This window comes from Lactuca sativa, chromosome 5 (genome assembly GCF_002870075.4).
Source record: "Lactuca sativa cultivar Salinas chromosome 5, Lsat_Salinas_v11, whole genome shotgun sequence".
In the NCBI taxonomy this organism is placed as follows: Eukaryota; Viridiplantae; Streptophyta; class Magnoliopsida; order Asterales; family Asteraceae; genus Lactuca; species Lactuca sativa.
In genome coordinates this window covers 236,846,076-236,918,164 of record NC_056627.2, presented here as the reverse complement: position 1 = coordinate 236,918,164, position 72,089 = coordinate 236,846,076, and the positions used below count along the sequence as shown (strand labels likewise).

The following is a 72,089-nucleotide window of genomic DNA, read 5'->3' as shown; positions in this document are numbered from 1 at the left end:
GAAATGATCCTAAATGGCCCAATATAACGGGGGTCTAATTTTCCCCTGTTCCTGAAGCGAATCACACCCTTCCAGGGCGAGACCTTCAGAAGTACCATGTCACCAACCTGAAACTCTAAATCCGATCGTCGTTTAACAGCGTAACTCTTTTGCCGACACTGAGCGGTCTGCAGTCACTGTCTGATCAGCTAGATCTTTTCGGTATTCTGCAAGACTACCTCCGTCCAACCCATCACTTTGTGTCCAACCTCACCCCAACAGACTGGGGTTCTACATCTCCGACCATACAACAACTCAAAAGGTGGGACACCAATGCTAGAATGATAGCTATTGTTGTAGGCGAACTCTGCAAGTGGTAGGTGGGAATCCTAACTCCCACCGAGGTCAATGACGCACTCCCTCAACATATCTTCTAGGGTCTGAATGGTTCTCTCACTCTTTCCATCGGTTTGCGGATGGAACGTAGTACTAAAGTGCAGCCGCGTACCCAGTTCCTCATGGAACTTCTGCCAAAAACGGGAAGTAAACCTGATATTCCGATCGAAAACGATGGAGAGTGGAACCCCATGGCGAGAGACAATCTCGCTGACGTACATGTCGGCCAATTTCTCGGTCGACAAACTCTCCCGTATGGCCAAGAAATGGATAGTCTTGGTCAACCGATCCACTATGACCCATATAGCATCGAACCCCCTTGCCGTCCTTGACAACTTCGTAATGAAGTCCATCGTGATCTGTTCCCATTTCCACATGGGAATCTCCAGAGGCTGCAACTTATCACGCGGCCTCTGATGCTCGACCTTGACCATCCTACAGGTCAGGCACCTCTTAACCTACCAACCAATTTCTCGCATCATACTGGGCCACCAGTAACTCAAGCTCAGATCGCGGTACATCTTTGTGGCCCCCGGGTGTATAGAAAAGTGAGACTTATGAGCCTCCTCCATCACTATCTGCCGGACCCCTCCGGACATCGGAACCCAAACCCGACCGTGTCGGGTCAATAATTTGCAGCTATCATGAACAAACCGGGCACTCTCGCCCTTAATCCGCTCCAACTTCCAGTTCTCTGGTCTCATGCCCTCAACATGAGCATCCCTAATTGAGCTCCAAGCGGGGAATCCACAGCTATCCTCATACACCTTGCTGGGGTAGAAGACCCAGCTGACTTACGGCTCAAAGCGTCCGCAACCACATTCGCTTTACCAGGATGGTAAAGGATCTCACAATCATAGTCCTTGAATATATCCAGCCACCTGCGCTACCTCATATTCAGGTTCGGCTAATCTATGATATGCCTCAAACTCTAGTGATCCGTGTATATAGTACATCGGACCCCGTACAAATAATGCCTCCAAATATTGAGAGCGAATACCACCGCTTCGAACTCAAGATCGTGCGTAGGGTATCGTCTCATGCGGGTTCAGCTGTCGTGATGCATAGGTTATCACTCGTCCCCTCTAGATGAGGACTTCCCCCAGGCCTGTGATGGATGCATCACAATATACTACAAAATCCTTAACTCCATCGGGGAGCGTCAACACAGGCGCCTCACATAAACACCGCCGAAGGGTCTCAAACGCCCTCTGATGCTCTGGATCCCACCGGAAATCCACCCCATTCGTCGTTAGACGAGTGAGGAGTATTGCAATCTTGGAGAAATCCCGAATGAATCTCTGATATTACCCTGATAACTCCAAGAAACTCCTGATATCTGAGGGAGATTTCGGAATCTCCCACTGCATGACCGCCTTGACTTTGGCCGCGTCGTCTAAAATGCCTTCCTGATTAACAAGATGTCCAAGGAACTGGACCTCTCGTAACCAAAACTCACATTTCGAGAACTTGACATACAGCCGTTCTCGCTGCAGAACCTCCAGCAGCTCCCTGAGGTGCTCCTCGTGCTACTCTCGGGTCTTGGAATACACCAACATATCATCGATGAACACAATGACCGAGATATCGAGCATCGGTCTGCAGACCCGATTCATCAAATCCATAAACACTGGCAGCGTGTTGGTGAGCCCAAACTGCATCACCACAAACTATTAATGACCATAACGAGTCTGAAACGCGGTCTTCTCCATGTATTCCTCCCTCACCCTGACATGGTGATATCCGAATCTCAAATCGATCTTAGAAAACCAAGATGCACCCTGCAGTTGATCGAAAAGATTATCTATCCTTGGGAGAGGATAACGGTTCTTCATCGTCAACTTGTTCAACTCCCTATAGTCAATGCATATCCTGTGTGAACCGTCCTTCTTCCTAATGAAGAGGATCGGTGCTCCCCAGGGTGAACTACTCGGGCGAATAAACTACTTACCCAGCAGCTCCTGCAGCTGAGATGCCAACTCCTACATCTCTGGCGGTGCCAGACGGTACGACGCCTTGGCGATAGGGGTGGCACCTGACACTAGACCAATCCTGAACTCTACCTGCCTCTCCGGAGGCACTCCCGGTAACTCCTCTAGAAATACATCAGCAAACTCCCTAACCACTGGAACCTTTGAAACTGAAGTATCATCCTCAATCCACATATCTATCACATACGCTAGATAACCGGCACACCCGTTCTGAATGAACTGCTGAGTCCTGGCTGAACAAAACCCTGCTCCCACTTTGGTGCCCTCACCATACACTACCAGTTCTCCCCCACTTGGGGTTTGAACTACAACTCGCTGAACCTCATAGTCGATCATGGCGCCAAACCGGTTGAGCCAATCCATCCCTACGATCACACATACTCCCCCCATTGTAATAGGAATCAAATCTATTGGGAATGATACCCCGAAAATCTCCATCTCGCATCCCCGGTAAATCGAAGAAGCAGAAATCTCATGCTCGTTGGCAATCGAAACTCGCAATGGACACTCAAGCTCATCTACCAACATACTTAACCCTCTATTGAAAGTCTGAGATACAAATGACCGACTCGCCCCCGAGTCGAATAAAACTAAAGCAGGCAAAGATCTTACTAAAAATGTACCTAAACACAAGTACCACTTATAAGCATAACACATATACAATAACTGAAACAGAAAATAGAAACATACCAGCAACCATATCCGGTGCTGCCTTGGCCTCCTCGGCCGTGAGCTGCAAGGTGCGCCCCTGAGCCTTCGGAGGCTCCACCTTTACCGGCCTCCCATCCCCAATCATCAAAGTAGTCGGTGTGGATCCCTGTGTCGGCTTGGCGGCGAGCTGGGGGCAGTTGGTCTTCATGTGACCAACCTGATGACACTAGTAACAAATCCTCTTATCTTTTGGAGGGGCGGACTGGCGACAGTCCCTGACATAGTGCCCCTCCTTGCCACATTTGTGGCAACCACCTCCTGCTCGACAAACCAAGAATGACCCCTGCCACACTTTCTACAAGTGCGGCTCTGCTGACCCCCGGTCCAAGTATCAGTGGTCTAGGGCCGCTTAGGTGGCGGCTGAGACTTTGTCGGAACCTAACGATGCTCCTTCAACTGCAGCTCTAACTCCAACTCACGCTGCCTCGCGGCTTCCTGAAGATCCAAGAAAGTCTCACAACGTTGCATAGCAACAAACTGTCGAATATTAGTCTTGAGCATACTCAGATAATGATTCATCTGAGACTGCTCTGAAGCAAACTCCGGGAAAAACATAGCCCTCTTTGTGAACATACGAGTGATCTCCATCACTGACTCCCCATCCTGCCTCAATGTCAAAAACTCCTGAGCAAGCCGCTCCCACTCAATGCATGGAACGTAGCGGGTGCGGAACATATCCCGGAACTGCTCCCAAGTAACGGCAGCTCGCTGATTATCAGTGTACGACCCTATCATTAATATCCACCAGTGCTTTTCCCCAAGCCTCAGCAGGTTCAGGGAACACCTGACCTTCTGGTCAGTAGGACATTAACACGTGAAGAAACAGCCCTTCACGTCAGATAACCACCTCATATCCCTGAACACATCCTGTGTACCATCAAATGTCGGGGGCTTCGTGTTATCGAAGTCCCGGTACTGGAAAGCCCTGTCGGCTCCTCTTCCAACCCCTTCCGCGGTTACAGCCGAAATGGCTGCAGTGGAAACTGTCTGTGTTAGAGCTGCATATCGCTCATCAAAGTACTCAACCATCGCAGTCTTAATCGACCCAAACATCTCTGGAAACTGCGCTTGGAACGCTGCAGCAATCTCATCGTGTAGAATCTCCCGGATCCTGGCATCCAACTCCTTTATCCCTATCTGTACTATGGGCTCAGGTGCTACCGGGACCTCCGACCCTCCGTCTCCCAATCCTGATCCTAATCTTGATCCTGATTCGAATCCAGCAGTAAAACGTCTCGTCACCACCATACTGAAAATATAGCCAAGACGTCAGATAAAAAAAATATATCGGGAGGCCAATTCCCACAACCCTAGGGGTTGTGACTTCCTTGCTACGCATATGGGTCCTGTGCTTCCAGTAGTACGGGCCCATACTACCTTCCGCACCTACCCATATTTGTCTCAAGTATTGCCACAACGCCCTAATACTATCACAAACATAATATACACTCAACCTTCACTCCTAGGGGAATATCGACTATCTCGCCACTGGTCTCACAACTTTCCACAACTTACACATTCATGAAACTTTCACCAACCCTGCAGCACTAGTGTATGCTAGCCACACATAACGTTGGACCCGATAGACTTTCGAATATCAAATCCTACACTAAGTTCGAATCAGACATTCTCAGGCTATAAGATCTTGATTATGCACAACCGTGATGTATACACTAAACACCTACAGTTATGATGTCAATTCCATATACAAGAAACCCTAGGCTAGTAGGTATCCTATAATCAGGCAAGTCTATCATGCGATTCCTGAAGATTTCTAGCCTGGCGCTAGCATGCTATTATATCATATCATGATATCAAATAACTGTATGGTATTTTGGGGTTTACTTACAGACTCCGGATGATCGTACCCTCTGTATCCTCCGTCCTTTACTTTGAAAACCATTTTAGAATTTATTCCAAAAATTTCCCTTGATTTGAGACTGGGTTCACACGTGTGTTTCCCCCAATTCACTCAAACCAAGGCTCTGATACCAACTCGTAACATCCATAAATTTTACGCCAAATTTAAACTTTTCCACTCACAAAGAAAACCAAATAGTATTTGTTTACAAAATGTTTTCAATCATTATTCATCAGAGTGTCCCAATAACCAGATCATAAGGATGAGGAGCGGTACAGTCACGCCTTCGCCTTGCCATGATCTCCTGAAGTACCTGAAATATTAAACTGAAAACTGTAAGCCCAAGCACTTAGTGAGCTACCCCAAAATACCAATACCACACCGATAATACCCTATGAACACCAGAAAAATAACAAGATGAATATTGGGCCATGGGCCTAATTGGACCGTCCTGCAGGGCCTACAGTCTATCTGAATCTGCCCCCGACCGCTAATAGGGTGCGTTGGCCTTCAGCACAAAGCAGGACCGCCTCAACCCAAACAACAAGCAAATAACCATGTGCGCATAACTAGCATATACTGTCATATACAAACATCAAAATATCTATCTCACTGATCATCATTCATAGCAATCTCTCATAACTAGAGCATCTACCTAGCAGGTCACTATCATACCAATCCCTACTGATCATAAGAGCATAACATACTATCTATCCTGATTCCGATCTAACAGATCATAACAATAGGTAGCATACCATAAAAATAACAACTAAAGGGTCGGCTTGGTGCCTTAGACCCTATTGATATAGTGAGGATAACTCACCTTGCAGATGTTGACTCGGTAGATAAACTTCAACCCTCGGATCACTGCCACAAACTCTACCACCTATTACCATAGCATAATCATACTCATAAGTTCCCAACCTTTCAAGGTATCCCATAAGCCAACTAATTAAACCCTGATCAAAATCAAAGTCATTAGTCAAGGTCAACAGTCCATGTTGACCCTAACTCGTTGAGTACCCTCGGCTACTCGTCGAGTTCCTTGAAGTACTTGCCCACTCGCCGAGTCACCGGAGTGACTCGTCAAGTTCCTTTGGTTTATGATCGAAACCCTAAGTCCAATCGCCGAGTTTCCTTCTTGCAGCTCGATGGTTACACACGCATACATAAATTGGGGAAACCTCAACCGACTCGTCAAGTTGTTCATCCAAATCGTCGAGTCTACAACAATCTTCATCGGACTCGTCGAGTTGTTCATCCAACTCGTCGGGTCCAGGCTCATCTTCATGAGACTCGCTGAGTCAACCTTGCGACTCGCTGAGTTCCTTCAGTCCTTAAGCGATACAGACTCTTTTAAGCCATGCAGTGACTCCAAATTACAGATCCAAGCTTCTAAGGCATGCTTTTCACGTAAAGTTGCAAACTTTACGTACATGCATAGCTACAAATGCTCTAAATGTCAAATCCAAGCTCATAATGGGCTTTCATACTCAAAGAGGCTTCATACATGACCAAATTCAGGGCTTTATGACTCTAGAACCCAAGAAGGGTCCAGATATGAAGTTACAACTTCAAGTCTAGCCCATATCCCACATTATCATCTCAACCAAACCCTAAAAACCCTAGATCTCAACCAAAAGAGGTCTACAAGGAAAATAAAGTAATGGTGACGACTTGATACCTCCAAATGATGCTATCTGAGGTGGATTTCTGATTTCCCACACCTCCTTGCCCCTAGCCTTTTGTCCTTCAAGCTCCTCTTCTCAAAAGATCTCCTCTCCAAAGATTTAAACACACAAGAATGAAGCACCACACGAATTAGGGTTTTCTGAGCTCTCAATGGACTGTAAAGAGGCCAAAGGAGGCTTATGCTTCCTTAAGTAGGGTGCAAAACCCTGGGATTTAGGGATTCATCTGCCTACTCCTACTCGTCGAGTCCCTAAATGGACTCGACGAGTAGGCCACTAAATACGCATCCCCAACCCGCTGCTACTCGGAGAGTAGGACAACCAACTCGTCGAGTAGACCTCAAAATCAAAAAAAATCATATTTAAACAAAACCTGAGAATTGGCGCGTTTCATATTGTATCAATTCAATACGAAACTAAACATACACTCTGATACCACTGATGGGTATTATGCAAAACATATAAAACCTATGTGTGCATGTAATCCGAAATAATTTGATCTATGTTTTCTCTAATTGAACATACAACTTGAAAAAAAATAGAAAACCCTAGCATGCTACTATATATATTTCAAAATTCCCAAGTAGGGTTAGAACAATCATACCTCGATCATTATATAGTAATAGCATATCAAATAATTATGTTGTTGAAGCCTTGAGAGCAAGCATCACAATTGTCACGCCTCTAATGGTTCACACACTAGCAAGGAATAATGATTGAGAAGAAGGAGAAAAGTTGCAAAATCGGATGGAATTCTTCAAAAGAACAGATGGCCGAAATTCATAGGGTAATAGCCTTATTTATAGTGTAGTGAGAAAATCCTATATAAGCCCAAATCCAAGATTATCCTAAACTGGGAAATTATCCACTTTCCTATTTATCCACCAGGGATTATTGTAAAAACCCTCAGGCTTCAAGAAATCGTCCCATCCCATATGGATGGTTCTAGACTGCCTCTTGCTAAACTCTTGAACAATTACAATTCAGTCTCTGCTCTATTAATTATTTCTTTTAATCCTAAAATTAATTTCAATTAATTTCTGATTAAATATTACTATTTCTAATTAATATATTATTCTCATAATATATTAACAAATTTTCTATTTCGATTTATTATCAAATAATAAATTAACCTCATTCTACAAAATCATCTGTCCAAGTGCATACCCCTAAAACGTTATTAGTAATAAAATCCGATGATCATATATCGAACCATGTCCAACAAAGTTAGATTTCTCCTTTTAGCAACACCATTAAGTTGTGGTGTTCTTGGAGGAGTTAATTGGTAAACTATACCACAATTTCTAAGATGATCGTTGAACTCGATACTAAGGTACTATCCTCCTTTTTTAGATCAGAGAACATTTATCATTTTGCCCAATTGATTCTATACTTCGTTCTGATACTCCTTGAACTTTTTAAAGGTATATGACTTGTGTTTAATTAAATAAACATAACTGCATCTACTAAAATTATCAGTAAATGTAACATAGTAGTGTTTACTATCCCTTGTGGCGGATTTGAAGGGTCCACACACATCTGTGTGTATGGGATCCAAAAATCCTTTACCTATTTCATAAGTCCCTGTGGCCGATGATTTATTAATCTTTCCCAACAAAAAGACTCTCATACATCATCCGATTTCAATTCGAATGATTCCAAGATTCCTTTCAATTGGAGCTTGGCGATGCGTTTCTTATTTAAGTGGATAGGGAGATAATGCCATAAGCATTATTTATCTAAGTTATTATAAGAATTAATATTTAAGGTAACATTACAATTATTAGAAACACAAACAACACTTTCATATTTTCCATTTCAAGTGGAAGCTTTAAACATAAAACAACCATCTTTAAAAACTAAAATGTCACATTTCTCATTATCAAATGAAAAACGAAATCATTGTTTAAACAACGCATGAAATAAAATAATATTTGTATACATCTCTAAAGAGTAACATCAGTTAACTAAATTAATCAAAACTCCACTACTAAGCTTTAGCTCGAATTCTCCAACCACTAAGACATGCAATGTTCATCTATTTCCCATGATCTAATTAATCACCCTAAGCTTAAGCTTCCTTCTTTCATTTATTTCCTACAATACCAAGAATATGTGATTACCCCATCGTGTATTAAGAAACATTGAATTAGAGGTATTAATATTATAAAGCTCGATCATATAACTACCTGAGGTAAAGCCAAACTCTTTGAAATTACCATCCTTGAGATCTTTCAAGTAATGTGGGCAGTTGTGTTTCCAATGCCTTTAACGCCATAGTAGAAACACAATTCTTCTTTTGGATCACTCATGAGTGGAATAGAGGTTCCACGTTTCGCTTATTTCTACTTTTGGATTGTGAATTCGAGGCTTTCCATTCCCACTTAGCATTGGAACACTTCTTTTTCTGTCCACCACCATTCTAAATAGGGAGAAATTGAGCTAGATGTGCAACATGAATTTCTTCACGTCGGCTTTAGCAGTCTGGAGTAGGTTTTAGAGCTCCATCAATGTGTTATCCATACTATTCAAATGATAACTCATGATGAAATTAGCATATGGACTAGGGAGATATCCAAGAACAAGATCCACAATAAGGTTCTTTTCAAAGTCCACATAGAGATTCTCTAGTCGGACTTAGTATCTCTTCATTTGTTGAACATGAGCACACATCGAACCACCCAATTTAATTTTGCATGAAGTTAGGGCTTTGACAACTTCAAATTGTTTTGTATTTCCCATTGTTGAAACATTTCAGCTAATTTCAAGTTCATCTCATGTGCCCAAGTGTTCTCTAAGGTCTTTTGGAGATCCGACAACATTACGACAATCATGATGCAAAACACCTTATTTGATTCATCAATTGAGTGGGCATATTTTTCTCCATCAGTAGAGAAAATCATCAATTTTGGGGATATAATCATCGATCACATACTCACGATAATCTTATCTCAATGTAATCCTAAGGTTTTGCATTCAATCAAGATAGTTAGCCCCGCCAGTGAGCTTCTCTCTATGGAGAACAAAGATAAGAGAGAAGTTTGAATTGGTGGGCGGAGGAGGTGGGAGACGAAGACCATTGATACCAAACATCTAAAAATAGAAAGACAATTTAGTTCGTTGATTTTAATCCTTAATTAATTACCCAATTTATATTAAGGCTAGGATCCAGATTTTAGATTCGATTTATGAAAAGGGATTAGATTCGATTTATGAGAAGGGATACCGTTATCATGAATTTATTTTATATAGGTAATGCACTCTAGCAATTTAAATCTATATGAAATTCCTAGATATTTTGAGATTCATTGAAACTACTCAATAACATGTTAATCTCGAATTTGCTCATCCTTGATTTGTACCCAGGATATTGAGGTGTCACAAATAATATGGTGAACCAACCATGAAAAAACGTGTAACCCCTTGATTATGTCATGGATCTCTAATTGATATGTTGGTTAACCATACACACTCTGTCAACAAACTATAACCACAAGTGTCATATCATTTTCTTTTTACGTCTCAAATTTATGTGGCAGTTAACCGCACGCACTCCATATATATAATAATGAATAATGTGCATTTCTCATGGGTTAGCAACTATTCACATTTCAAAATATAATTGGGACAAGAATTTTTGTTCTGGTACTTTATATTTAATGCTTTTAACGAGACATCGTCCAATCAAAACCTTTTGGCTAACAACAGTTCACCACACAAAGAAGCAGCGAGTGAAAAGTACACTCATTCAATAGCCATTATATAGGCCATTTCCATATACCTCTCTAATATCATGGTATCATGAATAAGGTCTAGTCTTAATTCTACTAACAATTTATTTAATCCTTTAGTTTTACATATACTATATATAAACTATTTAGAATAATATATAGGTTGTATTTTCAACAATTTGAAAATACATGATTTAAACGAATTATCTTTAATGAACTTTTAATTAATTAATTTTAAATCAATTATCTATAATTTGTAATTCCGTAGGAAAATTTAATCTCCTAGTTTAATTATTCAGGTTCAACAGATTAAAACAATATTTATTTCTAGAGATAAAACCTAAAATTCAAAATTATAAGCAAACCCTCAATTTGACTAGGTGGCACCGCGTCATGCAACAAACTGGTTTCTTTTGATTTTTCATTTTTTTCAAGAAGTCATCATAACTAAAACTTAATGGCTTTGCTACCAATGATAGGTTTTATATGCATCTATAAACTAGCATTTGTCAACGGAAGCAATTAAATTAACCGTGAGTGTATATGCAACCTAGGATCTAGGTTTTACTATTTATAACAACATACTTTCAAAACTACAAAAGTAATACCATAAGGGGGGGGGGATAGAATCACTAACCTTCAAGAAAAAAATGGATTTTCTTCTTCAACACTTGTAGACTTTGAATTATTTGATGCTCTTGGAAGAACTAGCACCCAAAATAGAGTACCTCTAAAGAATCACACCTAAAAGACTAAAAACGAGAAAATAAGGAAAGAATAGATTGAATAAAAAAACTCGAACTCTAAGATTGCTAAGAGGAAGGAACAAAAGTTATGATGGCCATGATGGTCTATTTATAGCTAAGCAAACTTGAAGAGAAAGCAAATATGAATTAATTAAATAATCAAATTTAATATGAATTCAAATCCCAGCCTGATTAGCAGCTATGGCTGAAAATATCTAAGGGATTTATCCCTTCATCTTTTGTCCAACCTTTCTAGGGTTCCAGAATATTCCAACTGCTCAACTATTGAATAATTAATATCCAGTCACTATACCTTTAAATAATTTCATGATTAATTCAAATTAATTTGAACTAGTTTCTAATTAATTTATCAAGTTATGATAAATTATTAAACTATTTATCCCACTCTCTTAAATCCTTTTCTAGCTATTTTATTTATTAAGGGGAACCCTAGAAGGACTTTGTTATTATTCCCAAAGTTATACCAATTATTTATGAACTTAGACACCCATTTTCGACAGATTAGACCAACAACTTGGTGCTAATCAAGTTCCCTCTCAAAGTCACTCCTACATGTCTAACAACCATAAGTATGTATTTTGTGCTTTAGTGTGTAAACATATTACAATATTTTGATGAATTGCTTCATCGACATAATACTCCCTATAACTTTACTAGCTATAATATATTCAAACTCATCTATTGATTTTAACTATGACATTGTAACATCCCGAAAATCATGACCAAAGTTCTTTTAAAAATATTACTAATCCATAGCATTAAGTCATTCAAACATACAAAAAGGGGTTATATGACAAATCAGAGTATCTTTCCAAAAATACTTATTCATTTTATCAGAGTAAACATCCCAGGCTAAACTTCTTGGTGTGTGCCATGCGATCATCCCGAGCTCTTCATTCCGCTATCGGAAATACCTTAAACCAAAACTGAAAATCGTAAGCACGAAGCTTAGTGAGTTCCCCAACCTACCACATACCATACATATCTACTGAGCCATACATGCCATACGTAATTCTAAGCATATAACCACATACTGGGCCCCCGCCCGCTGCATTGGGCCTCGCCCGCCATCGGACCTTGTCCGTCATCAGGCCCCACCTGGCATCGAGCCTCGCTCGGTATATAGATATGTTTCCCATAGGCCCCTCTTGACTCTAGGCCTTGCCCTCCATACACATACATACGATTAAATAAAGTACTGAAACATACATAAACATTCCCTAACCATACTCTACCCTAAGGCCTCACCTAACTTGGGCCTTACCCCTGGTATGCTACTGAAGTAGTGGAGCTCCGTCCACACTCCTACTAGTAGTGAGACGCGGGCCCTCGCCCACACTCACATCCTTCCTATCACGGGCCTCGCCCTTGCTCTCCTAATATTGAGATATGGAACCCCATCCATACTCAGCTAGTGATGAGATACGGGACCTTGCCCACACTCACCTCCTTACCAGGCACATACAAGTATCACAAAGACAACAAGTATAATCTAATGCACTACATAAGAATCCTCCTCGGGAATACCCCGGTATCGGACCCCCGGCCCGAAAGTATACTATTAACTAAAGTACTTCGGGCTTACCCCGACATCGGACCCTCGATCCGGATCCTATCATACCGACACATGAAAGAATCAGACAGACCTCAAGCATGCTAACATTCCTGGGGCCTCGCCCAACATCAGGTCGTAACCTGGAACATATAACAATAAGTGCCTAGGGCTAACCCCCTGGGTCTTCATTCTATACATAAGCATAAACGTGAACATAATCATAATGGGCCGGCATTGTGGCCTTAGACCCATTCACACTAAGGGAAACTCACCTCGCACTGCTGAAGATTCACTAAATGCTTCTGACTTCTAACCAGCACTTCTAAACCGCAAACCCTTGGGCTTCTCGAACTATCAATACCCAAAACAACATTTAAACCACAATAATCCAAAAGTCAACCCTGGTCAAACTCGGTCAAAGTCAACTTCCAGTTGACTTGACTCACCGAGTTGTTCTGCCAACTAGCTGAGTCCATGCTCCTTAAATCCCAACACAACCCCGACTCCACTCGTCGAGTCTAGTGAGCACTCGACGAGTTCTCCTTCATCTAACACTGCGGGACTATTTTCAATCGACTCGTCGAGTTTATCCTTGAACTCGTCGAGTTCATCATCAAATGAATATCTAGGCCATGACTCGCCGAGTTGTATGAAAAACTCATCAAGTTCATCTTCATAACTAATAAAATTGCCTTGCACTCGTCGAGTTCTTCCTAGAACTCATCGAGTATGATGAACTTCTTGACCATTATGGACTCAGACTGGCTAAATCCCTTTCCAACTCAACTCATACCCTTAACAGAAGGGTTTTAGGGCAAAAACTGGCCTAAATCGCCGAGTCCCATAATTGACTCCCCGAGTCTCTCAAACTCCAACACTATTGAGACGATTTCAGACAAGCTCAACGCATCCAAGACTCAGATCTAGCCTCCTAGGGTCGGGATATCACACAAAGTTGCTGCCTTTGCATCCATGCATGGCCCTTTTTGCTTAAAAGGCCATAAAACCACTTAAACTTTGCATGGGGAGTTCTATTGGCATAAAGATTCCACCTTTATTCCTTTACTACTCTAAACACCTTTTGATCTGAAAGGATCTAGCTTGGGGACGTCCAAATCCCACAAGATATCATTCTTGGTCCATAAACTTCATAAAAAGGGACATAAATTGATCTAACAAACTAGAAGTCAAGGAAGGAACTTGATTACCAAAATGAGCAGCAAATGGAATGAATCTTCTGGATCTACTCCTTCCTCCTTGAACCGCTAACCTCCTTCTTGTTCCTTCAAGCTTCAAAATGCTCCAAGACTCACAAAATGGCTCACAAACTCAAAGGAGGCTCTAGGGTTTCGTTCTGGACTTAAGAGAGTATCAAGGGGGTTGATGGAGGTTATAATGTTCCTTAAATAGGGTGCAAGTCCCGCATTTAGGGTTTTCCCAAAACCTGGCCAACTCGTCGAGTCAGTCTTCTGACTCGTCGAGTAGGTCATTAAACCCGCGACCAAATCGCGCTCCTACTCGTCGAGTCACCCATCTACTCAACGAGTCACTTCCTCATTTGAGGTTTCCTTTTCTTTCTAGGCCTCCTGAATTCAGGGTGTTACAACTCTCCTGCACTTAAACTAGACTTCGTCCTTGAAATCCATCACGGTTAACTACCTTACAATCCACTTACAGCTTTACACACTTCGCCTGTTTGGTCCAAACCCTCGGAATATCATCCTTAGAATAATCCGTTCATTACCACCTTCGAGTACATCACTTTTACCCAACTGTTAGCCCTATCGGTACTCCCGGTGCACTTACACTGATATACAAGGGGTTTACCCTTTTACTCTGCACTGCCACTGGCCTTTCCAAGGCAGTTTCCTATAAGAAACGATCTTTCCAATCTCCATCAAGAACAAACCTTCTACTGCAACCGCAATTCTGGCCACTCCCATTGTCGACCATCATACCATTACTCACGAAATATCCCCTCATACGAGGCTCCAATACTAAAAACTCCACCCAACGTGTGAATTCAGACCATCCTCCGAGATTATCTGATTCCGCAGTGAGCAACTTAGCATTAACTGATCAGCTCACTGCCTTCTACACCAACACCTTATCATCATTCCTGCCTGAAGTCTTGCCGACTCCCATCCGATTTCCGGACGAGCCGAGACCACCCTGGTCCCAACCGGTCTACCATTACCCGAAATACCAGTCCCCCACCGTTTACCGAACGCGAAAACATTCCCTCGGTCGCTCCTAGCGACTCATGAAGATATCGCGACTACCTGAACTACTCTACCAACCTAGCCACTCTCGCTCTAGGAGATATAGGATCCGCGATCCCTTACCTTACCTTAAGGTCTCTACCAAGTTCCACCTGTTGCTAAAAGAACATGGGCTTCGCCCATGGGTCCCACCCATCTATACTTCGGAGCGGCCTATCCTACAGGTCTCACCTATCCAGGGTTATGCGAACCCACTCCTCTTCCGACCTCAACTAGCTAAACTGTACTGATTCTCATCATGCTAACTCGGAGATACAGGCCCCCGCCCACACTCCGCGAACTAGGAGATACGGGCCCCCGCCCACACTCCGTTAACTAAGCTGCTAATGAATGTTACGGCTTACCCGCAGTATTACATCACTTCCCTCACCGACTCGCTGTTGGGGAATGCTGTGACTACCCCACAGCCTTATATCCCGACTAAACTCGCATCTACCAAAGGCTCCTTGATCTGGTTTCCCCGAACCACCCATCAACTACTTGTGAAGACGCGAACTGAAGGTTGGGAAGTTTCCCCAACTTCCAACCTAACTGCTCCTCAATCCAAACAGCCACTTGAGCTGCTTCCTTCCTCACCAAGATTGCGGAACCACCTCAGTCTTTCACTTACTTCTGTCTCTGGCCCCACGAGTGGCTCTCCTCCACTTCGATTCATCTAGCTCCTCACATCTCATAGCTTGAGAGAATTACCAATTCTCCCTATGATTCTTTGGCCACTCCTACTGAAAACCCGAGCTCACCATAGTTGGGCATCTAACCAATCTATCCCCTAACGACACCTTCCCGAACTAGCGAGACACTACTGAGCCCCACACATGCATGCTACATTTACTGCATCCAAAGCAACCTGCTCTAAAGGAGGCGACCTCCTACTATCATTCTAAAGCCCAAGGTATGTAGATGCCATATAACTCAATCGCAAGCAGGCCACAAAATTTTTGAAATATCATTATCAATACCAATGCATAACCATAACAATAAAATCATAACATAAGGTGATAGGGAAAATGAAAGAAGATATATACCTGACACATCAAGCTGCTCACGCCTCATCTGAAACCAACCGATACGCCGTGCTCCTTGCTGCAGGCGCCTCCGCCCGGCCCTGACGGCCGTAGGTGATCCTTAAGGTTACAGGGGCAGGTGCTATCACTTATCCTGTTGAATGCAAACTCGGACAGTGGGCCTTCTTGTGGCCCCTCTAACTACAATGGAAACATATCAGGTCCGATCCCTGGGTGGTGGTAGCAGTACAATCTCTGCTGAAATGACCAGTCTGGCCGCACTTGAAGCAGCTAGAATCACCACCATTGCCGCTCCTACACGCACCCTCATGCGTCCTGCCACACTTCCTGCACCGGCTGCAGCTCTGATAATCCCTCATTCTCGAATCTGGCCCCTTGGGCCTTTTTCCCGAACCTGTGGCTACCTGAATCTCATCCGGCTTCCTCTTCCTGATCTACTCCAGATCAATCTCTCTCTCCCTGGCCCAAGCAATCATGTCCTCAAATGTCTTGCAGCTGGACCTGCTCACAAACTCCCTGATGTCAGCTCTCAACATCTCATGGTACCGAGCCTTCTTCTTCTCCTCATCCGCCACATACTGTGGAACCAGAAGGGCTCTCTCCCTGAACTTGGTGGTGATCTCCGCCACTGTCTTTGTAGTCTGTCTTAGATCCTGAAACTTCCGGGCTAACTGCTGCTCCTCAATCACCGATGCAAACTCGGCCTTGAACCTGACCGAGAAGTTGCTCCATGTCATCGCGTCCAACACAGAATCATCCCCAATAGCATGACCAACCTCCTCCCACCAATCACGTGCTCTGTGAGTCGAACCTTGTCCTCCTCGGGACATCGGCTAGAACGAAAAGCGTTGGCGATGTCAGCCAACCATCTGCCACTAGCAATAGGGTCCCAAGCCCCATGGAAGTCTGGAGCTCCACAAGCTCTGAACTCCCGAAATGTCAATGTACGCGCTCCCAACAAGGCCATCATCTCTGTGCGGAAGGCTCCAAACCTCTCATCCAAAATCTCCAGGATGCCCTCCTTGACCGTGCCAAAAATCACAAAAGTCTGGTCTAAAATACTACGCATAACCTCCGCTGATACAAACTCCCTCATCCGCTCCTCGAGCTGCTCGGTCCCTGAACCTGAGCCTGATCCCTCTCTGACACCTGACCCATCCACCGGTCCATCTTGCAATGTCGCCATACTGAAAACAGGCCATAACAATCATCAAAATACACATCACTTCTGAGGGATCACACACACTCTACAAGTTCCTTGGTTTCATCTCGACCCATCTTGAATCGAGTACGAATCCTCTACTTTCAGTAGTACAGGCCCATACTACCTTCCACATCTATCCATACTTTCCTCAAGAGTTGCCTCGGCTCCACCAAGTCCCTTACTACTACTACTTCTCCTAGAACTAAGCTCATCCTAGGCTTTCCCTAGGGTATCCTCCAACTCACTCTGTCCTCAGATACTAAAGGCATCTTCACAATGCTAGTTAACCACTACTTGAATACCATCACATGTGACGAGGCTCAGATAATCCTACGAGTAAAGGACTCGTCCCTACAAAGGTTGGACTCAGACAAGAGTTGCGCAATAGGGCCGAACCCAACACTCTGAGATTATTCAACCCTGGCCACATGTGGCTTAATGCATTCCCCTAATGGCTAACTTCCATCACTCAGAGTCCCACAAAGCACAAAGCAAGTAGCATTCAGACAAAATGGAAATCTAACCAGAACAAAATCAAGTAATTCTATCCACACAACAAGAATCTGCACTAGCATGCGATATGAGCTCATGTAATCAGGCATAACCTAAACAAGCTATCCTACTACTGTCTAACCAATACTAGCATATATCTCAATAAGCACATATGACAGGCACATAAGGCATCCTCCTAGATCCTTAGCCCTAAATGTAGCATGTTGGTCACTTAATCATAACATAACATAACTTGTACCGGTAATTTGGGAGAAGTTACTTGAGCTCGGTTGACTGCATGCACCAAACCATTTTCTTTTTTCAAAGTTCTTTTTATAAAAATGATTTTCTTTTGAAAAATTCCTTACCAAGCCCTCAGTTTGAGTTCAGTCACACCCGAGAGTGCGCCCGAATCCCTCAAACCAAGGCTCTTATACCAACTGTAACATCCCAAAAATCATGACAAATTTTTTTTATAAAAAAAACATTACTAATCCATGGCATTAATTCATTCAAACATACAAAAAGGGGTTATATGACAAATCAGAGTATCTTTCCCAAAACACTTATTCATTTTATCAGAGTAAACATCTCATGCTAAACTTCTTGGTGTGTGTCATGCAATCATCCCGAGCTCTTCATTCCGCTATCGGAAATACCTGAAACCAAAACTGAAAACAGTAAGCATAAAGCTTAGTGAATTCCCCAACCTACCACGTACCATATATATCTACTGAGCCATACATGCCATACGTAATTCTGAGCACATAACTACATACTGGGCCCCCGCCCGTCATCAAGCCCCACCTGGCATCAGGTCTCACCTAGCATCGAGCCTTTCTCGGTATACATATTTGTTTCCCATAGGCCCCGCCTGACTCTGGGCCTCACCCGCCATACACATACATACGATTAAATAAAGTACTAAAACATACATAAACATTCCCTAACCATACCCTGCCCTAATGCCTCGTCTAACTTGGGCCCCGCCCCTGGTCTACTACTGAAGAAGTGGAGCCCCGTCCACACTTCTACTAGTAGTGAGATACGGGCCCTCGCCCACACTTACATCCTTCCTATCACGGGCCTCGCCCCTACTCTACTAATATCGAGATATGGAACCCCATCCATACTCAGCTAGTGATGAGATACGGGACCTCGCCCACACTCACCTCCTTACCAGGCACATACAAGTATCACGAAGACAACAAGTATAATATGACGCACTACATAAGGATCCTCCTCGAGAATACCCCGGCCCGGAAGCATACTATTAACTAACGTACTGCGGGCTTACCCCAACATCGGACCCTCGGTCCGGATCCTATCATATCGACACATGCAAGAATCACAAAGACCTCTAGCATCCTAACATTCATTGGGCCTCGCCCGACATCAACTCGGCGAGTCATGGACTAGATATTCATATGATGATGATGACCCCGACGAGTTCAAGGATGAACTCGGCGAGTCGGTTGAAAATAGTCCCGAAGTGTTAGATGAAGGAGAACTCGTTGAGTGCTCGCTAGACTCGACGAGTGGAGTCGGGGTTGTGTTGGGATTTGAGGAGCATGGACTCGGCGAGTTGGCAGAACAACTCGGCGAGTCAAGTCAACTGGAAGTTGACTTTGACCATTGACTTTGACTGAGTTTGACCAAGGTTGACTTTTGTATTATTGTGGTTTAAATGTTGTTTTAGGTATTGATAGTTCGGGAAGCCGAAGGCTTTGCGATTCAAAAGTGTCGGTTAGCAGTTAGAAGCGTTCAGTGAACATAAACATAATCATAAACGTGCCTAGGGCTAACCCCCGGGTCTTCCTTCTGTACATAAGCATAAATGTGAACATAAACATAACGGGCCGGCATTGTGGCCGTAGACCCATTCACACTAAGGGAAACTCACCTCACACTGCTGAAGATTCACTAAATGCTTCTGACTGCTAACCGACACTTCTGAACCGCAGACCCTTCGGCTTCCCGAACTATCAATACCAAAAACAACATTTAAACCACAATAATACAAATGTCAACCCTGGTCAAACTCAGTAGTTGACTTGACTCGCCGAGATGTTCTGCCAACTCGCCGAGACCATGCTCCTCAAATCCCAACACAACCCCGACTCCACTCATCGAGTCTAGCGAGCACTCGACAAGTTCTCCTTCATCTAACACTTCGGGACTATTTTCAATCGACTCGCCGAGTTCATCCTTGAACTCGTCGAGTTCATCATCATCATATGAATATCTAGGCCATGACTCGCCGAGTTGTATGAACAACTCATCGAGTTCATCTTCATAACGAAGAAGATTGCCTTGGACTCGTCGAGTTCTTCCTTGAACTCGTCGAGTATGATGAACTTCATGACCATTATGGACTCAGACTGGCTAAATCCCTTTCCAACTCAACTCATACCCTTAACAGAAGGGTTTTAGGGCAAAAACTGGCCTGAATCGCCAAGTCCCATAATCGACTCCCCGAGTCTCTCAATCTCCAACATTATTCAGACGATTTCAGACAAGCTCAACGCATCCAAGACCCAGATCTAGCCTCCTAGGGTCGGGATATCACACAAAGTTGCTGCCTTTGCATCCATGCATGGCCCTTTTTGCTTAAAAGGCCATAAAAAACCACTTAAACTTTGCATGGGGAGTTCTATTGGCATAAAGCTTCCACCTTTATGCCTTTACTACTCTAAACACATTTTGATATGAAAGGATCTAGCTTGGGGATGTCCAAATCCCACAAGACATCATTCTTGTTCCATAAACTTCATAAAAAGGGACATAAATGGATCTAACAAACTAGAATTCAAGGAAGGAACTTGATTACCAAAATGAGCAGCAAATGGAATGAATCTTCTGGATCTACTCCTTCCTCCTTGAACCTCTAACCTCCTTCTTGTTCCTTCAAGCTTCAAAATGCTCCAAGACTCACAAAATGGCTCACAAACTCAAGGGAGGCTCTAGGGTTTCGTTCTGGACTTGAGAGAGTATCAAGGGGGGTTATGGAGGCTATAATGTTCCTTAAATAGGGTGCAAGTCCCGCATTTAGGGTTTTTCCAAAACCTGGCCAACTCGTCAAGTCAGTCTTCTGACTCGTCGAGTAGGTCATTAAACCCGCGACCAAATCGCGCTCCTACTCGTCGAGTCACCCATCTACTAAACGATTCACTTCCTCATTTGAGGTTTCCTTTCCTTTCTAGGCCTCCTGAATTCATGGTGTTACAGGCATCTAACTTTGTAACCCTCCAAGTTACCATCATTCTATTTCATAAGACCATGAGTCTTGATTGCGAACAAGATATGTTCGTGCTAATATGGAATTCTCATGTAACTCTTTACAATGTTCTTTTCTTCAATAACATCACTAAACACTTTGAGGTTGCTCTTGATTGCTTACATTTTGGGATTTTTTGGATTATATCAGATATCAGTTCATCATGATAGTATCATATGATATATCAATATTCTTATATAAGAATTATGTCTACAGACTCATAAATTAAGTCATATTTGGTGGAAACAAGACATGGAGGTCAACTTACTCCTAAACCAATAAAAGCTTATTCTATTTGACTTTATCTAAGTATTATCAATGTATATACTGAGGGCACTAGTTTTTCCTTCAAAGATCTATCTCTATATATCTTCCATGTTTTATTAAAACAATTTTGTTGCCACGGGTCAACACCTTGTTTAAGTAAGGGCATTTTTTATACTTAAGATTTTACTTTTACTCTTAATAAGACCAAACATCTATGATTTTCTAATTATAACAGTGATTACTAGATTCAAGATACTTATTTGAGTCCATTAATTTCTTTATGAAGCTCATACATATATAAATTATATCTTCATTATGTACCATATGCTTTATCAAAACAAATTGACAATAGTTAGTTCTACATCAGGTTTCTAAACAAAACTGTTTTGAGGTATAATAGGTTTCAACACATCTTGTTAAGAACTAGTGCCAATAGTTGGTTTCATCATTGAATCTTGAACCTTTTCAAGATTAATAATCTCCAACTGGTTCTAAGATATCTTTTTTTTTGAAGAAGAAGAAAGACTGTGTATTTGAGCAAGAAAACCATGTTCTTGGCAGTATCCAAAATTGATAGATCATATTTCTTTATTATGGGTTTACGTCCAAAACTCATATATTCAAAATATGAAAGTAACCATACTTCATATTTTGTAATAGTTATTTAAACCATCTTGATGTTATAATGTGACACCTGTTATTTATAGATGATTAAGAAATGTGTAATACTTTTAAAAGTTAAATAGGAGGTTAAGACATATACTTTGCTAATTTGTACGAAAGAACATGTAACATCATATTTTGAGAAGTTCTTATTTCAGGATTGTGGACAATAAGTGGATCAAATGGAGGCCTTGGGCTTCAATGGAATGGAGTTTAGACTCTTTTGGAGGTGTATGATTTTGGATAATTGATTTAAACCTTGGATTGTTGTATGAAAGTTGAGGGGTAAAATGGGAAAGGTTATGTTTCGGGCTTCTTGCATTAGATAAGGATTTTAGTTTAGGATGTTTTTAGTCTCATGTATCAAGATATAATTGTAGAGTTCGTTGATACCTTTATGTGGATATAAGGATCATCGAAAATAGAGTTCAAACGAAGAAGTTAAGGTTGTTTGAAGTTAAATTGGAAAAGGGAGTCTGGTAGTACGTTGAGCATACTAGGATGAAGGGGGTCTCGTTTTTAGGGTGTTACACTAACCGTAACTTATGGTATGCTAAGCGTACTGCCACAATGTTAAAACCCTAATTTCTTGGTTTTAAACCCTATTTAAGGACTCTAACCCCTTGGTGTCCTTCCTAACATCAGCCTTCACCTTCTTGAGCCTCCAACTCGAAACCCTAGCCCCTAGAGCAAGTATGGATCCTTTTTATATGTTTTGGGAGCATTTTGGATGAAAGAGAAGTCCAAGGTTGTTGATTGTTGAAGTTCATGCTTGTGGATCCAAAGCCTACATTGCTTTTCTTAACTCTAGAATGTATAAAGTTAGAAACTTGATGAATGTTTCCTTAGATATTGCTAAGTTTTTAAGTTTTATCATTTTGGTCCCATAATCTTGGTGCTCATGACTATGGCTTACTCTAATCCAATTGAGTTGTCCTTTCATATGTTGAGTGCTTTGAGTCATACAAATGTGATCTCAGTTCGTTTCTTCCCTCCATGCAAGATTTATGATGCTTTGGTTTGTGTATTAAGTTAGGGTTTAAGTGTTTGGACTCCTTCTAGCCATGGAAAGTCATAAAGTTGGGAACTTTATGACTTAGAATGTTATTTGGGACTAGATTTGAGCTTTGGACATGAGATCTTAATGGATTAAGCACTAAATGAAGGAAAATGGAATTGGTCGAGTGCGTTGGGTGTACTTGGTAGCACGTTGAGCGTACCAAGCTAGAGCCTCGTAACCAGGCAGCGATCCACTATGTTGAGCGTAGTGACTGAGTACGTTGGGCATACTCATTCTATGTTGACACTATGACTTTTGACTTTGACCTTTAACAAGGAATTTGACAAAGTTTGACCTCAGGGAATTTTGGGTAACTTGACATTAGTTGATATTTGAGTCCTTGTTAATTGTATAGGTGACCGGTAGAGATAACTTTTTGGCGCAGTGATCTGTGCAACTATCTTTTAGACTAGAAAGTGAGTCTTCTCACCACACTAATGGGTCGAAAGCACCAATGTCGGCTCACTGATTCGTATGTTTAGGACGTATACATGACCATTACTGATATCATTGTATGATATATATATATATATATATATATATATATATATATATATATATAGCCAAACTAGGATCATAGTCATTATGGGCTCGAGGTTGATATGAACCCGACACAACTACTTGCTGTTACATGGGGTTGATACGGATCCGGGGGTTAATGAAGACTCAACACAACCACGTGTTGTTATATTTATGTGTATGTTGTATGCGATATTTTTTGGAACTCGCTAAGCTTTGTGCTTATAGTTTATGTTTTAAAATGTGTTTAGGTACTTCTGTTTCAAGAGGAAGGGCCCAACTTGATCGCACTGCATCTCCTAGCGATTTATTCCGCACTAAATATTTCTGAATTACTCCGATGTTTTGAGAACACTATTATTCTGGTCGTCTTTGAGATAATGAATGAATAGTTTTGACTTATTTAAAAATGAAATTCATACTTGGTATTTTTGGGACGTTACAGAAGAAATATAAAATATATGATGATATGTGATTATGAAGATGGCTAATGTATAACCTTTTGTTTATGTGGTTATAAGTAAAAACATAATACTTTTTAGCAGAAGTAGTATAAAAAAAAGTTGTATTTGACTCGAATATGAAGTCATGGATATGAAGGTCATCTAAATCCAAGCACGTATGAAGAATTTATGGCCATCCAAAGTTGAAAGCAAAGTACATTGACCAGATAGGAAAGAAAGCAATGAAACATGATCCTTGTTGTATGGGATGCGACTGTGTGCGAGTGTCGAGGTTCCTAAACTTAATGGTAGAACATAGCCCGTGTTCTGGATTACTGACCATGTCCTAGGTTCGAAGTCCATAAATGATGTATAAAATATACCAAGTTGGTTCTTACTATTTATTTTACACCCATACACTCTTAAGAACCATAGAAGGGTAATTTTGAGAGCTTTTCACCTAGAATTAAAGTTGTGTGCAAGAAATTCCATGAGAAATCAAGTATTTAATACCATCACTTGAATTATAGGAAACCTTATCTTCTTGCATAATTTAATTGGTATTTTCATGGTGGAGTTGGAAAAGAAAGGGAACCCTAGTTCTTGTATGCCTATTCTGGAATGAAATCTTGGTGATATTGTTGTATTAAGCTTATTATTTATATTTTCAAGAGTTATATGTCAAATTCATGGTTAGTTAATTGAAATTGAAAATGGTGATTGTGAACCCTAAATTGGATGAATTAATAAATGAGTAAATTTGAATTTTTGGCTTTATGGATATATATATATATATATATATATATATATATATATATATATAATATATATATATATATATATATATATATATATATATATATATATATATATGGTTTTATCATGAAGTAGAATAAATTCCAACTATAGAATTAAGCCCTATGAATGTGACCAAACTATTAAATCTAGTTTACATAGAAACTAGTACCTTGACCTTTGATAGTCAAGTTAGTGTATTGCTTTGACAACTTTTGAAACAAGAACAAATATGGGGCTTCAAGAGCTAAAATACCATACACATAAAAATGATAGGTTTTCTATACATCTATATACTAACATTAGGTAATGGAAGCAATTATAATAAACCTAAGTGTACATGCAACCTAGCATCTAGGTTTTACTAGTTATAGCAACATACTTTCAAAACTACAAAAGTTATACTACAAAGATGGATTGAATCACTAACTTTCAAGCAAAACTAGATTTGCTTCTTGAATACTTATAGATTTTGAATTCTTTGATGCTCTTGGAAGATATAGCACCCAAAGTAGAGTGCCTCTAAAAAATCACACACAAATGACTAAATACTAGAAAATAAGGAGAAGACATGGGATAGCAAAACTCAAACTCTGAGAATAGTAGGAGGAAGGATCGGAAATTATGAAGGCCATGAGGGTCTCTCTCTCTCTCTCTCTCTCTCTCTCTATATATATATATATATATATATATATATATATATATATATATATATATATATAAGAAAACTTGTCGAGAAAGCAAATTTGAATTAATTAAATAATCAGATTTAATCCTAAGTGTAACCCCTGCATTATCAACATCTATCGCTAAATATATCAAAGGATTTGTCTCCTCAAATTTCATCCAACCGTGCTAGGTTTCTAGAATATTCAAGTTTCTCAACAATTAATATTCAGTCTCTTTACATATTAATAGTTCCCTGATTAATTTTAATTAATTCCAAATTAACTCAAATTAATTTTAACAAGTTTATACTTAATTTATCAAGCTATGGTAAATTATTAAATTATTTATCTCACTCTCTTAAATCCTTTTCTACATACATTTAGCTCTTGAGGGCAACCCTAAAAGGAATTTGTTATTATTCGCAAAGTTATACCAATTAGTTATGACATTGGACACCTATTTCCAACAAAAACGTCTCAGGACGAGTAACTTATATCCCACTCTTGATAATAGTTATCTATGTATGTTGGTATAATTTTATGAAAAGTATTGGGATATTGTAATTTGCTCGTATTTAGATGTTTAAGTTGATATTGTTGAAAGTTGTTGCTGACAATAACTAAGAACTTAGCTGAACATAGTTGTATGAAAGATATATATATATATATATATATATATATATATATATATATATATATATATATATATATATATATATATATCATACAACTATGTTCAGCTAAGTTCTTAGTTATTGTCAGCAACAACTTTCAACAATATCAACTTAAACATCTAATTATAATTGGATGACATATTGAGTTGTCCATGTATGAAGCTATTATAGATCTTATCGCATGCTCGTCGAAACTTCCTATGTTCTTTGGAGGTAAAGTTACCAACCAATATTGATTCCATCTGTCAAGTGTTCCATTAAAGTTAAGACTCCACAACTTCAGATCCATATGAATCATCTTAATTTCTAACTAAAAGTTGGACACATGATTATCCGGGTCACCCGTCCCATCGTATAGTCATATCTTTGGTCCATTCAACCCCTTCATGATTGGGGTTTCATTGACGTCGTCAGTGGACGGAGATATGAAATTAAGGCTTTGAAAAGCTTGATTATACTTCTAAGCTTATAACACCTCTAGTGGTATTTCCTTCGCACGTGCCCATATGATTTTCATTTTTTAACTGTATCTTCCTTCTTTCGAGGTATTTTAATTCTTGTTATTTCTTCTTCCGATTCATCAGGGTTACATGTAAGAATTGAGAGTCGATCCAAATCCTCCCTAGCTCCTGTTGCTTATTTTCCTTTCTTGACCCGTTTCTAACTCCTCCGGTTCTTTCTCTTCCATCATGGATTCTTCCAAGTTCGTCATTTGATTAATAGTATGTAGATTTGACATGGTACTTTTGTCTTTTTTTTCATGGTTGTGACTTGTGGTGTTTCCCAAAAACTGTCCAAGGTCTGGATTCTCATGATTGGACTTGCGTCAACAATATGATTGCTCCTGATAGCCATTTGTTGTGAGGTCCCACGAATGGCGCCACATGTTGCGTCTAAGGATTTCTATGTTATTTGGCGTAATTTCTCATGCCTCCTCATTCTCATTAAACGAATATATATGAAATACATACAATTGTGGGCTACTCAAACAAATATAAAGGGCCCAAATACAAAGGCCTATATACACAAACTATCAGGCTATACAATACAACTAACATCCCCCCGCAGTTTGAACGGTAGTGGAAGAAAGAATGTTCAAGCTGGACCGAAAATCAAGAAACAAAGGTGTAGGCAAACCCTTTGTAAAAATGTCAGCATACTGAGACGATGAGGGAACATAGAGAACACGAATCTGTCCAGTGGCAACCCGATCACGAACAAAGTGGATATCAATCTCGATGTGGTTGGTGTGCCGGTGTTGGACAGGGTTCCCGGTCATGTACATAACACTAACATTATCGCAATACACGATGCTAGCTTTATCAGGAGGACGATGAAGCTCATGAAGAAGATTTCGAATCCAAGCAGTCTCAGCAACTACATTCGCCACCCCACGATATTTAGCTTCAGCACTTGAGCGAGAGACTGTGGTTTGGCGTTTCGAGGACCAAGACACCAGATTATGACCCAGAAAGATACAAAATCCAGAAGTGGGTCGACGCGAGGTGGGGCATCTAGCCCAATCAGCATTGGAGTAGGCTATCAGCCGTTGAGAAGAGGAGGTATACAATTGAAGACCAAGAGACACCGTACCCTGAAGATACCTTAGAATGCATTTCAGAGCATTGAAGTGAGGTTCTCGTGGATCATGCATATAAAGACAAATTTGTTGGACAACATAAGTGATTTCAGGCCGTGTAAAGGTAAGATATTGAAGAGCCCCAGCGAGACTATGATACAAAGTAGGATCGGAGACAGGAGGGCCGGTATTATCAAGTTTGGCAGTAGCTTCGGTAGGGGTGCGAGCAGGCTTGCAGTTGAGCATGTGAGCTTTCTCAAGAATCTCGAGAGCATATTTCTGCTGAGACAGGAACATGCCTTTATTATCACGAGACATAGCAATACCGAGAAAATAATTTAGATCGCCAAGGTCATTCATCGAAAATTCGCATGGTAACATAGGGAAGAAGCGGTTAGCACAATATCGTCAACATAAAGAAGTAAGTAGGTTGTGTGAGATCCCTGTCGATATATAAATAATGATGAGTCACAGTGACTATGCACAAAGCCAAACTGAAGAATGTATTGTGCAAATCTGTGAAACCAAGCCCTAGTGCCTGCTTGAGACCATAGAGAGATTTCTGTAGTAAACACACATGGTTCGGGTTACGAGAGTCACAAAAACCCGGAGGTTGCTGCATATAAACCATCTCCTGTAGGTGTCCATGCAAAAAGGCATTCTTTACATCTAATTTTCGAACGGACCAATGAGAAGAAACAGCCAAAGAAAGAACATTGCGGATGGTGGCAGGATTAACGACCGGGCTAAAGGTTTGGTCACAATCAATACCCAAGCATTGAGCCTTACCATTTGCCACAAGCCGATCCTTGTAGCGAGATAGAGGTCCATCTGCATGAAGTTTCTTTTTGAACAACCGTATATAGTTAATAACATTAGCATTAGAGGGGCGTGGTACAAGGGTCCAAGTCCTGTTTGAAATAAGTGCTTGATATACCTCGTTCATAGCATGGTGCCAATTGGGGTCCGTAAAAGCTTGAGAATATGATTTAGGGAGTGAAGAGGTTCAATCAACATGAAGATTCAAGCGGTCAACCTTTTTGATAATCCCATGGCGAGATCGAGTAGCCATGTGATGCTGAGATGAAGCCATACGAGGCGGAGGTGGAGATGTATTATGCGAGGCAAGTGGTTCGTGAGGAACGTCTGCCGAGAGAGACGAGTATGATTGACCAGTTTGTGGTGAATCGGTGTGAGTGTCACCGGCAGAATGAAGAGGAGAGGAAGGAGGTGTGACTATTGGAATTTGATGCTTGAACGGATAAGGCAGTGGGTGAAGATGAGTGATCTGAGTGGGTAGCAGATACAACACGAGACTCATTAAGTTTCATCATTTTTTCTTCATCCGAGAGCATCGAGCGGACCTCAGCAAAGGTGGGGAATGGTTTGGTATGACGGATGACAATAGAGACATTGTCATATTTGGAGGGCAACCCATTTAATGTGTAGATAACAAGATTGCGATCCGGAACAGAAGCACCAATATTGTCGAGCATATCTGCAAGTTTTGATACCCGATTGATATAATCATCCATGGAGGAATCACCCATCGATAAGTTTCGAATTTTTGTGTCAAGTTCCATGGCCCGTGTGTCTTTGTTATCATGGAAACGGTTTTCAAGACTGGACCAGACATCATAAGCAGTGGTGTTCTTCTTGATAATAGATTGAAGAAGAGGCTGAGTAAGGGTACCATAAATCCAACCTTTGACAATCGCATCTATCTCTTCCTATTCTTCTTTGAGTTCTGTAGCAGTAGACTTTTCAGAGGTGATAGTGGAGGTCTCGGCAATGGAGGCGGGAGGCAGAAGATGTTTGTGAACTCCAAAACCCTTGCAGTGATTTTCAAACAATTCTCGCCACGAGTCATAATTCATGCGATCAGTGTCCAAGATTAGAGGAACATAAGATTTTATGTTCGTATACCATTGGGTTTTTCTGATTTAGACCCAGACATATTGAAGATTGAAGACACGAGAAAGAAAGAAACAGAGAAATAGAATAGGATGATGACGAAATTACTTGATCCAGATGGCAAGGCTTGGATCGATAGACAGAAGAGAAGTGGAGACGCAAAGACGAGAGAGGGTGTAGGGTTAGTCGACCTGCTCTGATACCATGTTATTTGGCGTAATTTCTCATGCCTCCCCATTCTCATTAAACGAATATATATGAAATACATACAATTGTGGGCTACTACTCAAACAAATACAAAGGGCCCAAATACAAAGGCCTATATACACAAACTATCTGGCTATACAATACAACTAACATTCTAGAGGGTGAGCAGAATTATGGAATATTTTATTTAAAATATGATACAAACATAACTTGAGAGCAAACACAAATCATATGCCATTTACCAAGAAGGCTTTCTCGGGAGAACGTTCCAGTGACAAAGTTAGATTTGAATTTGACTAGCATTTAGGTGTATTGAAATGGGAATCATAAGATAACATACTTTCCTTCGTCGCCGATCACCTATAGTTTTTTCATACATTGTTGGGAGTTGTTATCTTTCTATGATGATCAAGTTGTTGTCTCATCGTATTAAATGCTACTGAGGTCAAAAATACAAGACTGTGGCTGCAGGTAATGTGATTAGTCATTTCTCATGTGATCACAATACTGTTTATTATTGTTGTATCATATTCGTATTTCATTATTATCAATGTCTAATTGTTTTAGGTGATTGATTAGTTGTTTATGGCACATGTTCGCAATTTGTCTTTTCTTTCTGAGGAGTGTGGTTCGGTCATACTAGTTCGGTCATGGTGGTTCCGGTTGGGCAAGGGTATGTGGGTTATTTCCCATATATCCCATTAATAAAGTAATAAGTTTTTCGTAAATAGCCGTCATAGTTGTAATTATGCTTTCTTATTTGTGTGGCATTCAATGTCTTTAAAAAGGTATGCTAGTGCTTGAATGAAAAAACTCATCATCTATATATAACGTTTATTTACATATAATCACATTATTGCATACATTTATCTTCTATCATTTTTGAATGATGTATTATAACATATTCCATTTCGAATGATGTATTGTAACATACTTATTTCAAAACGATGTATTTTAATATTTTGTTTTTTGAAACAATACACTGTAATATTTTTTTATAGTTTAAATACTCATGTCTAGCGATAATATTTATGAATGTATATTTTGTATTAAAATATTATGTTTATTTGAAAAAAATAATTATTTAAATAATAGATGTTTTATATAACATTCTAGATGAAGATAAATTAGTTAAGTTAAAAAATATATATATTATTAACCATTAAAAGAATCATATCTCATTAAGAAATTAAAGTTGTTAAAATTTTAAGGGTACTAATATAGCTCACTCACATAAAAAAAATCAAACACATACTTACCGACTTACATATCGACTTACAAATAAGGGTATAACTAGTAAATCTTCTTATCTAATAAAAGAATAGTTTTATTCTCATTTTGACATGTGTCATCTTATTAGGCCTCTTAATTAATACATATTTTATTCATTTTGCCATGTGTCACCATATTATATCTTCTAATTAATGTATCTTATTTGTAACCTATTGATTTTCCATTTCAAATTTCAAATTTTAAAATTTTTCACTCTAATTACATTAAATTAATAATATTAGAATAAATATTAAAATAAACTTAATACAAGTTGTAAAGTGATATAATTTCACATATTTATTTAATAATTTTTATTTTTATTTTAAAAGTTTAATTAATTGTATAACCGTGGTTCTCACGGGTTATAAACTAGTATGAGTATATATACGACTAGCGGCCTTGATTTTATTATTAGTTACACCCAACCAATAATAACTCCATATGTTGTAGATATGGCTATAACCAGCGAGGATTTGTATGTATAGAAATAGAGAAATTAAATTAAGAGGGCGTTTGGATTAAGCTTAAAAAAAAAAATAAGATTTTTAACTTATTATCGATTCCACACTGGTATAAATTAAAAAGAATGTTTGGGTGATGTTTTTTTTAAAAACAACTGATATATGTTTGGAACCTCTAATAAATCATTTTTTGATAAGTTAGATACGCCTTACTTATCAAAAACTTCTTATTTCACCATTTACAGAAATTGACCAATATACCCCTTAACCTAACAAACCTTATACAACGACACAAATAACAAACTCCTCCATTGTTGCTTTTGTCGATCGTTGCCTCCTCAAGCTAGCCCACCCCTTTGAAGCCACCGGCCGGAGACAAGTCGCACCCGATAGCAGCACCGGAGACCTTTAACCCCACAATTAAGGTTTGTTTTTGTTAAATTTTTCATGTTGTCGATTTTTTTCCTAGCTTTCATTCTTCCATGTTTTCCATAGTTTATGTTAAATTATTTTATTAGTTCTACCAACTGGTGCATACCAAACTTATAAAAAAGCTATAAAATATAAACATTTTGTAACACTCTAAAAATTCCAACTAATTTAAATTTTTCAAAAACAACTCAATTTCATAAAGTTAATACAAAAAGATTTTCAATACATTTATTATCAGAGTATTTCCCAGAAACTACATCGTAAACACATAAAACCCGAGGAGCGGTACAATCATTCCTTTGCCTTGCCACGGTCTCCTGAAGTACTTGAAATATTTAAACCACAACTGTAAGCCCGAAAAGTTAGTGAGATACCCCCAAAATACCATCGCCATACAAACATAACCGATACAGAACAGTCATACACTTCGGGTCTACTGAGTGACTGGTCTACCGTACCGGCCTACAGTCCACCTGGTCCACCCTCTGAGTCTAGCCATATACGTCGAGTCTACAGTGTGATTGGTCTACCCGCACCGGGCCTTCAATCCACCTGGTCCACTTTCTGAGTCTACAGTATGACTGGTCCGCTTGCACCGGGCCTTCAGTCGGCCTGGTCCACTCTCCGAGCCTCGGCACGTCCAATCAAACCGATCTAGCAGATCACATAACATAACCTTATCCTAGCAAGGCTACCGACCTAACCGGTCACTAGCATAGCATCATCCTATATACCAGGATACTGACCTTAACCAGGTCTCTAACATATACCATCCTAACTACCAGGATGCAAACATAGCAAAGCAATAACATAACAACAATACCCGGATGACAATCCAATAAAGGGCCGACCTTGGTGCCTTAGACCCCGTTGATATAGTAAGGATAACTCACCTCGCAACTGCTGACTGAAAAGGATAAGATCACGCTGCTCCAACCTCCGACACAAACTCCACCACAAACTCCACCACTGATCAATACCAAAAGACTGAACTCAATAGATACCCATAATTACCAAAATACCCCTGGAAGTCAACTGGTAAACTCTTGGTCAAAGTCAAAGTCCTCAGCCAAAGTCAACCCTCCTGACTGACTCTACTCGCCGAGTCAACCCGTTGACTCGTCGAGTCCCCATGCTCTTAAACTCCCATAACACGACTCAACTCGCCGAGTCGCCCCAAGACTCGCCAAGTGCCACAACTCTGAGTCTAATCGTACTCAACTCACTGAGTCATCCCTTAACTCACTAATTCACAGCTTAACCAGAAAAGGTTAGGACCTCACGACCAGACTCGCCGAGTCCAAGAACAGACTCGCCGAGTCCAAGGCTATCTTCAACCAACTCGCCGAGTTGTTCTTCCAACTCGTCGAGTTGCTGCCCATCTTCATGCAACTCGCCGAGTACACCCATATGACTCGCCGAGTACCACTAGCTCTTAACCCATACAAAGGCTTTCCAAGCCATGTAGGGTCTCAAATCCATAGATCTACTCTTATACAAGCCATCCATCACGTAAAGTAGCAAACTTTACTTGAATCCAAGGAGATCTAAGCATAATACACTCTTGGCTAAGGTTTAGGACTAAAAGGCTTCATCAACAGCTCTTAAACAGGGACTTTATGCTCTTTTGGATCATCACTACTCTAGATATGAGGTTGCAACCTCAGATCCAACCAACAAACTCAAGATAGCATTAGATAAATTCCCAAAAATCCCACAAATGATAGATCTAGATGGATAACAGCTCAAGCAACGAATCCTTATCTCCAAAGAAGACTCCAACAGAAGAATAAGCCAAAACCTTGCAAAGCCCCTTGATCCAAGCCTCTTAATCTTCAAAGATTTCTTCAACATACACTCCTTCAAGATCTAAATGCTCTCTAATTCTCTCACACATGAATATTAGGCTTTCTGGACTTCAAGGGAGAGCAAAGAGGCTAGGGAGAGGGTATTATGTTCTTTATATAGGGCTCAATCCATGGGATTAGGGTTTTCTCCACACAACACCAACTCGCTGAGTCCAGTCGCCGACTCGCCGAGTTGGCCACTTAACACGCGACTAGAATCGCGACCCTACTCGCCGAGTCCACCCATGGACTCGCCGAGTTGACCATTCACAATTTCACTTTGAACCCTGAAATTGCACTCCTGAACTCGGGATGTTACACATTTGTAATGAAAGTAGTTTACATTTGAATGCAAAATGGAAACCGATTTTGAATGAAATACTGAAGAGTTTGAAGGATTATATGAGTTTGAAGGATTACAAAGTCGAGTTGTTATGTTTAATTATTCAATACTAGGTGTGAGAATCATGTATTACATGAGTTTATTTAAAAAAAATATGCAATTTTAACAATTTGAAAATTTTGAATCTATAAGAAAAATGAGAAAAATTTTGAATTATTAAAATTAATAAGACTTTAATGTATTGAATACATTACATATATAAACATTTTTTAATAAATAATTTACATATATATTACCATACATATTAAATGTGGAATTTTAATTTAATAACATAAAAAATACAATAAAATGACAAGTGGAAAATAGAAAATTCAAAAATTGTAGAAAATGTGATGTATCTAAATGAAGGAAAAGATAACATGTGGTAAAAAGTTCTTTATTTATTAGGGAGGATTGTTAATGATTTTAAGGTGCTTTGTTTATTCTTTAATTTTCAATTTAGCCTAGATGTTAAAAGTAGCAACTAATGGTAAATCTTATTTGTAAAACAAGTAAACAATCACTAGGTGAAGTTTTTCTTAGCATGAACTTAGCACGAGGTTCAATTTTCAATGATTTACTTTTAAGAAATGTGAAATTTTAAAAGAAACTTACATTAAATTAAAGCGATTGAGCATCATCTTCAACCACGTGAGTTATATTGTCATTACATGTGAAAATTCTACCAATGACACCAAAAATAAAACTCTTTTCCTCTTATTGGGATTGATTCCTGAGTAAGACATATAAGGAACCGAAATCGGAATTAGAATTGGAAGTGGAACTAGAACTCTGATTCCAAACTTGCGAGGCCTGTGGCAAATCACTAGAGATTTTCTTGTTTGATTCATATGCAAAATTGTTGGGGGCCTGAAATGGCATCGACCAAGTCCTCGTACGATGGCCTAGAGTGCAGCAATCGAATGCTTGGTCCTGGAAGGTTGAATGCACTATATGGGTAAGGTTGTGCCATTTCGAACACCAATTGGTTTTAGATCAACCTGTAGCGTTGATGCTCAACAAGTGGTATCAGAGTCAGTGACGAGAGTTTGATTCTCTTAGGAGCAATTTCCAAGAGGGGGGGGGGGATTTTTAGGGGTCAGAAATGACATCGACCAAGTCCTCGCACAATGGCCTGGAGTGCCGCAATCGAATGCATGGTCTTGGAGAGCTGAATGAACTATATGAGTAACATTGCATCATTTCTAACACTAATTGGTTTTAGATCAACTGGTAGCGCTGATACTCAACAAAACAAGTCTATTTGATTGTTGTGTATGCGTATTCTTCTTAGGTTTCAATTATGTAATTTGTTGAAAAGTAATAAAGAATGGATTTTGCATCATTTACCCAAAATATTAGTCTAACTAATGTTTATGAATGATTCTTCTGCGAATTAAAGTTTGTTCTGTTTAATTGTTCAAAAAGACTGTTTTGTTCAATTGTTAAAACATTAAATATTTATTAATTTTAGAAAAATCTTAATAGAATTAAATTAAAGACTTTTTTTTTAAATACTATGGATATAAATATAATATTAAAAGTTATTATTAGTTAAAAAAAGGGTTTGTTATAATAGAAAAAATGAGTCATAATATAAAAAGAAATGCATTTTTTGTAATTTTATACACATAAGCAATTTTTTTTGTCAAACACTAAAAATGGTTTATCAGCTTATAACATTATGCATAAACTTAGCCAAATACAGGGTTTTGTTTTAAAATCGTTATAAGTTAAAAAGTTAAAAGCATTTTTAATAAGTTTAACCAAACATCCTCTAAATATCCTTCCACATTTACTTCGTACATATTTTTTTTATTCATTTTAAATGATGACAAGTATATTAAAATATTATTAATTTTATTAAATGTAACACATGTCACAGTTTAACATGAATAGAATGATGAATATCAAGAAAATATATGAATATATTTAATTTCTTATAAAAATATTTTTCGTATACTTATAAACGTACGAAACACTTTTTAAGTTTATATGTATTTAATAAATCAACACTCATAAGTTATAATTAAGGTAGATGTACTCGGCTATAAAAAAAATTATATTGAGCTATACTGTAAAAAAATATTTTATAATTGGAAAATAAGTAATATATATTTTGTAGTTTGATCCTTGTATAGAAAAGAAATTACAAAAACTAACTTTATGTCCAGATTTTGTTTCATCAAAATCGATTTATTTGTTTAAAACTTTCGTATGTTGGTAGGTTTGGTCTTTATATATAAAATAAACTAAAATAGTTGCCTCTATAATTTACAAAAAAATGTCAATGCGTAGATTTTTTTATAAAAGCTATTTATATGTTTAAAGAATTACAAAACTAATCCATGTCTAATAGAATATTTAAATATTATGATTCCACAAAATGAATGTAATATCATCCTGGTTTATATAGTTCACGATATTATTAAAAACAATCATCTTTTAGGTTTTTACAATCTTAAAAAAAAATAATAAAATAAATAAAAAATAAATAAAAAAAAAACTTTTTTCTAAAATGATATCATCAAAAAACAAGAAGTTTTGGGATAAATATCTAAAAAAAATTGTAAATAGAATTTGTAAAGAGTTGATTTTGTAAAAAAAATTATGTTTGATATAAAAATACTTTTAAGTGAAAATTTGGGGAGAATTTTGATTATTTTTTGAATAACTGTTGTAATAAAAACTAAAAGTTTGGCTAAAAGTACAGAAAACAGAGATAATGAACAAATTCATAGAAAAAGAAATTAAACGGCAAGCCTAGCCTAAAAAACAAATAAAAAATAAAAATAATAATAGTAGGACGGGGCGGATATACTTCAAAGTGCGAAATAAGCCATGCTCAAACATCGGGCCACACAAATTTCCGTTGAAAAACATGTATTATTTACAAATTATAATTAAAATAATTAAAACAATAATAAAAACAATGTTCATATATTGTTAATTGTTAGTATTATATAGTACTTAAAAACTAAGAAGTTCAAATTTATAATTTATAAATACACTGAAATTATAATAATGAGAGAGATAAAACGCCACACTTCAAAGTGAGAAGACTGAACTTTGAAGTTTTATCACATTAAGGCTGGAGAGTGTGGTGCCACTGAAATTGCACTTTCTTCCCCGCCATATAAGCATCATGTCATTTTTTACCACTTAAGTATGGTTTCTTGCCAAACCAAAGGACTGGTGCCACACATTTTTTTTTAACTATTTTAATTTAATAAAACTTTTTTTTAACTATTTTAAATTAAGAAAACTTCTATTTTAATAAAAAAAAACATAATTTTTCATTACTTGAAAATTAAAAAGAAAAACATTACATTGCAATAAAAAAAATAAATAAATAAAAACACGAAAACCACACACATGACATTTAAATAATCCTAGAAACTTAAAAAACACAAATAAAATAACTAAAGCAAACTACATAAAGTCGTTCTCCGAGAGCGCCAAAAGCACGCTCAACATGAACCACCGTTTCACATGACATTTCAATATGAACCACCGTTTCTTCAGAGCGCCAAAAGCACACTCAACATCCTTCCTAGCTCTTTCTTGAGCTCTCTTGAATTTCTTTCGTCTAGAACCATGTGGAGCTGTAAACGATTTAACAAACACAACATACTCAGGATAGATTCTATCGATTAGATAATAAGCATACTTATATGGCGTTCCACGCACTTGAAAAGAAGAATCTGGTGCGGATCCATCGTATATGTTGTTAAATATTGGTGAACGATTAAGAACGTTGATGTCGTTAATCGAAACAGGAGAACCAAAAAAAACATGCCAAATCCACATATCTTGTGATGTAACTGCTTCAAGTATGACCGTTGGGTGACCATGATCACCTCGGGTAAATTGCCCAAAATATGATGTAGGGCAATTTTCCCATGCCCAATGGAGACAGTCTAAGCTTCCTAGCATTCCAAGAAACTCATGCACACTAGCATGATGAGCTTGCAATTTCAGGATGTCATTACATGTAGGCTTACGTAAATATTTTGGACCATAAAACTGAATCACAGTTTTGCAAAAAAAATGGAGACTATCTCGTGCGATCCTAGCAGACATCCTAAAACTTTCGTCTAACGCATCAGGCGGAATGCCATATGCTAACTGACGAAGTGCGGCCGTGCATTTTTGTAAGGGAGTGAAACCGGGTGTACCTCTAGCATTGTAGCGTTGTTGGAAAAAACTACACTCCATCGTTACATCTTCAACGATACGTTCGAATAAACCTTTGAGCATTCTGAAGCGCCTACGAAAATAATACCCTTTATAAGTGACATTCTCTACAAAATAGTCTTACACCAAACATTGGTTGGCTTCTTCACGATTTCTGCAAATATATCTTCGTGTTCTCCGTTGAGAACTTGCAGCTACATTGTTACATACAAGGTTGTATGTTTGTTCCACCATTTGAACACACGCAATAGCGGTATCAAAAATAGTCTGAAATTCTTCAGAAGATGAAGAAGATGACATTTTTGAGAGAGTGTTGATTTTTTTTAAAAAGTTTTTTGAGAAAGAGAAGAGATTGTGTTGTGAAAAAAAATGAAGTTAGATATGTATATATAAGAAAGAAAAAGCAAAAAAATAAAAAAATAAAAATAAAAATAAAAATAAAAATAAAAAAATAAAATAAAATAAATACCCAACAACCGGTCAAACCTCCCATTTTCCCATCCACCAATCAGAAAACACGGCACTTAAGGACCGCACTGCGGCCAGGACCGCACTGCGGCCAAGACCGCACCAGACCGCGGTCTGGGGGCGGTGTTCTTGGTTGACGTGGCACAAACTACGGTCTGGGACCGCGCCCACACCCTTCAGCCTAAAAGAGTGAAAGTTTAACTAAGCTTATATGTCCATGTTTTCTTTTGGACGACATTATTGATTTTGTGTACGGGTTCTACCATACTATGAGAGCGGGCTTAGTACCACCTGCTATACTATTCTTCACTTCGTCAACAGGCGGTACCGACAGAACGGTGGAATGTCAGGTTAGGTAAGCCATACCTTCCGAGCTCTCTTTTGTTTTTCCTATTTGTACTATACGCATCCAAATTTGTACCAGAGTGTGTGGGTTGAAATAAAATAATAAATGAATTTTCATGTGTTGTGGGTTAAGATGGTTGGACGTGAGATAATAGAGAAATACAAAGACTATTAGGTATAGGTCACACCCATATCCTCGCCACATCATTATCTTCTCTCTTCTTCTTTCCGTCAACTGCGTTACTAGTTTTTTAGGGCGGTCAACCTTTAACTGCGTTGTGAGGCCAAGGAAGAAGCAAGAAAGAAGAAACACAAAGGAAGGAAGAAAGAAGAAACAGGTCTGCCTTTCGTTGTCGTTACCAAGCTTGGGTAACGCTTTATATCTTAACGGGATTCGGGGATGGTGTTCTCGGCGTTATACTGATGTTTTTCGGCATCCACGTCATCATAACGGGAGTGGGCGTTGCCCACACCGAGCACTCTAATGTTGTTGTGCATGTGACATGTATGTTGGGAGGGTGAGGTGGATAAGCTCTCTCTATCCTAACAAGTAGCAGTATAAAAAAAGATTTAAGTAATATAACCATAATTTAATACTTATTTGAAAAAAGTAAACCAAAAAATTTGATTTTAGCAAAAATTACCATTTTTGTCCGGAATGAACATTTTAGACAAAAAAAAACATTTTTTTATAACAAAAAGTACATTTCAGACTATCATGTCAGATTTCAGACTAACATTGCAAATTCCAGATTGACATTTCAGATTTCGAGAAAAAAAGCCCTGCGAAATTTCAAGAAAAATCCGATTAAAAATTCTGAAATTTCGAGAAAAAAAAAACTATTTTTATTTAAATCTATAAAAAGTTAAACACACATAGTAAATGTAAACTATATAAGACATTAGTGCATAAAATTAGACATTTTATTAAAAAATATGAAATTAAACATTTTTAAATAGATATTTTTGGACATAAATGAGGATTTTTTTTTTCAAAAAAACAAAGAAAAAATAACTCGAGAATTTGTTGATGAAACATGGAATAAAGCATTCTTTGAAAAAAAAAATTTGAAAAGTAGTCTGGAATGTGAACAATATCCCGGAATAAAGCATTCGAAAGAAAGTGGTTGTTTTTTCAAAAACTAAATTTATAATTATTTTCTTTAAAAATCTCATTTGTATAGGTTAAATTACTTATATTTCTATATAAAAAATATATAACCATATTAACATTTTTTTTGAATTTCTCTTTCCACCCTACCAAGGAGCAATATAAAAATATATAATCATATCACCATCTTTTTTGAATTTCGTAATCTTCCTATTCAATTAACTTTTAACTTTCAATCTGTATTTATCAACAAAAAAAAAGATTTGGTAAAGATTTTAACAAACAAGTCAATTTTGGTTTTTTTGTTTTTGAGGAACAAAAATCCAAGTATTTTGAAAACTCTAAAGCATCCCAAAAATATAGTAAATTTGTAAGCACAACCACAAGCTTTTCTTTAACTCTAGCAAAGGACTAATAGAGTGGTTGAGCCAAATCAACCATTCTATAGTTGTGACAACTTGAGGACGATTTAGATCCCACAAACTTTCAACATGATTGCAAATGGATTTAGACACATTACAAGAGATAAACAAAATGGTTACTATGTAAATAGCAAATGAGGCAATGAATATATTTAAAATAATTATTCTATTATCTAAATTTATCCTCATAAAATAATATGATCTAAGGAATAGCTACTTTTAGGTTTTGCAACCAACTAATCCAATTAAGTGTGTGATTTGAGATCCAAATTGACAACCAAAAGTAAGATCACGTAGTGATTCATCATACATAACCCTTGATTTTTGATGATTTAGACTAACCATCATGAAGAACATTTCGAATACACCAAATCACCTAACATGGAGTAATTACAACCACATCCCAATACTTTATGTATATCACATTGAGCTCGAAGTTATATATATATATATATATATATATATATATATATATATATATATATATATATATATATATATATATATATATATATATATTATTGTAACATAAGACTTGGATGGAGAAATATATGACAAACTAACAATTTCAAGCTTATGTTGTATAAGGGGTGAAATGGGTGATGGAGATAGTTAAGAGGATATTATAAAGTGAGGTTGTATTAAAAAGCTTGTTGTTTTGTTGAGTTTGATACTAAAACTATGATGTGTTATTTAATAGTTGGCTAAGGATGATAAGGAATTCCAAGAATTTGGGAACTCTTTCTCAAGTAAAACCTAAGGTGAGTAATCATATTTCTTCTTTGATAAATTGATATCTAGATATGTGGTTATAATAGAAATGTGTGAAATATGTCATTATTAATCATTGTTGAATGATATGATAAGTTTGTAATGTTGAAACTATATCCGGTTATTGTTAAATAATATGATAAGATTTTTAGCTAAAAATGATAGTTGGTTATTGTTTATAATATGATAACATTTTATAGCTATTAACCATAGCTGTTAATTGTTGATTAATTTTGGCGAGCCTCTAAATCAAGACCTATTCATGATAGTTAAATATTATTTTGGTGAGTCTTTGTGGCAAGACCTATTGCTGATAGGTGATAATTTATTTTGTTGAACCTTTATAGAACGACCTATTGTTGATACCCGATGATTTTTTTGGTGAGCCTTTGTGAAAAAACCATTGCGAATAGCTAGCGATTTGAAATGGTACCCTTTTGTCACACCCCCAAACCAGACGGCGGAAACGTCCGAGGGCTCGCGTGACATAAATTGAATATCATCACAATGAATATACATGAATCATAACATAAACATCACCATGCATCAATATATTACAACTGATGTTGTTCACATCAAGTACATTGTTTTAACATTACAAATCCATACATAAACTGTTTGATAGTTTTCAAAAGCACAACACACTAACATACTTGGTACTACTCCTCAGCTTACCTGTTACCTGAGAATACAAGTTATTTTGAAAACGGTCAACATATGGAATGTTGGTGAGTTCATAAGCAGGTTTGATATGAAAATGTTTTGTGTAGTTTGAACAAAAACAACCCAGAAAATCCGATATTTTCTGAAAAGACCATTGTTTATAAAAAGTATGAAGATCCGTAAATATATGCATGGTGATTTCAAAACGTGTATAATTGAAAAGCTTTGTATTAAAAGTACCAGTGAAAAATGTTGAACTTCCCCGGAAAACCCGATGTTTTCCGAAAATAAAAATATCATATAACGGTTCGAATTGTTATCCCATCACGTGAATGATTTTGACTTACTTTGATTACTTGATTTATATTGGATTTATTTATGTGAGTCGTTATAACCATGCATGATAATGACTAGTTCGTCTGTCTTAGCACTCTGGCAAACGCCAGAATTGATCTTAAGATTTTGTCACCCTAGATTGGCCGAGTCTAACTTTAGCGAACACCTGAGGTATGGGGGAGTCACCCCCGTATAGATCTATACACAAACTATCGCTCTCCCTCTAGGAGACTTTGATTATAACTACAGACTACGACCGACACACGTTGGTGCCACCCGTTATTACTCACTAAATCTCAATTGACTTTGATTACTATTGATTATCGACCTGTATTCGTTTGCTTGGACCTTACTAGCAGTACTAATGGGCCACTAAGGCCCAATTGTCACACCCCCGAACCAGACGGCGGAAACGTCCGAGGGCTGTTGTGACTCAATTGAATACCATCACAGTGAATATACATGAAACATAACATCATTCATCACCATGCATTGAAATAGTACAACCGGTAGTGTTTACATTTAGTACATTGTTTCATAACATTACATTCCCAAAAAGTAGATTGTTCGATACTAGTTAAACAAACAACAAGACATCACTGAGTACATTTTTCCCTTCGAATTACCTGTTACCTGAGAATACAAGTATTTTGAAAAACGTCAACATATGAAATGTTGGTGAGTCCATAAGTAATGTTTGAAATATAATGTTTTGTATTGTTTTGAAAACCACCAGAAAATCCGATATTTTCTGAAAAGAGTATCGTGGAAAAAGTGTGAAGATCCGTAAGTATGCTTGTTTGTTTCTATAAATGTAAAAAAAAATTGTTAGACTTGGTATGCATCTTGTAGGTGTATGAATTGAAAACCCTAGGAAAACCCGATGTTTTCCTAATACTTTGAATTACGCGTTCTATATTTTGTTATACCGTTGTGACGTGTGTATTCGATAATTCCAGGTGACATTGGATTAATTATGGATTGTGAATTGTTATAAACACGCATTAATGAAAACGACTAGTTTACAACTATACAAACGATCCCTTAGGCGTCGTCCATACTATTCACTTAATCCAACCACCCTGACTTCCCATAGCCCCACAACCGAGGAGAAAAGAGGGTGCGAAGCCCCCGTTATTTCCATAAGTCGTTCAAGGCTATCGTGAATGCGAAAGGCCCTTGGCCCGAATCGCATTGGTGAATTCTAGACTTTGCTAGCAGTACCAAAAGACCCTTGGGGCCCAACAGCACAAAAGCCAGTGAAAGTCCTTTTACATGGAATTAGGTCATATAAGACCCAACAACATGTAAGCGAGTTTCCTTCGGGCCTAAAGATCATGTCATTGGGCTAGCTAGGCCCAACAAACACGATTTGAAACTTTCGGGCCCAAAGATGGTGTATCGACGTCTGGTGAATTCCCGCATGTGTATTGACTTCCCGTAATTTCAGCGTGTGTATTGTAGTATCGTCGTGTATAGATTTTTGATTCATTATTGATTCGAGACCGAATCAATTCGTTTGGTAACGATTTTTGGTGTTGAAGGTGTATTATGTTTCGTCGGTAGTCGTGGTACTAGTATTTCATCATAATGGATTTGTTGTTTAAAACATTAGAATTTTACTTTCTGCAGCCCCTTACTTTTGGATAAATTTACACTTTTGACCCTTTGTATAAAAGAATTTCCATTTTAGTCCTTAAACCATTTTTCTTGACACTTTAGTATCAAAACTTGTTGAAAAGGTATTTTCAGCTCGAATTTATTTGAAAAATAGTTTTAGTCCCTCAGAATGAAGTTTTCTAGGCTGAAACCTCTATTTTCGCAATTTTTACACTTTTGGCCCAAAATAGAAAATTTTTGCATCTTTGGTCCCTTTTAAATATGAAAAGTATTTTTAACCCCTGAAATGGACTTGGAGCACTAGTAGTCCCCTGTTTTACAGAAAAGTACAGTTTCAGCCCCTCTAATTTGAAAATCTCGCAATTTGGGTTTTATTGGGCCGAAAAGTTCATTTTTGGCCCATTATGCTTAAAAATTCACATTTTAATCCTTCAAAAGAGTAAATTTCCAGAAAATACATTCTTGAAACTGTTTTGACTCATATCAACCCTCAAAATTTGTATTTTGACATTTTGGGCCCTTTAGTTTCATATTTTTAGCATTTTGAGTTCAAAAATGGGTTTTAAGCCCAAAGATGTTCACTTTAAGCAACTTGGTTATTTTTCTAGAAATGATTTGTGTGAAATAACATAATTTATACTTATTTCATACAACTTAATGTAGATCTCGGTTTTAAGGTCTTTTTGACTAGATCCAACACCACAATCACATGAGAACATATAAACAAGCATAGAAATCACACAAAGCATACATATACTCATAGATCTACACATTTGCTTGTATTCCCCCCACCCCCCCACAAAACTTATAAAAACCGAAAAATAGGGGGTATGAAGCTCACCTTTGCTTGTTGTTTTCGGTTTAGAAGGAAGAAATGAAGAAAACTTGATCCTAGCAAGCCTCCTTGGAAGATCTCGAACTTAAGGAGTTTTTTAGGAGTATGATCACCAAAAACTTGTTTAGAATAAGTGATCTTACATGAGAGAGGAGTTTTGTAACTTAGACATGTGAAAACTTACCAAAGGATGATGATTATCTTGTGAAATCCTCTTGAAACACAAGCAAAATTTCGAGATTTTTGGATGAAGAAGAAGGGATGAGTCTTGAGTGATTTAGAGAGAGTTTTGTTGTGAAGTGTGTGTGTTTGGGAGACTCTCGGCGAAAGGAAAAAGAGAGAGGGGGAAGAGAAGTGAGTGAAGTGATGTGTGCATGGGAACATGAGTTAGTGCATGGAGATCCAAGAGGTAATAAAGAGGTGGCAATTGAAAGTCAACCCTCTTCCATGTTGGGTTGTTGGGCCGAGAAGAGGAGAAAGGAAAGGAAGAATATTGGGCTTCTTGTGTTTAAGCCCATATTACACTTAATTATGTAATTTTCGGCCCAAATAAATTAAGGAATGATTTTTATGATCCATTAGGGCTATATAAATTTGTTGTGACCCAATAAGGTCCATTAGGGTATTTTATTTCATTCTAGGCCCAATATGGCCCAAAATATTGAATTAAATGGAAATGGGTCCAATTAGAGCCCATTTAAGAGTTCTAAACCCAAGATGGTCAAATTGGAAGCTTATTGGTCCATTGGGCCCAATAAGGAAGTCCTAGTCCAAAATGGACCTAAGCAAGAACTTTTAGGGTTTCCAATTGCTTGTTGACCATTTGTAATGCTTGTATGGTGTATTTGATTGCAAATTTTGATGTCATAAAGTAAGCATCAATCATGCTCTTAAGTTTTTGATTCAAAATTTTACTTATGTGTTGCAGTTACAAGGCACAAAATTTCTAGTTGCGACACCAATAGCACTTAAAAGCCATTGAGGGTCCCTTAAATATGAAATTGGGTCGTAGAAGGCCCAATAACATTTATTATTATTCCTTGGGCCCAAAATCATGTTAATGGGTCACAAAGGCCCAACAAGCATGATTGGACTTTCAAGCCCAACGTTTTGATTGTTTACTTTTTTTAGGAATTGTATAATTGTTGGAAGGTTTGATTGGAAGATTGTTATTTTTGTATTGACACGAGACCCGTCGATTTGTTTATAACGATATTTGGATTATACGTACGTTCATCTCTCTATTTTCATGAGTTGTAACTTTTGGTATTTTTGACTCAAATATCTTAAAAATAAAATAATTGGTTCGAAATGTTGGTTTGACCCCTTTTTAGCCAATTCTTTAATAAAAATAACAATTTTAGTCCTGTATACAAAAGAAGACATTTTAAGCCCTTAAATCATTTTCTTGACACATTTGACCTATGGACTTACTCAATTGATATTTTTAGCTCAAAATTTATTCTCTTGGCAGTTTCAGCCCTTCCAGAAAAGTGTTTTTCGGTTAAAGCCCAAACTTTTTCAACTTTTACAATTTTGGCCCAAAATCCAAAAACTTTACATTTTTTATCCTTTTTGGAAAAGAAAAGCATTTTAACCCTTGAAATAGTCTTGTTTACCTTTTTATCCCCTGTTTTGATAAATGTGTCATTTCAGCCCCTTGAAAATCATGTTTTTCGCAATTTTGGGCTTAGTGGGCCGAAAAGCCCAAAAATTGGCCCTTTAAGCTACAATTTACATTTCAAGTTCTTTGAAGAGCATAATGTTCATAAAAACATTTACTGTAACTGTTTTGACTCTTTTGATCCTTAAGAAAAACCATGAATGGCAGTTTTAACCCAACTTTTGTTTATTTGACAATTGAAGCCCAAAAGTTGGTTTTATGTTACAATATGTTGATTTTAATCTAGAGGGTATTTTTATTGACTTGTTTAGTGTAGTATACCTTAGATCATGTTTGTTTTCCTTCCTATGTCATAGATCTAGAGATTTCTTTCCTTTTTGTTTACATATTCAACACATAAGCACATAATTTCACACATACATACATGAAATCATACATATCATACACATACCCATAGATCTACACATTTTACTTGTATTCTCCCCCATAAAACTTGTAAAAATAGAAAAGATAGGGGTATGAACTCACTTTGAGTTTGTGGGTTCGGTTTTGAAGAGAAATGGAATAGTTTGATGTTATTTTCGGCTTTAGCAAGCCCTCCTTGAATAGATCTCGAACTTATTGAGGTTTTCTAAGAGTATGATCACAAAATGCTTATACTGAATGATCTTAGCATAAAAACGAAGTTATACAACTTAGAGGTGTAAGGACTTACCAAGGGAAGATGAGTTTTTGGTGGAAACCTTCTTGATCCACCTTAGATCTTCGAAAATTTGAGAAGAAGATGAAGACTTTCTAGAGAGAGTAAGGTTGAAAGAAGTTGGTGAAATGTGTGTGTGTTGTGATCTTTGGCCGAGAGATAAGAAGAGAGAGAGAGAGAGAGAAAGAGGCCTTGATGCATGTTGGATCATACAAGCTTGCATGGAAGTATGAGATTTTACTTGGAAGTCCATGGTGTAATAAGGAGGTGGCTAACCCTCCTTATTTCATGAGTTTTATATTTTTTTATTTCCTCTTGGGCCGAGAAAGAGGGTAGAAAGAATAGAATTTTTGGCCCTTTTGTGTTGAAATCCTTATTATGGGTCCAATTTGATGGTTTTTGGCCCACTGGACCTTTTTGAGAAATTCACGGCCTAATATTCATCAAGTATGAGTTTTATGGCCCATTAGGGCTAATTAGGTTAGTTATGGCCCAATAAGGTCCATTAGGGTATTTTATTTCATTCTAGTCCCATTATGGCCCAAAATGTCAAAATAAATGAAAGTGGGTCCAATTAGAGTCCATTTAAGAGTTCTAAGCCCAAAATAGTCAAATTGGAAGCTTATTGGCCTATTAGGCCCAATAAGGAAATCCTAGTCCATAATGGACTTAAACCGGGGTTTCTAGGGTTTCCAATTCTTTGTTGACTATTTGAAGTGCTTGCATAGAGCGTTTGATGGACAATTTGTCGTTATTGAATAAGCATCATACATGCTTTCACATTTTTGGTTTACAAATGTTATCATTGTTGTTGTTACATGGTATAGAGTTCCTAGTTGTGACACCTTTGTAGCCGTAATACCATAGCTAATTGATGTTAATTGAAATTGTATCTTGTGTGGCCACAATATCATAGTTGATTGTTGTTAATTGAAATGGTAGCCTTTACGTTTGTAATACAATAGTTGGATATCTTTGATTGGTTTTGGGGTAAATATTTATGGCAAGACTTATTGCTGATAAGTGTTGATTAATTTGAAAAAAAAAGAAATTGTAAAAGGGTATCGTAGATATATCATGGAAAACCCATGACTGGCAATTACTGAAAATAGTAGCAGTTAGTTGCTAGAAACCATGTAAGATGGTAAAACTCGAATGGCAATCACTGTTGAAACAATAAAATAAAGATCGATAGATTCAGAACAATTTAGTTGAATCAAACAATAAGAACAAAGATTGAATGTGATTGAAAGTGTGTCAAATGTTTTATTATCAATATCTTAGAATAGTTTGATTGGAACTTCTCTGTAAAGATCCGTAGGGCTACAAAAACATTAACCCTAAAACGATACATGCATGCTATATTTATTGTCTAAACCTAGCACCAAATGACGGATGGACAGGCGCAATCCGATAACAATAAAGACCAAATACATGCATAATCAATATTGACACAACACAATAAATATCCCAACAATCTCCCCCTTTGTGTCAATAAGGAATGAAGATTCTTCACTGTTGAACACGCTTCTGAACCTTGAAAAGTTTCGGCATTAAACCAACCAAGGCGTTGCGAACTGAGATGTACCACTTTATCATATCTGCGAAGTACTTCTTGGCGGCAACATCATTCTCTTTGCATTGATCAATTATCCCGACAATTTAGTTCAAACAGGAAGAAGAGTAGATATGTTTGTCTGGTAAAGAAAATAAGCATTTCTGAACATTGGTACCATCTCTAGCATTTTGCTGAAATGCCATACTCCAGTTATCTTTCTCAATTTTACCCAGCCTCATTTTGGAGATATCATTCGGAGCTTCTTATGGTAGCACAGTGGGTTTCTTTTGTAAAACAGCTGCTATGTCCACATCCATTTTCGCAACTTCGTGAATGTAGGAGATCAACATCCTTTAAGATGTGCCACGAGGGGTTCGAATTTGTGTTCATCCTTTAAAAAGAGATGGAATAAGGAAATCCAGTCATATGGTTTAAGTCATAACAAGTCTGCGAGTGTAAACTCAAAAATTGAACTTTTTGCTCCACGAAAAACTTTGAATTTAGCATTGATGAAGCTCTCCGTTTCAATTCGCCCGATGATTTTTCATAGCTGTAATTTTCTTTGAAATCCAAGTTTTATATTGAGGCTTCCCGTGCTTGAGGTAGAAAAAGAAAAGAGAATGGTTGACGTCATAGTGGGTGCTTTCTCAATTTTATCAAAACATTGAAACAGGAACGCCTTCGTAGTAATTGGTAGATCAAGCTGCGAATCCAAAACGGTCTCCAGATCAAACGAAGTAACTGGATCCAACCAGTAAGTACTCGGATTGTTGATAGCTTCATTCATAATCCGCTCCATGGTCCAGGGAGGGAAAAGAGTCTTTTGAGTTTCCAATGTTACTTGTGCATCGCGAAGCTCTTTTTCACGAGCAGCAACTTCTCTCGTAATTCGTAGGTTTTCATCAAGCTCTTTATCACAAGACTTTCGTTTGAGCTTTGCATCTTCATCCTCTTCTTCTTCTTCATCATCATCGATCAAATTTCCTTTGCCTTTCAATCCTAAAGCTTCATTACCCTTCAGATCATTTGGAGTCGGTTTCTATTCCTGTTCACTAGAACCATCAGCAACTGGTTTCTTGACTTCTCCCCCTTGTTTCAGAAGTGAGCAAGACTCTGAAACACCTTCTATACGATTAAGCATTGGGAAGATGGGTTTAAGCTTATCAGCCAGATGTTGGCGAACGAAGACCGTGAGTAAAGAATCACGAGTCTCGATGAGATTTAGCAAGAATTGATTAACTTCTCCAACACAGCTTTTTATCACAGCCTTTTCAGACTTGAGCTCATCATTCTGCTGTTATGCATGCGATAGTTGCACAGAAAGAACTTTGATCTTCTCGGTTTTTACCGCAAGTTTGTGCATAAGCGAATTCTCGATAGCAAGGTCCTCCTGAAGCTTATCAAGTAAGGAAGTAATAGAAGTTTGCAGCTCAACATTATCAGCCTGAATTTTAGTGCGAACCTTCTAAAGAGAAGCTTTCTCAGTTTGAAGAGTCGAGCCAAGACTTGTAATGACTTTATTCGCAACTTTAGTGTTTTTGTATGAGGATCGACGAAAATCCACCATAAACTCAGTAACATCATTCACTAGTTTTTTTGACTTTTTCGGTCGCCTTACGAACAGTCTTCTCGGGATTTTCCACATCTTTAGTAGAGGCATCGAGACTTTTGGCATGCTCCTTTGTGAAGGTCTCGATTAAAGCTTTGACAGACTCATAGGAGTATTGTTGGTGCATGTAAATGCTCCACAAATAATGAGTGATAGTTAGGTTGTATTTTCCCTTTATTTTGTATTGTTGGCGTAAATACTCTCCCTCCTATATAAAGGGAGAGTTGGTCATTTATTTCCTTTAGCTAGCTCATTTCTTTTTCTTAGTTAGAGTTACACTTTTCTTACAATGTAATTCTAGAGAGAGAAAGTGGTGGGTTCTCCCCACCTAGGAAGAGTTTCTCTCCCACCATGTTCTTCATGAAATATATTATTATTCTCTCTTGTTCTTAGTCTTTTCTTATGAACTCATAATATGTTCTTCGTGTTCATACTTCCAAAAACACGACTAATCTCGAGATATCTTTCTTCCACATTCACTGTTCGTTATAAAAATGGGTTCCTACAATTGGTATCAGAGTCGTACCTTGAAGATCTCACGATTAGTTCAAGGGAACGACTCCCGTTCAGTAATTATCTTGTGATATTTCCGTGTTTCTGCAATAAAAAAATTTTCGGGTTGCAAACCAGAATTTTTTTTATGAGTTCTTTCTTATTTCTATTTTCTAGGTGATTCTTTCTCAATAAAATAAATTGTTGTTGCTGCTGCTCGTTCTATTTATTGCTGGAAGAAGATGTTTTTAAAAAGTTACTATTTTTATTGTTGAAGAAATGAAGAAAAATGGGAGAAGAATATAATTTTGTGGTCTCTTAAAAAAGGTTGAAGATGTATTCCAGGGAGTTATTTTTCTTTGGATGAGAAGACACAAGATTATGGGCTTATTTTCTTGAAGAAAGTGGAGAAAAGCATTTCTTTTTGAAGATTTTTCTTTCCAGCAACTTTCATTATTATGAGGTATGAAGCTCTTGATTCTCATATTTTAGTTGCTGTAGATCCTCTAATTGAATTTTTTGGACGTAAGTTGTTGTTTGCACAAAGCATCTTGTCCTTGTTACTCTTTTGGGTAAAGAGTGCTCCACTATTTTCTCCCTAAAAAAAACAAAAACCATGTGACATAGTCCAATCCCATCACCATTTGTTCCCTAAAAACCCCCTTTATATTCTTCCTTTTGCCTTCCCAAGACCCACTTGTTGACTTAAATGCTTTATAAAAAGATTCTCTTATTAAAATATGAATAATTGGCCTTTGCGGTACCATTTTTCATGAAAAAAATATCATTTTTCGTCACCTGTTCAGTCCTTTCCGGACCCCCGAACCGCAGCCAAAAACTGCCTACCGGAGTCCCCTGAGAAGCCTCTCAGTAGCCCTTCTCAGCCCCTGATCCGAAGTCATCTCAGCCTCTATCCGCAGCCTTGGTCAGCAGCCGTAGAACCGTAGCCAAAAAGCCTCTCTTGACCGCAACCTCAAATCCTTCCCTGACCGCGACCTCGGACCGAAGTGGCTTACCCTCAGACTGCATGTGCTGACCCGCAACTTCGGTTCGCCTAGTCTTGTCCTACTGAAGTCTGCTGCCTTTCTTCTTCTCGGACCGCAGCCAACTCCATCTGCACCCAAACCTTCCCACCGCACCCGCCATCCATCCGAAGCCATCTCCCCTGACAAGCTACCCTATCTGACCTGCAACCATCATAGACCTGCATTCACCAGACTTCAGATCCAACCCTTCCATCAGTAGCACCTCTTCCAGCCTTCAGCCCCTCCTCCTCCCTCCTTCTTCCTCCTCCCCCACCTTTTTTCCTCCCTCCCCTCTTTTTTAAAACCCTTTTTTTTAGACTTTATTTTTTTTTAATTCATATTTTTTTTCTACATGATTTTTTTTTAATTAATTTTTCTTTTCAGCGAATTTTTTTTATTTAGCCAGTTTTTTTAACACCAATTTTTATTTTAGCCATTTTTTTATTATAACCAATTTTTTTTTTATTAAAACCAATTATTTTATTTAACACCAATTTGTGCCACAACCTACCCATGGATTGTCACATTGGTTATTCATTTCATGTCGGTTACTATTATTGGAAGAATACTCCTACCACAGTCGGACTTCATATTATCTTTTTGTGATGCTTGCACCGCAACGACGATTGATCAACAAAGTTGTTTCGCATTTTTCACATTATGGAATTTTCATGACTTGGTTGCTTATTTTAAGCAAGTGGACTTTATTTTCTTTGAAGCCACTTCAAGCGTTCCGGCACCGCAGTTTGGATATTTGGATATTATTTTTGGCACAACAGATTTTCTCAGCACAACTTCAGCAACTATGTCACCCGCCTCCTCATGACCGCAAGAGTTTTTATTTTACTCTTTCTCATTTCTTATCGAGGCCCTTCATACATCTAGGGAGAGCTTCTCTTAGCTCTTGGTATCCGACACTCTCCATCTGATGATTTGTTGATTTTTGATATTCGGTCATTGGTTATCAAAAATAGGGAGAGAATATCATCCGGATTTGGTTATTATTGTTTGAGTTTGGATTTTTGTTGGGTCAAAAATATGGTTTATACTTTACTTTTCTGTAATATTTTAGGAGTTTATGGTCATGTTTACGGCCGTAAACACCTTATGGCCGTAAACCCATTTACAGCCCATGTTATCCGGCCCATGTTCTCCATGTATAAATATAGGTGTTAGGGTGAGGAGTAGAGATGGGAAAACCCTAAGGAGTTTACGGCCAGAGAGAAGAGAGTTTACGGCCAGAGAGCATTTTGTGTGAATCTTTTGTATCTGGAACTTTAATTCATATCAATTCATATGAATATTCATATTATTCTTCTTCTCCTTCTCTTCTATTTGATCTGACATCATTCGTTTGATTGGGATTCCGCACCATCAAACGGATCTGATTGATACACAGGCAGATTAGGGATTTACAATTGGTATCAGAGCCAAGTTGTATCAGTCAATTTTGTCAGATTTGGGGCATTATTTGATCTTTTTTTCTAAATATTCTTGTGTTTTTGGATAGATCTCTGAAAAATAAAGGGGGTTTGTTCTTCGTGTTTTTCACAAAAAAGGGTTTTTGATCGAGTTTTGGAGCTTCAAAGTCGAAAAATCGGTGTTTTTGGTCGGAGTTTGCGGCCGGCGGCTAGGGTTTCTGAGTTCACGGCCGGAGTTTACGGCCGGAAACTGTTCACGGACGGATTAATTGCTCTCATACCAAATTTAAAATAACATGATGACGGATTAATTGCTCTGAAACCAAATTTAACAACATGACGGATAAATGAATATTAGGATAAGATTATACCTAAATGATGTGTTGAGATGGATTAACGATGGATTATGTTGAATAATTGAATGTTTATGTGGATAGTTTGGATAGAACTCTGCTATTCAGAAATAGAACAACTATTTCAACAGAGAAGACAATTGAGATCAACTCAAGTCTTAAACACTCAAACTTAACTTGTTTATTTCATTTGGGCAAAGGCCCTATTTATAGGCTCAAGAGAGCCGGTTACAATTATTGTTGCAATCGTTTGATTGCAATACGACATACATATTTACATTATAGCCCCCTAGACTATTGAGGGTTACACACTTTATGTTACATCACAAATAATACAACCGACACTTAATAATTATCCTACCGACACTTCTATTTAATTACATAAATAAAAATAACAATCCTTCTACCGACACTTTACATAATTAAAAATATAATAACCCCTTCCACATTGAAAGGACAAATGTCTTTAATAATGTCTTCAATAATGGCTTTTTTCGTCATTGCTTACGTCATTCCTCCCGCCTCTGAAAAAGCAAATATTTTTTAATTCTTGTGTTAGTCTTTCATGAATAGTGTTGCTTCTTATCTGGGTAGCTTTATGACGGCTTCCATTCTCTTGTTAGTGTGTCTGCTATATGGTTGTTGGCACTTTTGATATACTTGAGGTATGGGTGAAATTGATGTAATTGTAATTGCCAACGGATTAAACGTCCACGACAATAATCTTCTTGTAATTTATATCGCCAAAAGCCAAGTAGATATTTGGAATCTATTCGTAACTCGAATCTAGTTTGGAGTAGATCGACTTTCCATTTTTTCAATGTTTTGAGACATGCTAGTGTTTCTCGTTCATGTGTGCTGTAATTTTGCTCCGTTTGGGAAAATGTTCCCGATATATACTTGCATAATTTTTGCTCATATTTATCTGTTTTTAATACTTCAGGTGATACATCTGTATCAGTGTATGTTTTTGGTGATATTTTCATATCACTGTATACTTTATCATTGTTTACTTCGGATGGTATTTTCATACCAATGTATGCTTTATCATTGTGTACTTTTGATGGGTTGGATGTGAGGTTTCCCTCACTATCTAATCCTAATAATACTTTTCCACGTATGATTGCTTTTAGGCATTCTGCCCAAGTGTCTTATGACGCATCTGTTTCCACAATTAGAAAATCGTCGATCTTTGCATTATATAAGGTAGGAAGAACTTGAATTTTTTCTTTTATATTTTGTACTAATATAGTATCTATATTTGTCCAAGACCAAGGTATTTTTTCTAATATTTTCTTTTGTAAAGCTCTTCTTTCTTTTGCTAAGTTTTTTAAAAATCCTTGTTCTGGAATATAATTTAAACAACCAAGAAATCGTTGTATTTGTTTTCTATTTTCAAGTTTATTAGGAAACATATTTAATTTTTCTCGTATGTTGTCTGTTAAAGATAGTTGACCATTTTCTCCAATTTTTAAACCAAGATATTCAACTGTAGTTTGAAAAAGTTTTGATTTCTTTTTTGATAAAACTAAACATTTTTCTTTGATTCTTTGTAAAACTTTGATAACTGCGTCGATGTGTGTTTGTTCATTTCCTTTTGTAAAAACAATTATATCATCAATATATGCAAGACAAATATGATCTAAACCATTTAAGGTTTCATCCATGAATCTTTGATATATTGCTGGTGTTTGCTTTAAACCAAATGGAAGGACATTCCATTCATAATGCTTCTGAGGAGGACATGAAAAAGCAGTTAGTGGTTTCGGATTTTCATGTAAGCGTAGTTGCCAATATCCGGATTTTGCATCAAATGTACTAAAATGTGTATTTCCTTTTATTTTTTCTAAAATATATTCTTTTTGTGGTGATTTGTATGAGTCTCCAATAGTAGCATCGTTCATTTTCTTGTAATTAATTACCATTCTTTGTTTTCCTCGTTTTATTTCATTATTATTTTCTACATAAAATGCAGGTGCAGAATGAGGGCTTGTGCTAGGTCGAATGATTCCCTTTTCTAGTAATTCAGTACATTCTTGTTTAAATTCAGAAACATCTTTGATACTATATGGAATTTTGTTTGGAATATTAACTTCGTCGTTAGGGTTTTTTAATAATATTATTATTTCTTGATTATTTCTATTTTTTAAATGATCTAACGGGTTTTCACTACATACTTCTTCGAGTTGTTTTTCAACAATTTCTTTAGCGAATGTTAGTAATATGCATAGTTGAAAGCCAACTTCCTGTTTGATTATTTTAATAAGATCAAAATGTTTGATAATTGCAGTGTTTATAATACCTTTTGTTGGGTGATTGAGACTTATATGATCATTTGTTTGTATAAATGGTTGATATAATTTAAGAAAATTATTTCCTATTACTAAATCTATTCCCGAATCATGTTGATATATAGTTGGAGTTTTAAATGGTGCTTTTTCAATTACTATATCTATGTCTCTTCCTACGAACCAAATTTTGTGAATTGATTTATCAGCAATTGTAATTTTTAATGGTTTTTCTAATTTTTCCCAATTTTTAATATCTTTCTTCTTCTGAAACATAAAGTAGCTCCTGTATCTATATATGAGATTAGTTCTTTTTCTTGTATTTTAGTTGTAATAAAGGTACTATTTGGATTAATATTTATTTTTCTTCTACTCATTAGAGTTGGTTTATAAATTTCTATATATGTGCAAAGTTTTCATATTAACAAGTTGTGTTTGTTAGAATGGTTGAAGCATTGCGTATTGTTTTTAAATTACGATTTTGTGATTTTTTGTATTTCTTAATTCCTTCTTGTAATCGATATATCTTTTTTAATTGATTACTATATTCTTCATTTTCCGAGTGTAATTTTATCAAACAGTTTTGTTCATATGATAAAGTTTTTTCTAAATGTTGAATGGTATTAGAGATATTAGAATTTATTTTCCAATGGTTTTTTAATATATTAGTCCAAAGCATGTTATCTTTTGAAGAATTAATTTGTACTTTTGAATTCATTTTAACAAATTATTAAGGCGTCTGAAAGAAAATTAATTGAATTGTTAATGTTTTTTATTACTATTTTAAAATGATTAATTTGAGTTCTTAATCTTCCTATTTTAATTAATTGATATGCAGTATAATTTTTTTTTTAGAAATTAGTTCTTGTACTTCAGATTCTTTTTCTTTTAAATGTTTTGTGGAATTTTCTAAATCTTTCCATAATTTTTTAAGTAAATTGACTTTATATTTATTATCGAAATTACAATATATTTGAGTTTTATTGCTCATTATTTATTTTTACCATGTAAAAGGTAGTTTAATAGTGAGTGGTTTTTGTTCAAGCGGTTTCTCAAGTGGCTCTTCTTTAATAGTTTTTATTTTTAAATATTTTTTAAGTAATATTTTCTGTTGAGTTAAATTTTGTAATAGCTCAGGAATTTGTTTTAGTACAAGTAAACTTTCTATTTCTATAATATTATTTAGTTTTTGACTAATTATATTTAACTTATCTCCTATTGATTTATCTTCTTCAGAATCAAGACCAATATTATATATTGTTCCTTGTGGTAAATTCTGTGGTATTTCTATAATCATTTCTTTATCTGGTATGCACGGTTTTGTATTTTGATATGATCCTTCAAGTGTTTTAAAATATTTTAAAGGATTACTAGATGATTCTGTCATATTCTTAAACTTAATGATTTAATCATTTGTTTTATGTCTTCTAATTTTTCATCTTGGCTATTAGTAGATGTTGTAGGTTGATTCTCTGATATAGAAAATCTACCTATTATAGTTGAAATTGGAGGTTCTATAATTGGATTTCTTTTTATTAACGGAGTAGTTATTATTGGTAGAAAATTAGTTTCATTAAAAATTCTATTATTAGTCATATTTGGTGATTCAAGTGATAATAAAGGTGTAAATAGTTTATCTATATAAATTCTATCTTCTGTTTTAAATGTAATACTATGATGAGAATTTGTTAATGCATAATTTATTTGAGATGTAATAGTAAATGGATGATTCCCTTTTAACATAAAATTTTGTCTTAATAGTTTATATCGTACGATAATACTATTACTTAAATTTTTATCTTTTAGACTTAATCCTAGTTGTATATTAATATCAAATTTTATTTTTCCCTCAATTAAATTTCCTTTTCCTTTTGCAATAATACTTTCTTGATTATTAATTATACGATCATCTCTAATTTCTAATTCTATTGGTGTGTCTAAATCGCTAAAAGTACTTTTTAAAATTATTTGAATAGTTGATATATGAATATAAGCGATTTTTGTTCTATTGTTTCTTTAATATTATATAATCTATTTCCAATTTGTTGTTTATTTAATATAGGTATAATAATATTTCCTTGAGTTGATTGCATAGGTATTGGTTCTTCTCCTAGAATTTTTCCATAATATATAATATTTTTTCTAGAAAAGAAATTTTTCAATGAGTTATATCTAAAACTATGTTTTTTCAGATAGTGTAAAATTTGATTTTCTTATAGCATCTTTATTAATATTATTTTTATTAATTAGAGCATTAAAAGTGTATCCCGATTCATTTTCTTTGTTATTAATAATGATTAGTGTATTTTCTATTTCTTGAGACATATTTAATAAATTATTCTTGTTATTTTATCTTTAAGATTTTTTATTTGTTCTTGTTTCCAATTTATACTATTATTTATTATATGTATTGCTTCATATTAAATATACAATTTATTATTGATATGTTAGAGTCTATTTTTAAATTTAGAAGAAATTTTTTAGACTGTTTTAATGTTTTACGAAAAAAATTTAATTCTTGTTTATTTGTGTTTAGGCTTGAAAAACTCATAATTATAACTTGAATAACTTATAATGATATTTTAATTCTTGTTTATTTGTGTTTAGGCTTGAAAAACTCATAATTATAGCTTGAATAACTTATAATGATGAATGTTTGTAACGATGAATATTTATACGAATATATATATGATGATGCATGATGAACATATATTCATATGAATATATGTTGCCGGAGTTTGCGGCTCGGATCACGGCTCGTAATTTGTGGCTCGGCTCGGTAGCATCAGTACTACAGGCGCGCTTCAATATAAAAAAAGGGACGCGAAGCTTGGGGGAGGCGGGAATCGAACCCACGACCTCCCATTCATCAACCAGCACACTTAACCAACTCAGCCAGCCAATCCCTTGTTATATAACTTCGAATCTTTAAACTTAACCCATCCCTGTCGATTCCAACTTTCACATTTTTTACACTTTTAACCCCAAAACTAAATATTTTTTAGTTTTAAATTCGATTTTCATCGAAAATAAATAATAATAATAATAATAATAATAGTAAAATAATAAATAATAAAATAATAATAATAATAATAATAAATTGTTTTTATTTTTTTTACTTTTATTTTTGACTTTCTATTTCAAATTTTGACATTGACTTTCAAGTTTGACATTTGACTTTAAACTTTTACTTTTTCGTTTAATTTTTAAATTTTCAAATTTAACTTTTCAGTTTGACTTTCAAGTTTGACTTTTTCAAGGTTGACTTTTTCATGTTTGACTTTTGAGTTTGATTTTTTTAAAAAATTTGACTTTTAAGTTTTATTTTAGCTTCTAGTTGTTTTTTTAATTGATTTTAAGGTCTACAAGGGAGTTGAAAACATGAAAGAGAGTCATCAGGATATGTTAAGACAAAATTTCAACATTTTCGATTATATCCCTGGAGAAACCCTCGAAACTCAGTTGCAGCGATTTACTACACTTATTACCAAGATGAATATAGCTGGGATCTTCTTGTCTAAATCTGAGATAAACAAAAAGCTATTGAATTCTCTTCCAAAATCGTGGGATATGGACGTGGCTATCATCAAGAAGACAAAAGATCTCAATCATCTTAGTCTTGCTGATGTAATTGAAGAACTTGATGCTTTGAAGTGTGGAAATACAATGAGTTCTGCAAACATCTCGGTCAATGAAGTTTCAGGTTCTCAATCATGTGAAGTTTCATGTACACTATCTAGTGAAGATACGATTAAATTTCTTCGGGAACAAATTGATTTATTAAAAAGAGAACTTGAGGACTTGAGATATGAAGGATATCAACTTAGGAAACGACAAAAACCCCTGAAGGCTGAATTAGAAGCAAAAACCAAGGACTTTAGGAAACTTCAGGAAGAGTATAGCAACAAGTGTGAAAATTATGATTATGTTAAGAGACAACTTGCTGCTGTAACTGAAGAACTTGACGCTTTAAAAAACAAGTGTGGAAAAACTGATGTCAGTTTCAAAAATTATACTGCGTCAAGTCAGGCAGTCGAGTCCTTATATGAAACCCAATTAAAATTCAAGGAAAATCAAAACAAGGGTCTAGGGTATGATAGTGTACCTCCTCCTTATAATCATAACTACACATCCATCCCTATGACATAGGGCGAAACTGATAGGGAGCCACATCTTCGATATGGCAAACGAGCTGGATTTGTGCCAGGAGGAGTTATTAATATTGAAGATACTAATGTTGCTACTTCTTGTGCAGGCAAAGTAACAGAGGATGAGAACAAGGAGAGTTCTTCTGAACAAACCAACATCTCCTTGAACTCTGAATCTGTTGCTTTGAACTCAATTACTTCTGATCAACCTGCCGTTGAGAAATACAGACCACCAATTCCAACGCAACAGAGTTCTTGTGGCAATTGTGCATGTGGGAAAAATCAGAGACAAGGCAAGGATAGGCCACCAGGGGCAGGAGTAAATAACTTCACAGTGAAGAAAAAGACTTGTTTTCACTGTGGAACACCTAGACACATTGCCAGAAACTGTCCAAATCGCGCATACGTTCCTTACTATGCACAAGGCTGGCAGAACGCACCAAGAGGGAGATACTCCAAAAGAAACCCCTCAAGGTCACGTCCAGACCATGATGACTGGAATGCGCACAAGGCCAAGCATCCAACTACCAAGGTCAAGCATCCAACTCCCAAGAACAAGAAGGGAATGCTAGCCTAGAAGTCTAGTTCAAGAGATGCTCCTGTGAAGCCAAGACTGGTTAGGTCAAAGTCATCTCGGTAGCCGACTTCAAGTTCCAAATCAAGTGCCGAGGCACCCATCGGATCGAAAAAGAAATGGGTTAAACCCAACTACAAATGGGTACCAAAGGTTCAATCTCCCAAATCAACTAACGACTCTAATATTTCTACATCTTCTATTTGTGATAAGCAGGACATGTCATGGGAGAGAGTACCGTGCAAGGATGACAAAGGTCGACCCAGTTTCAAAATGGACTGGGTTCCAAAGACCAACTGATCCCACTCTGTGTTGGAGCAGCTATGGAGGCATATCATCAGACTTTGGTTTGTTGGTAGTGGCTGCTCCTGGCATATGATTGGGGACATCTCTCAACTGTACAACATTCAGACCTTTGTTGAGAGTATGTGTCCTTTTGCGGGAAAGGAAGAAAGGAAGGATCACTCATGGGGTTAGTGCTTAACGATGTGAAGAATTTTTGGATCTGTTCTGAGATTATGTGTGCTGTTCTCAGACCTTCTGGATGCAAATTCAATCGGTGACTTACGGTTTGAGTTTTCTTCTCTATACTCCTGAGTTTTTCTTAAGCTGATTCACTTTAAAGACTAATTTTTTTTAGGATAGTTTAAATTTGCGCATTTACTTTCGTTTCTCTCCTATGCACAAATTTAGGGGGAGAAATAAAAACAAAACAAAAATTAAAAAAAAAATTTTAAAAAATCCAAAAAATATTAGAAAATCGGAAAATAAAAAAATTATGGTGTTAATGGAATGTGCTTGCAGGAGATGTTTTGGGAAATGAAATTAGCAAGTGATAACGGGCAATCTGAATCGGCGTAACGTACCTAAGTTGAATCGTCTACGCTCTGTGCTCGATGCGCTGGTAGGCACGAAAGATTTTAAGTGGACTTGACTAGGGAGAGTTGAACCTAATGAATTTAAGGACTTGACAAACTTTGAACTAGTTAGATCCATTTAACCTGATGTCACGACGCTCGGATAGGTTGAGCAGGGAGATATACATGGGAATCTACCGGTCACATTAAATAACCTGTATCTAGAACTGTGGATTCACTTTTCCTCGATGTGCGGATTTTGTCCTTAATTCCGGTTGGATGGGGCGACTGGTAAATTCCAATAAATTAGGTCTGTATAATATCATTTTCTGTCTTTCCGTCTGTTAGCCATATGTTGTCTCCTTTGTGTGACTTCCAATCCGACCTGGTACACAACATATGCAACTCTATTTCTCTGCATGTTATATATGAAATTCCTCTTATCTGTTAGCCATATGCTGTCTCCTTTGCGTGACTTCTAATCTGACCTGGTACACAGCATATGCAACCTTCTACTTCTTAACCCCTCTGAAACAATAAGTAATAGCAATCTGAATGGTTGTCTGCTCACCCGGTGTAAGGAGTACTCTGGAAGTTCTTGATGGCTGGGGCATATCAGGAAGCGGGAAACACGTTCTAGTACACTTAAAAATTGAATAGATACAGATTGTCTGTAGATCTCGCTGTTCGATTTAGGTGGACAACAATATCCCTGGTTGTAGTCAGTTAAATGGTCATAAGAAAATTTTATTTAAGAATTAGGGCCAATCACGATAATAAAGTTACAATTAGATATATGCATGTATCAGATCATTGGTAAATTGTCCAAAATTGTCACAAATTTTTCGTGTTTAAGTGGACCACAATACTGGCGATCGATCAGACGAAGATGTGAAGATAAGGGTACCGACAAGTAGAATAAGGCTGTCCAACAACTTTGATCCCAAATCACTCTTAAAGTTAGCTATTATTTTTGTTTTTGTTAAGTTTGTTCATAGTGTTTCTTCTAATTTAAATATTAGGGGAGAATTAAAAATTAAAAAAAATAAAAAAAAAATCAGAAAAATCCAAAAATCAAAGAAAAATCAGAAATATGAAAAATCCAAAAATATTTTTGTTTTTGTTTTAGTTTGTGTGCTAAGTTTTCTTTTAGTTTTGTTTTGTCTTGAAAAGTGATTTCAGGTGAAGATGAAACTCATGGAGTTTGTGTTGAAGATTTTTGAGCCAAAAGCTTCGTCCGTAAGCATCGAAGAATTCTCATTCGAAGGAGCAAGAAATGAAGATTATTATTTCAAATTCAATCTTTCAACCCCAGAAGCAAGGTGAAGCTAAAATTGAAGATTATGTGATGTATTGCATTGAAGCCTCCTCAATCAGTCTGCTGCTATCGTTGTACCTGCTGAAGTGATCCAGAAGATTTGTTCTCTCTGAAGTTCTCTCTGAAGATTCTCAAGCTGAAAGCGTCATCTTTCAAGAATCAGTACAAGAATCCTCGTCACCCTATGGGCGTTCAATGTCAGATTCTGCAGAAAAGCTCAAGTGTTTAAGATGAAGTCATTCATTGAAGATTCATCAAGTTCATCTTGAAGTCGTGAAGTCATCGAAGATTAAAGCTGAAGCCAAAGCTCCCATTGAAGATTAACAAGAAAATCCAGCTACTTTTTAGGGGGAGCTTGTTGGGTCATTTAAGAAAAGAAAGCTATAAACCAAGGGGGGATTGTTGGGTCAAAAATATGGTTTATACTTTACTTTTCTGGGCAATTATATTTTTCTGTAATATTTTTGGAGTTTACGGTCATGTTTACGGTCGTAAACCCATTTACGGCCAATGTTATCCGGCCCATGTTCTCCATGTATAAATATAGGTGTTAGGGTGAGGAGTAGAGATGGAAAAACCCTAAGGAGTTTACGGCCAGAGAGAAGAGAGTTTTCGGCCAGAGAGCATTTTGTGTGAATCTTTTGTATCTGGAACTTTAATTCATATCAATTCATACGAAGATTCATATTATTCTTCTTTTCATTCTCTTCTATTTGATCTGACATCATCCGTTTGATTGGGATTCCGCACCATCAAACGGATCTGATTGATACACAGGCAAATTAGGGATTTACAATTTTGAAGACTTCTAAAGACGATTATTTATTTAGTGATGCGATGTGACACTTATTTTTGGTCTTCACGGATCAAATTTTTGGCATTACTCGATGTTTTCCGATTCAGATTATTTATTATTCGGACTCTACCACAGGATGATTTTGTGTTCGCATCTGGTTTAGTTCTTATGGTTTCACGAGTTTAGATTTATGATATGTTGAAGATGAAGATTATTTTGGCGATGTGACGTGGCACTTATTTTTGATCCTTGGATCAAATTTTTTGGCCTCGCTGGACCATGTTTTTGAACTCACATTATTTTTATCCGAACTACATTTTATGGATGCTTCACATTTTTAGCAGGTTATTCTTTGAAGAATTTCGGTGTATTATGATTCAAGAACTCGAGATGTTTTTCAGATTTTTTGAAGCCGAAGTGTTTCTATTATTGGATCTTCTACTTGCTCATGGTGACCTCCTTCTTCGGGTGATTATGACTGGTTTGAAGATTTGGATCTTATCTTTTCTGCTTCATTGGTTGTGCTTTGAAGCCGAAGACCTTCATTGTTAGAGATTCATGGCCAGTTTCAGACTTCACAGACACTTCAGAGTTTTAGAGACATTTCAACACTTGATTTCATTTTATTACCACACTTGCTAGTCGGATTACTGTATTATAGCCTTGTATCACTTATTGTATCTCTCATCATTTGTAAGCAATTAGGGAGAGAATGTTGGTGCATGTAAATGCTCCACAAATAATGAGTGATAGTTAGGTTGTATTTTCCCTTTATTTTGTATTGTTGGCGTAAATACTCTCCCTCCTATATAAAGGGAGAGTTGGTCATTTATTTCCTTTAGCTAGCTCATTTCGTTTTCTTAGTTAGAGTTACACTTTTCTTACAATGTAATTGTAGAGAGAGAAAGTGGTGGGTTCTCCCCACCTAGGGAGAGTTTCTCTCCCACCATGTTCTTCATGAAATATATTATTATTCTCTCTTGTTCTTAGTATTTTCTTATGAACTCATAATATGTTCTTCGTGTTCATACTTCCAAAAACACGACGAATCTCGAGATATCTTTCTTCCGCATTCACTGTTCGTTATAAAAATGGGTTCCTACAAGTATTCAGTGCTTGATGAAGTTTTGGAAGACTCAAGTAGAGTATCCAATTTTTCATTGAGGGAATTGAATTTCTCCTTCGTCATAGGTCCATCTTCGTCATCACTTGATGGTTGAACACTGAATGGGCTATAGTTAAAATCTTGGAAGTCATCATGATCATCTCCAAAGATGGTATCTGGATCATCATTGCGTAAAGGTGAGATTGGGGTAGAACTAGGACCGATCGTAACACCAGAAGCATCTGCCCCCGTATCAGATACGTTGACAGTTACTAGGGGTGTACTCGTGGTTGTGGTGGTTGTTGCAGTGGATTTGGTGTAAATGGGGGTGGTTTGAGCAATAGAGATATGTGGTTGCGATACTCCCAGAGATACATTTGGACATGGAGGAATGGTGATTGGTGTAGAGATGGGTCTAGATGTAGTAGTAGGAGAAGGAACGTGAAAAGTTTCATTTGGTGAGGGAACAGAAGTATGAATCGGAGAAGTTACCATCATAGTAGTCTGAGTGGTAATGGGCTCCGAGACCATTGGTTGCGAACTGACTGATGTATCTTCACTTTCACGCTGAACTTTCTCTGTTATCCGAACATCAAAAATGGTATGAGAATCTGAATCTTATTCAACGATTGGAGTGGGTGATTGTGGCTTACGAGCGGACTGTTTCACTCTCTTCTTCAGAGTTTGAGCTGGTTTGGAAGGACTAGCCTTCATCTTTCGTTTACCCCCTTCTTAGGCTTGTTCGCTTCCTCCACAGCCTTTTGCATATCAGGTATTAAAGGGTGAGGACCTGATGCAGGTGTCTTCCGATACTTGTTGATGAGCTCGTTGTCTATTGGAACACAGTTGAGCACTGCCTCTGGAAGAGATCCAATAAAGGCGAACTTCATTGGATCAGACACTATGAAGTTCAAAGTGTGAAAGATTGGAATAGTTGCGATGATACAACCCTCAGTCACCGGTATGTTGAGTTTAGAGATAACTCTGTGGACGATGACAGACCAGAATCGAGCACATGAAATCTCCGAGTGTCGTGTCGTAGAAAGAGTACTCTGAACAAGTTGTACCCAAAGGATGGAACCGTAATCCAGGTTGATTCCATGGTAGAGTCCGTAGATTATAGTGCAGAAAAGCTTACTTGCACTGTCCGACCCCATGACCCGCTCTGAAAAACTTTTGAAAAGAAGGGTGAAGAGGCTATTCCACATTAGAAGAAGGTTGGGATTTTTGAACTTGGATAAGATGGCGAAATTTCCCACGTAACCCATCTGGTAGAACATCTCCAATATTTCAGATGAAGAGATTGACTTCGGATCAACCAGATCCCTAGCTTGAGAAAACCCTAGCAATCGGCTGAATCGAGACTTGGAGATTGATGTTTTGTGGGAATCAATCTCAAAGGTAATCACAGTCTCACCTTCCTGATAACTTGCACCTGAGTATGACCTGGATAGATGAACCAAGGGGACATTCTCCGCAATGGTGAGAGCCGGAGCCAAAGGAGAGTAACAAAGACACTCAATCATTGGCTGGAGAGAGACGACATATTTCGATGAGTTAAGATCCAAGATGAGATTTTGGTTGGCTTTGATGTTCAATAATCTCGATGAAGCGGTTTGGTCAGTCATGGATGGAGTTTCAGATGAAGCAGCCATTGATGTAGACGGAGAAGATGAACAATGCTTGAGAGAGAGAGAGTTTTCTTGCCGGAGAATTTAAAAGCTTGAAAGTGGTAAATGAAAAATGAAGCGTTGATTTCCTTTTTATACGGTATGACAGGTGAGAGAAATTCGACATTTGGCGCTTCCAAATCCCGTAGAAGTAGCATAAAAAGACGTGACAGCTAGAGTGTGTCAGGAGGCGTAACTGACAGGCATGACGTCGGGAGCCGTTTGAAAATTTCACGCGCCTAAATCAAAATCTTATCCCTTGAAAACCGTCGTTTTAGTTCTGCATATTCGTAATAGCTTGCCAGTACCTGTTCTCCGAATCTGAAAGTAATCCTTCGAAATAAGTGAAACCAGACTTTTGGAAAATCACAAGGATTTTCGTGCAAGAGTGCGCCAAAGATAAACAAATATATCTGGGTTTCTGTGATGTCAATATAAAATTAACATAAAGGTAGATGGATCCTGGGCCACGATCTCTTCCTTCGGAGTCAAGATAGACTCGAAAGTGCTTGCATGGTTTCCCATTGAATTTTGATCATCTATTTGTTGAAAAATAGTGAAATGCTTCTTTTCATTAGGCTTTAATGGGTGGCTTTGCTTCAACCAAAATACGAAACTCAACATAAGTCTGAAAGTATGGAAGAAGTACTTGTCTGACAAGTGTAGCCATAATAACAAGTATGCTTAGGATTCATTTAAGTGGCTAGACAAAGTCGAAATCTCGAAGAAAAATAATAATTGGATCTATGGGAAGAAATGTCTTAGGTCGAGAGCATTCCAGTAAGATCGTAGAAAAATTAAAATAATGAGATTTCAAGGTACAAACCGCGAGGGTTGAATGTTGTCAATTCCATGGTGAATAGTCTAGAACATATTTATTGTTCACCGTCAATACATAAATAGGATTCGGATTTTTGGTTTCACTCAAATCGTGCTGAAAACAAATTGAAGATCATAAACACAGAATTTGTGTAACCATAAACCTCAGTGGTAATTTTTGAGAGTCTCAGGGGTTACAAGTGTGAAAGTGAATGTGATGGAGAAAGATAAGGTGGTTCCGAAGAGAGAAATGTACCTCTGCTATATTGCGAATGACTAAGCAGTCAACTCTTAACTCGATATGTGAAGAGTAAGGTAGCTCAATAACTTATGAGAATATTAGCCTGGTTGGGAAGAAACATTCGGAGTGAAAGTTTCATTAAGGCATCAACATAGAGTCTTAGAGGCTCTGGTCAACATGCAACAACATGCTTCTAAGGACACTTAGCTAGTAGATAGAATCAGAGTTATACACCTGCCCATCATTTTGAATTGTAGTGACGACAAAGTACCTATGATAAAACGAATTTTAAAAAATAACACACAAATAAACAAAACAATTTTTTTTTTGGAGTTTTTGATTTTCTGAAAAGATAAAACATAAACAAGAAAGTAAATATATTTTTGGATTTGGGATTTTCTTGAAAAAAGAAATAAAAACAGAAAAAGAAAAATACTTTTATTGTAGTTTTTCTGAAAAAGAAATAAAAACTGAAAATAAAATACCAAAAATACATAATATACAAAGGATATATGAAGTTCCGAGTCCAAGATGAATAGTAGACTCTGAGCCGCACGGACCTGTTCGAAGTGTGAACAGTGAGTTACAAGTACCTCCGAGGGTTCGGACCAGTTTGGAACTTAAGAGATGCATTCCGATTATAAAAATGGTTTTGGAACAGATTCTTCTTCTATCATTCGTAATCCTTATAGAATTCGATTGAAGGTTGTTTCAGGTAATAGTACCTTCACCCTCATCAACCTCCACCTAAAAATCATCCCTTTAGCTAACCCTAATCGTGGAGAGTGGACCTTGAGCTCATTTGTGTGTTTTGGTGGTATTATTGGAGAAGAAGAAGGTGGTGGACGGACTTTGGAGCTTGGAGGAAGTTTTGATCTAAAATTCTCACCTTACTAGCCACCTTCAGGAGGTAAAAAGCTCCTAGCTTGATCACATTTTCTTATAGATCTAGTTATTGTTAGGTTTTAGGTAAAACAAATAAACTAGAAAACAATTCCTAAGTTCACATGCAACCTACTTTAGATCTATGTTTTAACTATTGAACATATAACTTTGAATTGAAAACAAGAACCTTAGAGGAGGAGGCTAATTTTGAAAATAACTAATTAGGGTGTAAGAGTTACATACATTTCAATTGTTATAGTAAACAATTGATAATCCTCTTGAACTTGATCTTCTTGGAAGCCTAGCACCACAAATGTAATTCCTTTAATGGAATCACACCCAAGAACAAGCAAGAAGGAAACTAGAAGGAGAGAGGTTAGGGTATGTAAAAATCGGCCCTAGGGTTTCTTCAAAGAAGGAGTGAAAAATTTTGAGAGCCAGGAGGCTCCTTATATAGCTGAGGGATCTAGGGCTTAGGGAAAACCCTAATGTTCCTTTGCTTGGGACCTAAGCTTATCCAAAGGCCTTATCCAAGCCCCTTGGACGAAATCATTAGGGTTTCCCCTATAAATTTTGTCCACCCCCTCCCAAGGAGGTTCTGGAACCTTCCACTCAACTATTTGATAATTACAAACTAGTCCATGCACTTTATAATTAATACAGTTAACCCCAAAATTAATTCTAATTAATTTCTGGCTAACTATTAATGAAACATTATGATTTCTAATTATTATATTAATCTTTTAACATATTAATAAATGATTTATATTAATTTATTAATCTTATAATAAATCAATATCTCTCCTTTCATAATTTCCTTGTCCGGTTGCTAGGTTTGAGGGCAACCCAAAAGGACTGTGATGCTATCAATTCAAGTACATACCAATTATAGTTATGGGCTTAGACACCTAATCCAACAGTCTCCTACTTGGATAAGTCTATAACTATAATTGCTAGTATGACTTCTAAATTTGACCAGCAAATTGTAGCTTCCAAAAGCTGCTGCCGAACTCTAACCCAGTCAGTTACGTGTCCTAAGATAAGTGACCACATGACCCTTCATTCTACTAGATATCCCTAGACGTAAGACATGGAATACAATCAATATCTTTGTCCAGAATCTATGTTTCCCGATTTTTGATTTGTGATGATATAGGACTTCTAATCGAACACATCAATTTAGTCCTGTCTGGGCCCAACATAAAATTCAACACCAAATAATCGAGGGGCCCACAAGTATTGCTTTTCCCATTAGGGAAAAAGGAACGAATAAACATTGACTCATATGCTTGTATCTTTTACTCAGCAAACCATACATGAAAATACGTTTTATAACACCAAGTTACTGATGCATTTTCGTATCACTAATGTATAGCCGACTTGCAAATTACAACTCATATATCTCTATTTCAAGATCATAGATATTATCGTCTCAGTATTACTCGTGATGAATTCCATGAAGTAATACTCTGAGCGTGGTTTATCCAATACTCAAATCTCACTCTCTAAGTACTCATGAACATTGCAACAATTCTATTGCTATGTCTATCCTTAGACAATCTGCATTTCAATTCATGACATTCTTAATTCACTACTTACTTCCAAAAGTACGAGCAACTGTGGAGTTTGAACAATCATATTATTTGGGAAGTTAAACATGCAAAATATGAAACACAATAATAAATAATTGACAAAAGGCAGTAAACAAACTCATAAATAATAATTTATTATTTAATCACCAAAAGTCAATTACATTTACTTTGTAACAAGTTTCTTAACTAGATTAATCTAACCACTAAAACTAATATCATCTTTCAGCCCTATGCTTCGAGCATGCTGAATATGCTTAGCCCTACTCAGACGCTTTGTGAGGGGGTCTGCTGGGTTATCTTTAGATGACACCCTCTTTACAACAAGATGGCCTTCTTCTACTCTATGCCTGATGAAATGGAACTTTATGTCGATATGTCTGGTTTTACCATGGTCTCTGGGTTCCTTAGTTAAGGCAACCACTCCCTCATTATCACAGAACAGTTCCATAGGCTCCTGGATGGTTGGAATAACTCCGAGATCCCCGATGAAGTTCCTTAACCAAGCTGCTTCTTTAGACGCTTCACTCGCTGCCATGTACTCTGATTCACAAGTAGAATCAGCCACCGTATCTTGCTTGGAACTTTTCCAAGTAACTGCTCCTCCATTCAGTAGAAATGCCCAGTCAGATTGAGAACGAAAGTTATCTCTATCTGTTTGAAAGCTGGCATCACTGTAACCATCTACTCTCAAAGTATCATTGGTACCAAGTACAAGGACCCAGTCCTTCGTTCTTCGCAAATACTTGAGTATATTCTTTACTGTTATCCAATGAGCTTTACATGGGTTTCCCTGATATCGATTGACCATGCTCAAAGCAAAGGCCACATCTGGGCGAGTACATGTCATAGCGTACATGATCGATCCGACAGCGGAAGCATAAGGTACACGACTCATGTCAGTTATATCCTCATCTGTACTAGGGCATTGAGTTTTACTCAATTTTGTGTTGCTCTGGATAGGTAGCTCTTCCTTCTTGGAATTTTCCATACTAAACCTCTTTAGTACCTTATCCAAGTATGTGCTCTGACTAAGTCCAATTAGTCTCTTCTTTCTATCTCTCAATATCCTAATCCCAAGAATATAGGCAGCTTCTCCAAGGTCTTTCATGGCAAAACACATTCCAAGCCAAGATTTAACTTCGTTCAAGGTTGGAATGTCATTAATAATGAGTAATATCTCATCGACATATAACACCAGAAAAGTCACTATACTCCCACTAGCCTTGATATACACACAAAACTAATCTTCACTCCTAGAGAAGCCAAACTCTCTGACTTTCTCATGGAAGCAAAGATTCCAACTGCGAGATGCTTGTTTTAATCCACAAATGGATTTCTCAAGCTTACACACTCTATTAGGAAACTTTGCATCAACAAAACCCTCTAGCTGATTCATGTAAACATCCTCAGCCAACTTCCCGTTAAGGAAAGCAGTCTTGACATCCATCTGCCAGATTTCATAGTCATGAATGGAAGCTATGGCGAGCAATATCCTGATAGATTTAATCTTGGCTACTAGCGAGAAGGTTTCATCATAGTCAACCCCTGGGGTTTGTGTGAAACCTTTCGCGACCAGTCTAGCCTTGAATGTGTGTACATTCCCATCCTTGTCTCTCTTCTTCTTAAAGATCCATTTGCACCCAACTGTCTTACGACCCGGTGCATTATCAACCAAATTCCAAACTTGGTTGTCATACATGGACTTTATCTCGCTGTCCATTGCCTCTTTCCACTTGGAAGCCTCTGGGCCTGCGATTGCTTCCTTATAAGAGACTGGTTCATTTAAATTCACCAGTGTCCTATCACTGATGAATGTGTCACCGTCTGAAGTAATATGAAAACCATACAACTCAGGTGGCACACTCACCCTAGTAGATCTTCGAAGAGGTAATGATTTATCAACTAGTTCAACATGAACTGTTTCCTCTGGTTGAGTGCTAGTGTCATCTAAGGTTCCTTCAGTAGTTGACTCTTGAATCTCTTCAAGGTCAATGGTACTCCACTATCCTCTTTGAATATGAGATCTCTTTCTAGAAAGACTCCTATTCGTGCTACAAAACCACGTTCTCACTAGGTCTGTAGAACAAATATCCAAAAGACT

General features: G+C 37.2%; 2 protein-coding genes across 2 annotated transcripts; both read right to left on the bottom strand.

Moving 5' to 3' along the window:
* Positions 1 to 27,102: 27,102 nt before the first annotated feature.
* On the bottom strand, positions 27,103 to 27,948 carry LOC111887221 (uncharacterized mitochondrial protein AtMg00810-like). The gene has a single exon (XM_023883388.1). It carries the CDS (start codon positions 27,946 to 27,948, stop codon positions 27,103 to 27,105), a length of 846 nt encoding a protein of 281 aa, XP_023739156.1.
* Positions 27,949 to 37,577: 9,629 nt separating this feature from the next.
* On the bottom strand, positions 37,578 to 38,363 carry LOC111887223 (uncharacterized). The gene has a single exon (XM_023883389.1). The coding sequence runs from the start codon at positions 38,361 to 38,363 to the stop codon at positions 37,578 to 37,580; it is 786 nt and encodes a 261-aa protein (XP_023739157.1).
* Between the last annotated feature and the right edge of the window lie 33,726 nt (positions 38,364 to 72,089).

Bases quoted from the DNA above. Each gene is read 5' to 3' on its own strand.
- LOC111887221 (XM_023883388.1), bottom strand. From the start codon at position 27,948: ATGTCTCGTGATAATAAAGGCATGTTCCTGTCTCAGCAGAAATATGCT.
- LOC111887223 (XM_023883389.1), bottom strand. From the start codon at position 38,363: ATGGAGTGTAGTTTTTTCCAACAACGCTACAATGCTAGAGGTACACCC.